Consider the following 71,716-nt stretch of genomic DNA (forward strand, 5'->3'; position numbering starts at 1 on the left):
ACTTCCAAGTCATGTGAAGTCCTAGTTCCCCTTCACTCGGCACTGCTGAGGCCTCATCTGGAGTACTGTGTCCAGTTCTGGCCACCACAGTTGAAGAAAGATGCAGGCAAGCTGGGAAGGGTTCAGAGGAGGGCAGCAAGGATAAATGAGAGACTGGAAGCTAAGTCCTAGGAGGGGAGATTGAAAGAACTGGGCATGTTTAGCCTTAAGTAGAGAAGTCTGAGGGGAGCTGTGATAGCAATCTACCAGTACTCGAAAGGCTGTCTGTGAGGAGGTAGAGGGGCTCACCCATTTTCCTGGGACATTCAACGGAGCAGGGCTGAAGACGACAGGGCATGGCTGGGAGTCTGTTTGGGCAGAACAACGCATGGGACTGTGACTGCCGGGATAGGCAGGCGAGTGCGCAGCTGTGCAGCATTGTTGGCTGGTGAAGGAACAGCTGGGTTGGGTCGAGTGGTGTGTGAGAGGAAGATATAAAGAGGAAACAGGAAGCGAAGGGGGAGGAGGGGAGAGGGACATGGGACGAAGGAAGAGATGTGCCCGGAGATTGTGACGGGCTGGCTTGGCCACCACTTGCAGGCAAGCAGATGCAAGGAGTGAGGGGAAACCCTGTGGCGAAGGTACACAGCTCCCCGTTGCTGCAGGGGTGACACCACTCCTTGCCATAGAGACAGGAGAGAAGAGGGGTGCAGCAGGCGAGGGCTTGAGTGCTTCAGGCAGCACAGCCATGGAAGTTGTAAACGTCAATAGAGGCCCGGTGAGCGGACTGGCTTTCTTGTGTCTTTTCTCATGGAAGGAAGGGAACAAGGCGTCTTTAGCGTGCCCCTCTCTCCTAATACAGTCACACTGTCACAAAAAGGAAGGACAGGATCTCTTCTTGAGCATCCCAGAATGCAGGACATGGAATAACAGACTTAAGTTAAAAGAAACCAGATTTAGACTAGCCACTGGGAAGAATTTCCTCACTGTCTGAGCAGCATGGCAGTGGAACCAATGGCCTTAGGGAAGTCGGGAGCTGTCCCACTCAAGATGCAACTGGGCAGCCATCTAAAGGAGATGGTTTAACTTGGTGTCCTGTACTGAATAGGGCGCTGGACCCAATAGTCCTCTTGGCCCCTTCCAACTCTGCTATTCTATGATTCTATGACTCTGCCGTGATTCCCTCCTCCTCTTTTCCCTTAATGGATAGTCCACACCAGGACAAAAGACAAGAAAGCCATGAAAGAGTAAGGAGTGGCAGGAGATGGCTCCACGATGCCAAGTATGGGGCAAAGAGAAGACGAGATTCCAGTCTCGTTTGGACACCCCCTGCTAGACTTAGCAGCAAGTCTGTGAGGATGGTGGCATTTCTTCCTGGGTGAAAAATACATGCTTGCAGCCATGCAAAACTCTGCTTGGGCAAAGAGGCTTCCTGCCCCTCTGCCCTACTCTCCCCCCCCACCCCCAGGCTCTTCTGAGGGTGGGCAGATCTTTGGGAGCGACATGCCCTCCCTCGCAGGCTTTTCCAAGGGGTTGAAAAGGTGAAGAAGGGCGCAAGTGCAGTCCCATCATCTCTCTTACGAGAGTCTGTCCCAGTGTTGCAGAGTGCTCCACTGTCATGTTCTTTTCTTAATACAGCTGCTGCAGGCTAGGTGACTAATTCATTAATCACTCCATGCTGAATCTATTCAATTCCCCCCCGCCCCCGCATCTGTGGGTTTTTTGAGCCTTTCAACTTTTAATGGCAAGTTTTGATCCAGCTGTGCCATGCAGGTAGCATTACCTGTATGCAGCCCTGTCCCTACTGCCAACACACCTAGCAGGTCTCTCTGCAGGTGTCCAAGGCCTCTCCCTGCCACACCCCCACCAATGCTGGGAATGCTCCAATTCCCCACAGAGCACGTGCTTCTTATTCCCCAGAGCTTTTCTGTGAGTTTTGAAGTGAGAGGACTGCCTTGCCTATAAACCAGTAGAACCTGCTTGACTCCAAAGAAAAAAAGCTCTTGCCACACAGCTACCTGCCTGTAATTTTCCATTTGTTTCATAGGCTGAATTTTGGTAATTTCCTTTGGTAGGAGAACGATGCTCTGAGAGGTTCAGGTGTCCTGAGCAATGCAGCGCCTTCCACAGGTCCTAAAATGAGCACACATTGTTCCACAATGCCAAATGCAGGTTTTATAGAGGTATGCAAAATCAAAATGTACTGTGCTAGGAGCTGTCCTTTCCTCTTTAGGAGAGCTTTAAAAAGCAATATATTGCAGCTATATGTAGATCTAATTGCTCCTGGGGCGCTAAATATATTCATTGATTTTTTTACAGTTCCATTTTAGTTGTATGGTGAAATTTTCAACCTTGTTATACTGAGCGATTTCAATATAAATTGCATGCTCTTTTTTCCCCTCCAATGAAGGATTGCAGTTACAGGATTACAGTGGATAAGACAACTTGGGGTTGAAATTCTCCAGAAAGAAGACTTTGGTGTTTCATCATGAAAAGCTAGTGTTTGAATTGGGATAGTGATTCCTTCTGTTGAATCTCAGGTTTGTGGGATTTATTTTTTACTTTAAAATCTTAATGCTGACTTGTGAATGAGAAATCTGAATCAGAGAACTTAAGTGCAGTGAACTATGTGTTTAGATATGAGCTACTTAGCATGCAATCCTATGCACACTTATTTTTAAGTAGGTGCAATGAATTTAATGTAGCTCACTATATAGGATTGCATTGTTAATGTGACTTTTTACTCTGCCATTGAATGTAGTTGTGGTCTTTATCTTAAAAGCTGGTACAGATAAATCTTGTATTATTATCTTGGCTAACGATACAGTATTTTAGGCTGCAGTCTTATGTTCACTGCCTAGACAGTAAATTGCATTTATCTCAGCAGGACATATTTAAGAGTAGATATGCAGAGGTTTGTACTGTTAAAGGACTGTCAATTTTTGTTGTTTAGAAGCTAGGAACACAGGACTAGAAATAATATTTCAGACTTTTAGAAACAAACATTTCAGAGAGTTGTTTATCATTGATATTATATAGTTACAATAGTTTTAGATATAGATACATATGCTGCATTATTGTTTATTATTTGTTGAATTGCTAGATTAACTTAATTTGTATCTGTGATTGTCTAAATTTCAAGAGAGCTTTTTAAAACTTTGAAGTATGTATGCATAGTTGCAATCCAGATGTGAAGGTAGGAGAGGTTTAAACTTTTCAACCCAGATGTTCTCCTTCCAAAAGTCCCTTGGGAGGGGTGTGTATAAAGCTTATGTATATGTTTGTTTATTTATTACAGCTATATCTTGCTTTTTTTCCTTCCAAGGAATTCAAGGTAGCTTACACAATTATTCTCCTCCTCTCATTCTTATCCCCACAACAACAACCCTGTGAGGTAGGTTGGTCTGAGAGTCTGACTGGCCCAAAGTTAGCCAGTGAGCTCCATGGCGGAGTGCCTGTGCTCAGTCCCATACTCTGAACCACTCCACCAGTGGAGGGGAAATCTCCACTGATGTATTTTCTATTGTATGTTCTTCAAGTCATTCTAAGATTTTACTGTACCCTTTTCAACAAAATCAACAAAGAAGAAATGTCTCTTTGATATTTACAAGCATGGAATAATTTTTAAAAGTTATATTTAAGTTAAGCATAACATTGAAATGGGTGAGCATTACTGAGCCTTGTTTTCTCTCTCTTTTTCATAGCAAAACATGGCTGTTTCAGGACTTTTCTATCCTGTTATACTATCATTCTTCTATATGTTCAGATCAGGTGGGTGCTAAGATAACATGTGGCATACTTCCAAATATTTAAAGAAGTGAAAGTCTAAGCAATAGCAATGGGGAGGAGCTTTTTAAATTAGCTGCTCAAATGCTTTAATTATGAACTCTCACTTTTCAATGTTTCTGATACTTCTGATATGGAATTATGCTCCGTACGTGCTGGGTATGGGTAAACATACTTAAAAAAAAGACTTCCCAAGAAATAATGTGGAATGCATATTGGGAGACTGAGAATTAGGTTACCTTATGTGCATTTCATTTGTGTCATAGTTGAACAGGCAATATGTTATCAATTTAAATGCCGATCCCTGAGATATTATGTGCTTATCAACTCTCCATATGCAACAGTTGGCATGATATTTTATTACTTTAAGGTTTAAGATCAAAGCAGGCAAAATTTGAGAGGCGTGGCTGAGAAATACTATTTTTAATGGCTTGTAAGCACCAGGTTTGCACTTTTATTGTTAACTTTTGTCTTGATATGCACTACCATCTCTCTCACCTTTCATCTGTTCTTTTGCTGTGTTTCCAACTTGTGCAGCATGTGTGGGAAGAGAGTAATTGTTGTCTCAGAGGTCATGTGCACCAAGTTGCATTTTTTCCCTAGTGCCTATGAAGTGGTAATCCAGCTTGTTGTTTTAAAAGTCAAGGTCAAAGGGAACACCTGCTTCTTGGAATGCCTTCCCAGTCACTAGGCACAAATTTCTGGGAAAGTTGATATTATTTGATCAATGACTGATTTTCCTGGTATATCCCTAATAGGGCTCAGTCTGTGCTAGCTGTTCTTATTATGTGTTGAGACTAATTATGGGACAAAGCAGGATGTGGAGGTATTGGTCTATATAAATAAAACCATATAAATAAATCTGATAGTATCTTAATAAAAACATGCATTAACCATAATTTATTGTAATTCTTTGATTTTCTGGCCTTGATGGTTGCTGAGAAAATTTGGGTACTATGAGGGTGCTTAAAAGCTAGAACTCTGAGGGAAGGGAGCACACACACCAAAAAGGGAATAGTGGAATTTTGTTATTCATGCAATGTTTAAGCTCTCATTGAAATTTGGGTGTGGAGAGTAATTAGTGTTTGATTTGTCTTAGCTAGTCTACTTGACTTCAGGAATTTTACAGAAGGTAATTTTCATATCATAGTTCTTTCTCTGAGAACTGTAGATGTCTGCAATATCCAAAAAGCCTTTCTAGAAGGTTTTGGGAGGAAAACTTCCTGGCTAGTGTGTGGTGAAGTACATGGATCAATTGATGGAAGAATCTGTTGGGAAATTTTCCTTCCATGAAATATTTAAAGTTAATGTGTCACAGGATCAAAGCCACTGAACCTCAGGCCAAATCTGCCCTTCTTGGTATCCCAGTTTGGCCTATCAGGGTTGCCCAAAGCATTCCTTCTCTGCCCCATACCCTGTTCTCCAAGCACTAACTATTGGGTCATTTCTTCCCAAGTCTAATTGCCAACAAAAGTTTGTATAGTCAAAACTATGGTTTTCCTAGTTGCAATGTATGGCTGAGAGAGAGGGACCATAAGGAAGGCTGAATGCCAAAGAACTGATGGTTTGGAATTGTGGTGCTGGAGGAGACTCCTGAGAGACTGCAAAGAGATCAAATCAATCAATCCTAAAGGAAATCAACCCTGACTGCTCTTTAGAAAGTCAGGTACTGAAGCTGAAGCTCAAATATTTTGGCCACCTAATGAGAAGGAAGGACTCATTGGAAAAGACCCTGATGCTGGGAATGATTGAAAGCAAAAGGAGAAGGGGACAGCAGAGGATGAGGTGGCTGGATGGGGTCTCTGGGGTGGTGGGTGTGGGCTTGGGTGTATTCCGGGGGGATGGTGGAAGACAAGAAAACCTGGAGGAATGTTGTCCATGGGGTCATGAAGAGTCGGGCATGACTTTGTGACCGAACAACAGCAAAGCTTAGATACTGGCAGAAAAAGCTTACAAATTGTTGACATTTTTGCTGTATTGACTCCTCCCCAATTTGCCTGTGGTCATGGCTACCAGTAAAATGTGAAATTCACATATTGGTGTGTATATGACATGCCACTGAGGTGCAAGGCGATTCCCAACATGTCTGCATGCGGTAAGACCCATGGATGGATATGTGAAGTAGCTGACTTTGTTTTCTCCGACAGCCACATTTCTTCTATAAACATATAACTACTTTTCTTTTGTCACATCTATGTCATTTTTTCCTTCCTACAGAGAAATGTATTGTTCAGGAAAACAATGTGTACCTGAAAGAGGTTGAAGATGGGCAGCCGGTTGGGCTTGATTGCCCTTTCTATAGACTATCTTATCAGGAACGTATAAACTATAGGTTCACCTGGTATATAAAGGGAAACAAAACACCTATATTGGAAGAACCATCTTCAAGAATTCATCAACGTGATAATTTGCTTTGGTTTTTTCCTGTCGTATATCAAGATTCTGGAGCCTATGAATGTTTTGCACGGTCAGGACTTGCATTTTTCTAAATTTGTACTGCCTTTGGGTGGGGGAGGGAGCTTTGTTTTGAAAATGTGAATGACACAATTCCCCCCACCCCCCAGTTTTACTGCTTCAGCATTTTGATCCAAGTGCACTTTCTCAGAAGTAAAGTACTTTAAAAATTATTACTAGGAGCAATTTTTGGTCTTATATTGTATTGTTGTACACTGCTTAGGGAGCCTTGTTGGATTATTCAGCAGTCTATACATTTAAAAATAAGGAATAAATAAGAATACCAGTCAGACATAAGTACTGTTAATTTAGTTGGATCTTACTTCTAGGTAATGATTTGTAGACTCTCATGGGCCATACATTTATTTGGCCATGTATTTATCTGAAGCATATTTGTCACTGCTTCTTCATTCCAGTTGATCTCTTATTGTAGCTCCTCATCCTATTGCTAATAACTTCTTAAGAATTAGAGGAAAAACCAACTGAGAAAAGGACAGCTTTGTTTTCTTAAAAAGTTCTCAAAAATCCATTGAGGTGGTGGAAGCTTATATTAAAGATATACTTAATGTGGGGGGAAAATTGGAAGAAATTAACAGTGGAACTTTTTATGTTTAGTGACAGGAATTCCACAAGCTGTTACAAAAGCATTGTCCAAATATCAGTTTTCAATAAAAGTGCTGGCCTTTGTTTTAATGAGAAATTCTACGATGAGCAAGAGATCCCGTTTTCATCAACTTCAAAGATTGTGTGTTATCATATGGATAATTTCAGAGAAGGGATGGCTAATTTTTCCATTCATTGGTATAAGGTACCTATTTTACAAGGACTCTTTCTTTTGTGGCTAATGCTATATATTTTGTTACTAGGTTAGGGACTATTGGGTTTCCAGTGTTGTGTATCTCTTATAATACGAAAACATGTTTATTTGCAAGGGGGTAGCAACCTCTGGCACACAAATGTATGTGATTTTTGGAAAGCATTGGAATGCCAGGTGCACCCTTCCATAATTGTAAGGAACCCTTGCTGGAATGGATCATGTTTTCCTGGTTTAAGGATTTCTTTTCCAGACTGAACAGAACTCTGAAGTTTAAAGGTTTTCCTCTCTTCAATACTTAATAAAGTAAGAAGCAAACTTATACCAAGTAGGACAGTTACTGCATCTAGGTCTGATGGTTCTCACACAGCTGTCTTTTTCATCATCTGCTACCCAGTCCTCTTAATGGGAGGTACCAGGGCTTAAATTTGGGGCCTTGCATAAGCCACTGAGCTGTGATCTCTTCCACAACTCTTTAAGGCCCAGTTTTGATGCAATGGGGAACTGCTTTCTTGCTTTGAGCATGAGGCATGGCTATGGTCCAATAACTGTAGTTATTGAAGATCTGCAACTGTGGCTTACTGCCGCTTAGGGATTTGTGAATCAGCAAAACCTGAGCTTGCTGAAATTCTCTGAAAACAGTCCCAGAATTCTTTCTGCCTTCTGTCCATACTGAATTGCAACCTTTGCTTTTATCTTTTATCCTTCTGTATTTTTCCAAATGTGCAATTGAGTTGCATGCTTCTTTAGAATGTGAAGCTCATTTCCCACTGCTAAAAATGCTTTGTGCACATGCTTCTGATGGACACATTTTTAATGTACCTTTTTGCAAATGTTAATTATCTGCTAACCACTTTTTTTGTCTGGGAGTTGCATTTCAAGTATATCGCTCAGAGTAACTTGCATGAGGGATGGAATGCAAATATGATATCCAAGTTTTTCAGAGCTGGGTACAAAATAAAGTATGCAAGGCAGTCTTGTGTAGACCATATACATGCATGTACCTGCACAAGGGGCTGTGGGTGGTACAGTGGTTTAAATTGCTGAGCTGCTGGGGTGGTTGATTGAAAGGTCGACAGTTCGAATCCGCAGACGGGGTGAGCTCCTGTGCTTTGTTCCAGCTCCTGCCAACCTTGCAGTTCGAAAGCATGCAAATGAAAGTAGATAAAAAGGTGCCACTTTGGTGGGCAGGTAACAGCGTTCCGTGCACTTTGGTGTTTAGTCATGCTGGCCACATGACCACGGAGACTGTCTGCAGACAAGCTCTGGCCCCCTCGGCTAGGAAACAGAGATGAGCACCGCCCCCTAGAGTCAGGCATGACTGGACTTTTATGTCATGGGGAAACCTTAACCTTTTACCTGCACAGACTAATAAATCATGTAGATGCCTCTTTGCTTGAAATAGATAATAGGTGAGTTGTCTAAAGTTGACCTACCCTGTGTATGAGCAGATTTTCTGCTCAGTTTTGGGAAAAGGTGGGAAAGATGCTGGATGCTGAAAGAATCAGGCGCAGCCAAAAAAATTAGAAACTCTCTCTACAAACGGGATGATCTACTGACCCATGGCTTCTCTTTTCTTGGTGGCTTGCCTTTCGGTGGCTGTCCAGAGCATAAAGTAAGACACAATCCTGCTTGCCACTGCTGCTGCACAGATACCTTCCGGGACATTGAGTGGGTAAGGATTCCCATTTTGGATCCACATCCACACAAATTGGACTAGAATAAATTTTAAAAATTGCTAAGACATTTCTTTATCGTTGAGACGGTGAGCCAGTGGCAGTCCTTCCAGTGTGCCATTAGGGCACACGGGGAGTTTTAATACTGAGAAAAGCCCTTCCTGGGTGTGGGGATTGGGAACAAGGGGAAAGGCAGGGGGGAGAGGAAAACTTGAGCTGATGACACCTTCCCCATCTTGCTGTTTTGGAATCAGTGGGGCAGCTGCTATTGGGGTGTCCAGATGAGATTGGCAAGAGCATCCAGTGGGGGCGGGGAGGGTTGCCACTGTTACCAAGTGGCTTGCTCACTGCACCCCTGCATCCACAATTGGCTTGCCAGGATTCAGACGATGTACCCTTTGTGGGTGCATCAGTTCCAACCACAAGCCATCAGTTCCAACCACAAGCCATGTGTTGTCAGAGTGGATTCTTGTCTTTAACAAGCTGCCGTGCAGGAAGTGGCCCAAAGGCATCATGATGGCTTGGCACGCATGATCGATGCTACATTGTATGAACTGAGTTCCAGCAGTAATACTTTTCAGAAAATCTCCAGCCAGATTGTTTCATAAATAAAAGCTCTGGGCATATATTTTCAATGCTATATAGGATTATCTCTTTATGCTATGTGTAGCATCATAGTCACTTTGGACACTGTGCAAAACTGATAGATCGTGTAGACTGTTCTTGTTGAAGGGTTACTGGGAACTGTCTAGGGTAAGCAGATGTCTACAGCTAGCATGTTACAGCTTTATGGAGTGTAATCTGTAAGTTTTGTGCTTAATTTTAAAAATGCTCTAATGGGTTGCATGAAGGGATGCATGCCAGTACAAGGAGAACGATTCCTCTTCGTGAAAGAAGTGCTTATAATACGTAACGTGAGAGAAGAGGATAAAGGAAAATACCAGTGTAAAGGACAATACACTTATCTGGGGAATAAATACAACTTTTCAAAGAGCATTTTGGTGACTGTTAAAGGTAAGTGTTTTTGTTTTCTAATTCAGTGACAAAGCTTGTTTTGTACCTATTTTCTCTGGGCAATGCTTCCCACTTCATTTGTTAGTGCAGAGCACAAATTATTGTAGGTGGCGCATTTTGTGGGGGATAGATAGTGCATTTTATGTGCATACATTCCACTGTGTCACACTCTCACCAGTGACAGTGACATACTTTTATGCAGACAATGAAATTATTTCAGTTGGGCAATGGCATTTCTTTAACCCCTTTTTACCATGTATTAAATTAATGGAAACACTGTTGTACAATTATCAACATCTTTAAAAAAAGTTAAACTGTTTAATCAAAATTCTTGGGTTAAATTGAACATGACTTCTTAAATGGCACTGAATGAGTGTGTGAGAGAGAGCCGGGGGGGGGGGGAGGATTGTTTTGTTTTAAAATCTACTAAAAAATGGCATATTTTGAAACTGTGGTGATATAGGTTTGTATCTATTGACATCTCACCAATGTACGGATAGAGGTGCTCTGGACAGAAGTAGAAGTGCAATACTCCCAGAAAAGTATACATGCCTGTCTTACACACACACACACACACACACACACACACACACACACAGAGAGAGAGAGAGAGAGAGAGAGAGAGAGAGAGAGAGAGAGAGAGAGAGAGAGAGAGAATAATGGCAGCTTTAAAAATGGACTAGAAAGGCTTGGTTATGGAACAGCAATAACTGAGTGGTTGGTAGAAATTCTCATGATGCCACTGAGATCTGGGAAGTTACAGGAGAGAAACTAGTGAGAGTTCAGGGACAGGAGACTTGACCGCACTGTGGTCAGCAAGTGCAAAGACATAGCAAACAGCATGGGAATTTCTCCTGAAAACAGTAGTTATGGGAAGCCGGAGGGCAAATACAGCAATGATGGAAATGGGCAGGAATGAATGGGTTGCGGCATGGGTGCAGTGATCGATCAGTCACTGGAATAGACATCATAAGCAAATTAGGCACTTGGGGTGAGGTATATTAAGAATGAGAAGCAAAATGTTATTCCTGGCAGGAAGTCAGTATGGCCAGCAGCTGAAATTGTGCAAGCTTGAAGAAACTTTGTAAGTGATTTATCTTCAGTTTCCTTTTCTGCATATGTGATTTAAACTCCTCTTTTGAACTGAAAAAACACAGTCACTTGGAAATGAATGTGAGGCAAATCAAGTACCAGTTTTTTTTCTCTGGAGTCTTTTGGATCTGAGCCTGAGTGCCTCCAACCATACCTTAAAAATACATTCCTGTGTTGCTGCATTCATAAAGAAACACATTACATGAAAAATACATAACAGTAGTGGTAAGCTATCTATATTTGCAGAAAGTGTACTATTGTTCTGTTTGAGTTTTAAAAAAGCCAGGTTTTCTGCAGCCAAATCAAGATGGATAGGGAAGAACTCTGGAGCATAGTGGTTTAGTGATGACATAATGTAGATGCTTTGCTCAAAAGTGAGTGAGCAAAGCATGGAGATGCCTCAGTGAACAGAAGGTCTGCAAGCACCATGTTTTCCCAAGACAGACTACCTGAGGTAGCAACACTGACGTGCAGCTGGATATCTGAGTGGGATGGTGTAAATTGGTCCAGCAGGGGGTTGGACCCAATGGCCTTCATGGCCCTTTCCAACTCTACTATTCCATCATTCTGTGATCTGGTATGTATGTATTTTTTTCCTGTGGTAAGGGATTCACCATTTGAATGCCCTGCCCTGTAGGGTTAAGGCACTCCTGATGCTCCTGGCAGAATAAGACTAAATGTTTTCTTCAAGTCCTTAAAACGCAATTCTGGCTATTGTTCTTTTATAAGGCACCAGCACAGGGTAGTCAAGATTACCTCCTGAGGAAAGTGAAGGCCAGCTTGCTAAGGCAACTGGTGTGATTGATAAAGTCGTCCACAATCAGATTCAGTTAATGTCTCCTGAGGGCATGGACAGTGTCCCTGCAGTCAGGCAGCCAAGCATGGGCCCTCCTGATCTGTCCCTCATGGCGTGTCTCTCTGGGTCCAGTTTTGGTTAATGCCACACGGAAGGATTGGTGGCTGTTGCTTGAAGGAGGTGCTAATGCGGTCCCTGAAAAGCCACCCTGGGATGTATGACTCCTGCAGCCCAGCTGAGAACATGCCACTTTTGCAGTAAGGAGATTGATAGGGTCATGGGTGAAATTGCAGGCATTCTTGGGTGAGACTGAATAACTAGACACATTAACTGGTGCCAAGCCTGATTTGGAACTGAATTATCCTTGGTCTTCCAGCTGGATGACCTTCATTAAGAGAGGGAAAAGCCAGGCTTGCTCCTCTTAGTCTTTTGATACCACTGAGCCATTGTGCCTTTCAGATTGGTTTTGTGGACTTGATGCTGGGGCCACTGTACTTAAGTGGTTCTATTTCTACCTACAGGACCATTCTGAAAGAGTGGTGTTAGGGAATGCAGCTTGAACCCCTGGCATGCTGTGGAGCGCTGCCTTAGCCCCAGTGCTGAGATCTGTGTGGGCCAAAACACTGAGCTGGAGTCCGGGCAAGACACAAGGAACATGGGCGGGGCAGTAGGTCACAGGCCTGAGTAACTGGGTCACTTGCTTGTTTTGGGTGGATTGTGCTTCCCTTGAAATAACAAGTGCATACTTTGGGAATATTTCTGGATTTATCTTTGTCACTTGAGGTTCAGGGGACTTCTAAGCCTTACTGTCTTAGCTTCATGTACCAACTCCAGCCATTCCTGGACTGTGATAGTTTAGTTACAGTGGTGCAGGTATGAATAACCTCAGGATTGGATTATTGCAATGTGCTGGCTTGGGCCAGAAGCCACATCTGGTGCAGAATAGGGTGGTGTGGCCCCTTCTTTTCACAGCAAGCTGCACCCTTGCTAAAATAAACATACTGGCTACCAGAAAGCTGCCAGGCTTTCCCTGAAGTGTGTCCCAGCCAGCTGTGGTTTGTAGCACATAATACAGTGCATAGTTTTTATGGTAATTTATTTGTATTGCATTGTTTTGATGGTTATATTTACTGTTGGTTTTATACCATTTAATTTTATGCCTGCAATAGCAATACATTTGTGAAAAGGGGATATAAATCTGGATATTACTTCTGCTATGGAGAACTATCAGTTTAGCAGAAGGAGGTAGCTGATTGTGGATGTCATAAACAAACCCCATGCATTCTTACTGAATTTTATTTCTAGGGACAGATGGTAGTGGATTTTTTTGGGTCAAATAACATGGCCTACCGAGAGTACTTAGCAAAAATAAGGCTACTATACCAAAATAACTTGGCCAGCCTTGAACACCTGGTAAAGTTGGCAGAGCACTGCTTGCTTAGCTAATAAAATGCCAGGGGTCACCTCTGCTGATGTGTCAGGGAAAACACAAGTGGCGGTGGAGAGCTTCTTCTGCAAGTGGACCAAATGTCCATTCTTTGACTTCTTTTTTACTTCCTCCCTTAGTAGACCAGACGTCTACCTGCTTATCCCACAGAATCCAGCTGGGGTTAAGGTAGATCTCTTCAGCCTTTCTTACATTTGCCCAGGCAGGACTATCTGACCTGAGGTCCAGGAGGATCTTCATCTGTAGGAATTACTGGGCCATAGTTCTTGTCCCATTGTCAGGACCAGAATGGTGAAATGGGAACTCACAGCTGATAATATCTGGTGTGCATACTAGCAGTATTTCCCCAGCAGGAAGATTATGGCTAATATGAATATTGAATTACATATATGAACAAAATATTCCTATTGTTTGTATAACTTTCATAGTCAAAGCAAGTGGCCATATTATACCTAATCTAACTCAAAAGGGAAAAGCTGGTCTTAGCTGTTGGATCTATCTTACTGTATCATTTTAGGAATTATGTGAACTGAAATGAAAATTATTTTTACGCCTTTGCAATTGTGAATGCTACTTATTTTGAGACTACTTTGTAAACAGATGCTGGAAACAGATTTTCACAAAGCTAATGGCTTTGTGTCAGTATAGTATTGGAGGTAACGCTGGTTGCATAACTGTCTTTTTGCGCTCTTATGAGAAATTGTTCAAAGGTAGTGGAAGGGGAAGGCTAACAGTGCAATTTTGCATATGTCTATTCAGAAGTCCCAGTGAGTTCAGTGGCACTAGGAATGGATGAATTTGTCAATTTTACATTCTTCTGTGTTTGATTTTTTTAAAAATCTTACATTCTTTCCATCTGGAACTTGAATAAATTTATTAATTTTCATACTTTTTAAAAGTAAAAATGTACCAAAGCAAAATTCTCATCCATCTGTCCTAGTCAAATTCACTAGGTACAGCTTTTCCTGGGATGGAGAATATCACAATGCCTGTCTCATAGCTGCTAAAGGCAAGAGTCCATCAAAAGAAAGAGGTTGCAGACCTAATTAAGCATGAATATCAGCCTTATTCAGGTGCTTCAAATAAGTGTGAACCAGTGAGAACCAGCAAGGAAAAAGACTGCTCCAACCTCACCCAACTCTTCTCCCTCATCTTGTTCATCACCTCCTACTCATGGAAGGTGGCAGCCTGAAGCAGCCGGGCTCCTGCATTTGTGGAGCCTCCCCATGTGACCCAGGAAGCTGAATCGCCCAGAGAGCCTCTTGATCCAGTTGCTGCCCTTCATAAGTAAAGGGCAATGCATGCCATGAGTGGGAGAAGTGGAGCTGGAGTGCTCTTGTCCTGTTCAGGGTCAGAAAGCTGGAATAGGATAGGGCTATGGTTACACAGGGATAGAGAGTCAGACTTGAAAAGCAAAGCACTCTAAGACTTGGATCTGGATGGATAAATCTGCTAGCATTGCTTACTCTCACATTCAAAATCAATGCAACTAGCTGTGGAAATTAGACTTACATAAATGTGTTGAATCCAGGCTAACTGATAGTAATGAAAACCAGGAAGTCCCCAGTTCAGATCTTGTCCCTATCTTGAACTTGGAGGTTGGTCTTAGACACCTCACCATCTGAGAAGACAACAGTACTTTGGCCACTGTTAATCCCTAACAGTAATGCTATCATTTATATTGCTAACCACTGATCTAAAGTACTGTGGCAGTTTGTTGACCCAATTGCTTTTCTTTGTATACACATATACAGTATGTATGATCTTCTTTAAACACATTCCCACTTTCTTTTACTGTTAGGGAAAAAAGAGAGAAAGCGAACTGAGATTCTATACCCCAGAAACAATACAATTGAAGCAGAACTTGGTAAGTCTTTGGTTACTTTATCATTTTTGATAGCTCTTTTGTGCGGCCTTTGGCAATTCTCTATCTTAATTTGCAAGTAGTATGTTAGTTCTAGTAAGGGGATTGTACATGTTTTGCTCATCACTCACCTATCCGCACTGAGAACAGAAGACATTCCTTTTCTGTTCCTCTTTTCTAAGGGTTGACAATAGAAGGCAGCCAGCATGGATATTAAAGTGGAAGAAGCCCCCTTTTAAGTTTGGAATTGCTGCTGATCCTTTCGGTTGCACACTTTTCACTTTTGCAACCAAACTTTATAAGAAACTGAAACTTAATGGAACAAAACATTAACTGCCTATCTAAAGCAGGATACCCCACAAGGGGCTAGTGCTGACAAGCATCCAACCCTAGAACTGAGGAGGTGTACACATTACAAGGCCTCTGATGATCACGATAATCTAGAATGTTGTCTTCCATCTGCAGTTCTCCTGTGTTGGCCCAGTATTTTTCCTCTCTTTTTTGGTTGCAATAAAAGTGAAAATGATGGAAAGTATATTTTCATAGATCCCTGCCTTGTCGTGGCGAAGGGGCTTGTGTAGCTCAATGAAGCTATGAGCTCTGCCATGCAGGGTCACCCAAGACGGACAGGTCATAGCAGAGAGCTCTGACAAAATGTGATCCACTGGAGAAGGAAATGGCAACCCACTCCAGTATCTTTGCCATGAAAACTCCATGGACAGACCAAAAGGCAAAAAGATATGATGCCGGAAGATGAGCCGCTCAGGTCGGAAGGTGTCCAATGTGCTACTGGGGAAGAGCAGAGGGCTAGTACTAGTAGTGCCAGAAAGAATGAGGTGACTGGGTCAAAGCCAAAAGGACACTCAGTTGCAGATGTATCTGGTGGTGAAAGGAGAGTCCGATGCTGTAAAGATCTATACTCCATAGGAACCTGGAATGTAAGATCCATGAATCAAGGAGATCAACCCTGACTGCTCTTTAGAAGGCCATATCCTGAAGATGAAACTCAAATGCTTTGGCCACCTAATGAGAAGGAAGGACTCCCTGGAGAAAAGCCTAATGCTGGGAACAGTAGATGGCAAAAGAAGAAGGGGACGGCAGAGGATGAGGTGGCTGGATGGAGTCACTGAAGCCGTTGGTGTGAGCTTGCGTGGACTCCGGGGGATGGTGGAGGACAGGAAGGCCTGGAGGAATGTTGTCCATGGGGTCACGATGGGTCAGACATGACTTCTCAACTAACAGCAACAACAACATATTTTCATGGGTAACACTAACAGTAGGTTATCTGGAAGCAACCCTTGGATGCCATCCATTCATAAATATCCCATGCTTCCCACTGCTTTTTTTCCATTTTTTTTCATACTGTGGAGAATCTCTTAAGACAACCTGGAATAGCTGTGGACTGTCTTCTATTTGCTCATTCTAAGAGCCTTTCATCCAGAAGTAAGCCTAGTCAAAGGCAATGAGCACATCCTTAATTTTCACAGATGAAACTAGTAGAAAGGGGGTTAGTAAAAGGCTAACTTTTTGCATAAGATCTTTTTTAACTTTGATTTTTACACATTATTAAACTACTGGGATTCAGAAATCCTCATTGTTTTATTGTAAATCTACATAGATCTGCTAGTTCTGTCCACTCTGACATCTAAGTACATCAGAAGCAAGTCTAGCACTGCAATTCAAAATATACTGACTAGGGAATAAACCTCATTTAACACGCTGGGACTCATTCCTGAGTAAGTACTCATAGGATCCAACTGCCTGTTACATAATGGAGAAAATGCATGCTCAAGTTAGTTTACAAGTCTTTTGTTAAAATATGTTTTCATTATATTGTACAATTATAGTTTAATAAATACTTCTGATGGCTATTTTCTGGTACCAATTTTTTAGGATCCAACGTATTTACATGGTGCAATGTATCAAGTTATAAAGACACATTCATTTCTATATCCTGGAGAGTCAATAAAACTCTAGTTGATGTTTTGTTTAAAGGTAGAATTGAAGAAGGAATCCAGTAAGTATACATATTTTAGCATGTAAGTTAACCAAGCAGGATTTGATTTCCTCCCCCCCCCCCCCCCCAATCCAATGAATACTAAAACCATGGTTGTTAAGACAAATCTAGAGAAGGAGAATTCAGCTCAGTTTTGGTAGTTTCTACAGGAAAATGAAGGTACCAGCTACCTTGGTGTATTGTTTTCTACAGAACAGTATTTCATTTTCTTGCTTTTTCATATATTCTATATCTCCTATAGGCTTTCAGTTTATTGTGGGTAAATCTAAGGTTCTATCAGGGGAAATCAGTAACAGCCAATCAGCTTCCTGAAACCTTGCCTACCATTTACTGATCTTCTCATACAGTGTAGAGGTCTTTGGGAATATTGTATGGGTGATTTGCAAATAATTCCATATATGATAGTAAGACATTTTGTTTTCTTTCTACTCACCAATTAATATTCAAAACCCTGAAATAGATAAAATTGTCTGCACAAGAGATATCTTAAGGAAAGTTGTGCTTTCAGAGTATATGGCAAAGCATGCCTTAAGGAGAGAAACTCAATCTTATGTGTAAACTTTCATCTACTCACTCCAGATTTCAGATTGTGCAATAACATAACTTGAGCTCTAATGGATTGTACAGACAGTTGAGTTTGAGGATGGTTCATTACACACTTTCAGTGTATAAAAGTTGGAGAGGCTAAGGCATCACTGCTTGAGAAAATTCAGTCTTTCTATATCATGCCCACTCAGTGGGATAGTCCTGCTCCACTACAAATTTCACATGGGAACTACTTCTTTGAAGGTGGTCATAAAGGACATCTGAAGACTGAAGACCAGATGATATAGCCAAGTATATCCAGTACCTTGTTTAAGTGTAGGATGAGATGTTTGTACCCAATATTCCTTTGCCCTAAACAATATCCATGATTTTGTGCATATTTTCATTGAGTACTTTGCTACTTTTTGATACAGACAAGAGTTTTCTGTTGATGGAGCACAGATTTTTATAGTGTCTTTGAATATTACAAAGTTGAAAAATGAAGATTATGGCCGCTTGTTTGTTTGCCAGGCTGGTGAAGTTGCTGCATACATCAGAATACGACGCCCAAGTATGTCTTCTAATTTTTAGTAGTGCAAATGTATAGCTGTGGAAAAGATAAATAAATATGGAAAGACAGATATGCAAAGGAATTAAGACACTGCAGGATGCTTAAAGTCTGAAATATTATTGTATACACTAATGTGGAATGGGCATAGAGATCCATATCCTCTATATATTTCCCTTGGAAGTAAACCCAATTGATTACTGTGAGTCCTTTCTAATATATGGATAATTTGCAACAACAAGAGTTGCCATACTTTTTTTTTTTTTTTTTTACTACCTATATATGGTAGTAAATGTTTAGAATATGTTTGGTTTTCATTAGAATATGTTTGGTTTTCATTCACAATACTTCATTAAAAAATGAGCAAGCATGTTAACAAAAAGATGCTCTCCTGAACTAATGGCAGTGTATGCTGCCTTGAGAAATCATAGCAAAATCTTTCTGTGTCTGCTTTCCTGAAAGGAAGAAAATGTACCCTTAAAACTTGGGTACATTTCAAATGCATTTCCAGAGCAGAAGAAGAATCTCCCATGCTGTATGTAAAGGAAATTCTTGCACTGGGGATAATGTTGCAAAAAGCACAAGGAACATTGCTACCTTGCATCTACATGCCAAGTAAAGTCAAATTTTAAAATGGGTGGAAAGCAAATTAAAAATAACTCTTAGAACTTCTATGGAAGTATTTCCTTGTGGGTCCATGGCAGAGTTTCTTTTTAGTTTGCGTGCAGAATCTGGTGCCATCCATTCTGCTGTATCCATGCCTTTTATTTCTCTTTTCTTTTGCTGGGCAGGTCAAGCAGATTTCCCCAGGGAGACACAACACATTCACAACACATTTGTTTCTCTGATGTGTCTTGAAGACTTCATTTCCAATGTCCTTTTTTATTTTCGGATGCAGGAAAAAATCTCGCAGGACTTGCTGCATTGGTGTTGCTAATACTTGTTCCTATATTCATCTGCATCTTATTCAAGATCGAACTTGTGCTTTGGTATCGAAAGTCATGCCATCCTTTCCTTCACAAAAAAGGTAATATTGCATGGTTTACTTTAAGAATCTGTGAAAAGCAAACACTGCTGTATTTATATCCAGTGCCAGAAAATATGATAAAGCATGCCTCAACAAATACATATCTAGTGAAAGATCTGTGGAAGCATAAATTTTTGCAGATAATGGCATCATTTTTACAGGAAAGTAGCAAACTGTTGAGATTTGGGGCCAATTATAATGTTACAGGAAATGTTACTTCTTTCTACAAATATTTACTACAGAAGCCTTTACAACTTGCAACATTTCTGCACCAACTACTTCAAAAATATTGATCCAAAACAGTGTGATTTGGTTGTTAAACTGTTTTCTTACATGTGTATATTTCCCATAAGTTTACAGTTTTCACAGAAAAGCAAATGATATCTTATGCTGTGTTATCATATGAAATGGGGAATCTAACATTGGTTAGTTTGATCCTGTTTAACCTTGAACCTGTACCAGTTGCGTTCTAGATACCTTGGTATTAAATATTTTATTAAAATAAAATAATTTAATAATTATTAAGTAAATTAAATATATTCAGGGCTTTATTGAAGAAGATTACCAAGATTAATAAAATGTGGCATGGTGTTGTAAGCACATTAGAAGCATTTTCTGTGATTACATTATGAACAGTGAAAGAGTATGTAACATAAAGATTCACTTTAATGTTGTTGACAAAGGTGAAACTTACAAATGCAGAAAGAAAGATAACAGGTTTTGCTTCTGAGATTGCTTTTTGGGTAATACGACTCTTGCTGAACTCCCTCTGGTATTTTCCTTGTTTAAATTGATACTAAAACTCACTTTATTCATTCTACTTTAAAAATCTTTACAATCTTTCTCTTGATTGTAATATGATCATTTCTCTCTTCCACTTCTAGGAGTTGACAGTGTTGAACCTGGGTATAATCAGACATAAACCTTTCCCCTGAGCTCAAACATTGCAGGAACTGTGTGGGGGCATTGTATCCTGCAGCTCCTGTAACATAAGAACATTTGGCCAATTAGGGTCACCCCATAAAACATTGTTGCATATGTGATGCACATGTTATTCTAACTGCTGGCAATAGGTAGCTGAAATAAAACAACTTTGTGAATTTGTTCAACTTTGTGAATTTGTTCAACTTTGTGAATTTGTTCAACTTGGTGAATTACCAAGTTTGTGGTGTTCAGTTTCAGATGGGAAGATCTATGATGCGTACGTATTGTATCCAAAGACTGACACCCAAGACTGCTTTGCCCTGAAAGTGCTTCCTGAGGTTTTGGAGAAACAGTGTGGGTATAATCTGTTTATACTTGGCAGGGATGATATTCCAGGAAAAGGTAAAATGCAACTTTTCCCCCAATTATTATTTTTAAAATATTGTTTGGTCTTAGTTTTATTGATAAGATTGGTGTGAAGCTATTTGTAAACCAACCAACCTTTCTCCATCCCTTACTGACTCCCTCCCTCCCTCCCTTCCTTCCTTCCTTCGTTCCTTGACAAAAGTATTTATTGGTCACCTTTTGCCCCCAAGGCAGCACACATATTAAAACATATGAAACAATATGGTAGTGAGAAACTGTGATGATTAACAAATTAAAACAGGAGAAAAAACATCACATTGTCAGTGTTATTACAGTGGTGGGAACTAATTGTCCATACAATTGCGTAATAAGACAGTTTGAATAGGCAGAAGAAAATTTAGGAATTAAAGCAGGTTAATTGGTAAACCACCTAAAGCTATTGAACACTCTATAAGCAATTGAACACTTTATTTATTCCATAAATAAAAATGTAAAAAGCAGAGAGCAGAATTAAAATCAAAACCTTTCAATGCCAGATAGAACTATACCCCTGTGTCCCTGTCCAAAGCAAATCAACCCCTCAGCAGGTTGTGCAAACCTTTCCATGAAGCTCAACTTCCAGAACTTAAACAAGGAAGATTTGAATGACATAAAATATACTGCATTTGGGTCTCTATGCTTTGTCATCCAATTTTTGCCTTAAACTATCCATAGGTTTAAATATTTTGGATAGTCAATGGCTGTGGTTGGTCTAATGGTAATAATAAGCATGCCAGCAAGCAATGCTTACTATGTATCTGACATATAGACCTATGAAAGGTTTGGGGAGGGGCATGCAGGTGAAGAGAGTATACCCTGATCTCCCTCTCTTCTCATTCAGTTGTTGCAGATACTTCTACTCCAACCTGGTGAGTGAGCCCAGATTGGAAGCTAAGTATATGGGCTGTGGTGTCCACAACTGGACACAGTACTCCAGATGAGGCCTCAGCAGTGCCGAGTGAAGGGGAACTAGGACTTTGCATGACTTGGAAGTGATACTTCTAGTAATGCAGCCTAAAATAGCATTTGTCCTTTTTGCAGCCGTATCACTTCATTGATTCATATTCAGTTTGTGCTCTACAAGGATTCCAAGAGCTTCTCGCTTGCAATATTGAGCAGCCAAGTATTCCCCATTTTGTAACTATGCATTCGGCTTCTTTTTCTTAGGTGCAGAACATGGCATGTGCCCCTATGGAATTTCATTCTGCTATTTTCAGCCCAGCTCTCCAACCTATCAAGATTTACTTGAATCTTGTTTCTGTCTTCCTGGCTATTAGCTACCCCACCCGGTTTTGGGTCATCTGAAAATCTGATAGTAGTTCCCTGCACTTCCTCATCCAAGTCATTAATGAAGACGTTAAAGAGCACTGGGCTCAGGACAGTGGTGCCCCACTTGTTACCTCTCCCCAGCTTGAGAAGGTGCCATTGATGAGCGCTCTTTGAGTCCGATTCTGTAGCCACCTGTGGCCCCACCTGATAGTTGTTCCATCCAGCCCACTTTGACTAGTTTGCTAATCAGGGAATCATGAGGCACTTTGTCAAAAGCTTTGCTGAAGTTAAGACAGCAAGTCAAGGCATACCCACAGTCCATTAGAGAAATTAGCCAATCAGATTCTTGGCAGTTTCTTGAGAAATCTGTTTGAGCTTCCAGAAATCACTGCATTGTTTTCAAGGTGTTTTCAGAATGATTTCTTTTTCTCCAGAATTTTCCCATGGATTGATGTCTGTAGTTCCCAATTCTCCTCCTCCTCTCCTTTCTTGAAGACAGGGACAAAATTAGCCCTTCTGCAGGCATCTGGCCCTTTCCCTGTCCTACATGATTTCTCAAAGAGAATAGGCAGTGGTTCTCAGAGTTCTTCTGCCAGTTCCTTTGTGACTCTAGGGTGGAGTTCATTGTACTGGAGATATGAACTCATTCAATGCAATTAGAGGGGGGAATGGGGCCATTTCCCCCATGCCACAGTTGTGAAAAAAATGCAGCCCGACTGCCACTAGGACTATTGCATGGATGAAAGGATTTATAAAATGCATGACCTCTGGACATAAGTTGGGATGGGAAAGCCAGGGATCTTTGACCTCAGTAAGATTTTCCAGGCTCTACTTTACTTGGCTGATGTCATGTGTGCACGTCCTGTCAAAGCTCAGATGTGTTTGCTTGAAACACTCAGTGTTGGTTCTCATGAGGATTCAGATTCTGAGGCTGAAGGGGGAGCTGGTTTGTCAAATGGTCCCGCCTCAAGATGAGCCTCAAGATCTTGGGACCAGTCAGGGGTTGCGACAAAAAAGGTTAGCACAAGGTCGCTGAAGCATCCACAGCAACTCTCCCCTGGAAAAGCTGAAGAGTTTCTGCCTCCAGAATGGGATGTGGAAATGGAGATGGTCTCAGAGTAACCTGAGTCTGGGCAAAGTGTGGAAGTACCACCCACAGGATGCTGGCAGGATGGAAGGATACTGAAATGGCCAGTTCCTTCAACAGAGGGCCCTGATGGGCTTTGACCTGGTGGTTAGGTGCCAAAGTGGGCATGAGGCCCAGTTGGGGATGCAGAGGGAGAAGAGTCAATGCACTCACTTCAGCAGAGCCTCTCCTTCAGAGCAGGCAGACCGAAGGGTTCATAAGCGAAGCGTTGGGTAATGAACCGTAGACAGGGCTCAGTCTTGATACATGAGGCTCATGCATCACCTATCATTGATGGTGCATGCTCAGAGACTTTGTGTACTAGCAATGAAGATAGTTAAATAACAAAATGCTGATGCAGCTCCTGCTGCTATCAGAGTGAGGCAACTGGATTGCAACAGCTTACCTTGCGCCCATCCTCCTCTGTGGCCTGTTTTCCTTTTCATTTGAATGGGAGAAGTGTGCAGTTCCATACACATTAAAAGCGCACACTTTCCCCCATTGAAGTTCCCTATGTTGAGCAGAAATTCACATTTTCAAAACAAACCATGCATTAAAAATGGTAACACAGTCTTAGAGGTTTTTAAAAATAAAAAGTTTAGGACAGAAAAAACTTTTAGAGAAATTTTAGGAAACTCTTAGGAAAAAAAATTAGGGAACAGAAAAAAAAAGCTCATACTTCTGGTTTCCTTTTTGTCTGCAAAAAGGGGACTTTAGGGTGCAATCTTTCATTGAATGCATTCTCTACTCTGGATGCATTCTTCATTGAATGCATTCTCTACTTCATTGAATGCATTCTCTACTTAGAAAAAAAGGTCTAATTCTCTAGTACTCCTATTTAGGAAAGGAGAATCAGATTACAGTCTGTTTCAATCTGTACCAGGTTAAAGACATGTTTCAGTTTCTTTTAGCACGAATATCGTATATCTAGATGCTTGGTTTTTCCCAACCCCTTAAGAAAAAATCTTGCATTGTTAAGAATGTGTGCATGTCTTGAAAATTAAACCATTTACATATGGAAGCTAACATTTCATGCTGCTTTTATACCTCATGATTTTCAGCTCTAGTCAGTGTTGTCGATGAAACCATAAAGCAAAGCAGACGGCTGATAATTATCTTAGCCCCAGGACTGCCAAGCTCAGAAGAACAGCACATAGCTGTGTACCATGCCCTCATACCCGATGGGATGAAAGTGATCCTGATCGAGATCGATAAGATCAAAGACTACAGCAACATGCCAGAATCCATCAGGTATATCAAACAGAAGCAGGGAGCCATCACATGGAAAGGGGACCTCAAAAAGAGAAGTGCTTACTCTGCAAATAGCAGGTTCTGGAAAAGGGTCAGGTACCAAATGCCACCAGAACAACATGTTTTCCCAGATGTACCTTTGGTGCCAACACCTCTTGATGCTCACCAGACATTAGGAACGTGACCCTTATGTCATTTTAGCAAGTTGGGATAGAGCTGCCTGAAGAACACTTTGGACATCCTATATGGACTCTTACCATACTGGAGATGATTTTTAGCTAATCATCATTTTCAGGTTCAGAAACCACATGGCATTTCAAAGGGGCAAGCAGACAAATCCACTTGAAAGGGCATGTATCATAAAGGTCTGCTGAGCAATACTTTTTACCATTTATCCTCTCTGGGAAAAAAGACTACAACAGAGGTTCTGTGCTTAGCAAATCTCAGAGCTGCATGGGTTGCCCTTTGACAAAACTGAAACTCTGAGCTTCTTCATGTGTACTGACTCTTCCTTCCCTGCCAGAAGCACTGTCATTGGTATCTGAGCTTCATGTTGCCTCACACGGGGGATTGCATCTGCAGCCTAGCTTTACATGGACAACATCACCCAGCTAGGGCTATCTACATGGCACTGCTTAGCTGGACTGTGAGAAGCATTTCTCTGGTCTTCTGAAGTTGAAAAGTTGTTCTCTATTGTTTAAACTCTTGAAGAATGACTTTGATGGGTCTAGAATCATCTGCTGATGCTCCTTCTCTCTCTCCAAAGTGGTTGATGGGTATGCGTAGAGGTCGCTTTATATTGTGCATATGTACAATCTTTGCAAAGACCAAATAACCTCAAAAAGGCCATAGAAGTTCCATCTGATCAGATGATGAAACTTTGTACTATGCAGAACAGTGCCAGGATCAATACTGCATTGTGAATGGCCTCTCTACCTATTTTTCAGGTACCCGGCATTTAAATGCAATGGTCTGTGTTTTTTGTATTCCTCTCACACTGATCTCTATTTTCCTTTATACCCACATCTATATATACACACCCCAACTTAAAATAACATTTCACAACTCTGATGAAAGTGATTCCAGTGCTTACTAGCATGTCAGATAAATTTGTAGTGTCTATGATGGCACACAAGCATTGATCCCTTTTGTAATATGTGCTTTCTGTGACTGTTATTAACATTAAATAATAGTTAGAAACTGTATTTTTCTGATGAAAATGTAGTATTTGAAGGAGTGAGGTGGTTTTAACATTAAACTTTGAATGCTTTTATTTAGTAATATATTTTATAATAATTTTTATTGGTCCAGAAGACACAGCAGGATTCTAAAATGTGAAATGGCTTACATTACCAATGAGATTGACCGGTCATGGAATACTTGTGATGAACCAGCAAGGAGACTTTTCTTGGCTTGTTTGGGAAACCTGTTTGGGAAACTCAGGTCCTTTTGATCCCTTGGTAAACAAGGATGAGCAAACATTACTTAGGTGACCCTGCCACATTCATTTCAGCATTCAGGCTGGTTCTGTCTGGCACTCAACAGCCTATATTCTGTTGCTCTGCTGAGAGAAACTTGTCCCTGGGTTTGTAAGTGTGCAAAAGGTGCAGCTGTCAGGAAGAAAAAGCCCTTCCATGATAAATAGTGCATAATTGCTAAGTGATGAAGTTGGATCTTGGTTTGCTATCCTCTGGGCTTGTGTGTTCCTCCCCACCTCCCCCCAGGCTTTAGGATGTGTCTTCTTTTGTGTAAGGCAGAATATCAGTGCAAAGCAATGTGGTCAGTTATGTCAGCCATATATTTCAATCAGTTTCATCTGATTGAGATCTCAATCAGTTCAATTTATTTATTTATTTGATTTTATTTGAGATATTTCTAGGCCATCCATCACTCTGTGTCTCTGGATGGCTCACAACAATTCCATCTCAATCAGTTTCATTGCTATTGTACTCGGGAGATAGTGCCACCATGTTTGCCATAACAACAACAATATAGTTGATCACAGAATTTATATACTATTATGAGAAGCAATGATCTGAGTTACTAGCAAATAACAGAGACTACAAACTAAAATGTTCGGTCCAGTAGTCTCACTGCCCCTTCTGCTCTCCGTCTCTAGATATGATGCAGTCAGCAGCATAAATGGAGAGACATCGTTCCCACAGTTATGAAAATAGTTAGTTGAGGAAGTTGACGTGTGAGGGGAGGGCGGAACAGAAGTGGGGGAAGTCAATAGTGAAAAGGTTTACTTCTTCCCTCATAGTGCCAGAAGTGGGATTCTGGGCCCCCCCTCTCATTACTATGAGAAGTTGAATGGTTCAGGGGAGACAAAAGAGCAAATAAAGCTAAATTGCAAAATACTATGAAAGCCACCAATGCAGATGGCTTTAAGAACAGCTACTATGAGTCCCTGGCTTCAGCCACTAGATGCTGCTTTCATTGCTGAAAGGCAGCACCAGGAGAGGACTAGTGTGCTCATGGCCCATGTTTGAGGGCTTCCTTTAGCCTTGCCCATGGGTGACCGGCTTGTCCTATGCACTACACTACAAAGGCTCTGGGCTGGTCCAGCCTGGCACTTTGTATTTTCTTATTTTGTTGGAAAATGCCATTACCACAGCTTAAATGGCAATATCTGGATGTGGAGGATAGGGAACTTCCTCCATGCTTAAAAACATGATTGTTGCAATTGGACGTGGCACAAGAAATACGCTTTGTGAGTCTCTCAGACATCTATTTATATCTTTCGTGAACAAAGACAAACTCATTGACCCTTCTCAGGTACATTTTTATCAGCATTTTTAGCATTTTTCTTTGGAGGTTGAGTATTTTATCCTATGCTATTGTTATGAGGAAAGGATTCATAACCATCTCTTAAAGCAAAGAGAAAAAAGAGGACATCATCCCTTGCCCCAGTAAGTGCAAGCTCTTTCAACATAGCAATGCCCTGCTGTCAATCTACCCTTTTATAATATGCTGAAATTTCTTCTAGTTTTTTAAAACTAAAAATGTGTCGTGTGTTTCCCTGCATTTGGAATTCCAGCAAGAGATGGTTGCATTTGACAGGAGTGTGGGAGTATCGGTGATTTGGGTTGGGAAGTGAGTCTGATTTTTCCTTGCTGCTCCTCAAACCCTTCAGAATTGTGCTTTCAGAACATGTTTTTCCAGTTTAAAAGGGGCCATTGAGTGTGTGTCTACTTTGCTCTTAGAGATTGAGGTGAAAGGGAAATGATCATGTGTTACAAGATTCCTTAAATGGAGTCTCTGGTGCTGGAGATAAAGGGGAATATGGACAATATCTGCTGACAAGTTTACTGTTACTGTTTCCTTGTTCATTTTTCTAGTCTGGCCAGGGTGGAATAGCAACTTGGGGGCAGTTTCACTGGTAAATGGCATTGTGTGGTGCTCAGTAGGTCTGGATACAGTTGTTAAGAGGGAAAGGGTCACATTAGAAATTTAGAAATGTTCCCCAAATGTTGTATTTCTTCAAGAGCCACAGCTAACTAAGAGTCATAAGTTTGTATTGAAAAATCCTTATTTTGGACAACAATGCATTGCTCCCGGTTCTTCAAACGCCCTGGGTGTTGCAATTCCTTTTGCCTCTCTTCTCCCTAATAAGGCAGAAAGCAGTATGGTGGATCTTAATGGTAGACATCAATATATTGTTGTAAGCCGCCCCGAGGTTTCGGCAAGGGGCGGCATAGAAATGTAATAATAATAATAATAATAATAATAATAATAATAATAATAATAATATTAAGGGCACCATAGGAGGGTCATATTATACATCTGAGTCACCAAAAGCATTGCATATCAACCCCCTGCTATTAGTGGCCTAGGAGGACTGATAGCACTAAATGCCATGATGTATTTCAATTGAGCCAACTCCTTCCACTTGCATGAAGACTTCCATATAGCTTGTGGGGGAAATAGAACATCCTGGAGAAAATTTTTATAACATTTGCCCAGTGCTGATAGAATGATAGAGCTACATTACAAATCCTGTTTTTTGAAATTTACTTCACATATTTGAAATAAATGGTGCAAATATTTAATGCCCCAAATTTCACCACTTATACTTTTGTTGATCCATCCCCTGTTTTTCCACCCAGATAAACCAGCTCAGTTTGCTAATTGAGAACAATGTGGTTTACATAAGCTGCTAGATTTCTTTGCAAAGAGCTTGTGTTTAACATGAGACCGAATTACAGGCAGAATTTCTAATATCTCTAAAACATGGCTTATCTAAAATATGTTCCAAAAATAGATTTTTAAAAGGTGCCATTGGTTGTACAGCAAGCTTCAAGGCAGCTTGCCTTCTTAGTTATGCCCTGGGCTCCAAAGGAATTGTCTCAAAAATCTGTAAGTGCCTCCTCAATGTTGCTCATAATAACCTAAGAGGTCTAAAGATAGGCTGGGAGCAAGATCTAGGGTATCAAATAAATGATAAAAATTGGCAAATAAGCTGGTCTGTCCATCTGCTGAAATCGATCTCATTACATACTAGGGAAAGTTCAATTAAGGTGATTTATAGATGGCATTTCACACTTGCAAGAATTACTAAAAATAACTCCCCCATTATGTTGGAGGAAGCGCTAGGTACATTCTCTCACCATTGGTGGACATACCCATCAGCCCAACACTTCTAGAGAACACTTGACAATGAAATTAATAAAATCACAAACTGATCAATTGCTCTAGATCCAGATTATGTTCCACTTAACTTCACCAATGCGCTCAACATTGAATACTTGCAGAAAGAGTTGATTTCTTTTTTGTTGTTGGCTTCTAGACAAGTTTTTGCCCAAAGTTGGAAAGGTGATAGAGTCCCTAACTTGAGTGACTGGTATGGGAAAATGTGGAATTTGACTCTATTGGAGAAACTGACCCAGCAGGTTAGGTATCTAAAGGAGCATCTAGACATTGACATATATGAATGGACTTGAGCACTTTGCTCAACTCTCTTGACGAAAAAGGAGATGAACTCTGCTTTGCCCTAGCAACACATGGCAAGATATGGACAAACTTACTTTGCTCTAGAAACTTTGGATGGTAAGATTCTCCAAGAGCCCTTTCTCTTTGAAATTTGATGTATGATGGGTTTTATCAGCTGTCTTAACAGGTCCAGTATGTATTGTAATCATATCAGATGTTTAAGTTGTTTTAAATTTTGTATATTGGATTTTATAGTGTAGTTTATTCTATCTGCATTTTTTTGTGCCCATGGTTTTTTTTAAGGGAATGACATTGCAGAAGTGGGTGGAGACAGTTAAAGCCCCCTTCCCATTGAGATTTGCTTGTGCATCTGTTATCACATGTAGCCTAACTCTAAGCAAAGAGTGCGCTGCATTAAGCAATTACGTGCCAACAGAATTCTTCATCTTCTGTCTCCTCCCCAGCTATGTTTTTATGTAGTCCTTCATTAAACAGTTCATGCTTGCACATACTTGTCCTTTCACAGAGTTCTGTTTTTATATAACTCACCAAGTATGACTGAGCCTATTCAGGTGTGGATTAAAACCTCCGGCACATGGATACAAAGCTCCAAGAGTTGCTTATAGCACTCCTGCATTAAAATGTTTACATTGTGCCAATTGTCCAGCATGCTTGTAATTGCTACGGATGCCCCTGGCATTTAATAACATGTTAAAGTTTGGTTTCAGCTGTTAAACTGACTTCCTAACTGGGAAATGTTCACACTTAAAGAAGAATAACATGTAACATTTGGAATATCCTTTCTTGAACACGCATTTCCTGGTCCAAGCAATTATACTGAACCCCCTAAAAAGGCTTTCCTCCTGTCCCATATTCTAGGCTGGTCCACACATAAATTACAGGGGAGGCTCCCTTTTGCACTAGGAACATTCTTAAGCATGCTGAAACTTGAATATTGCTCAGGTTATGGAGACTGATGAGCTTCCTTACCAGGGTTCAGTGCTCCTTGAAGTGCTTTCTTGTCAAAAGCTGTTCCTGAAATTCAGAGAATGCTTCAGAGGGCATGGTAGGACTTGAAGAAGCTGTTCACCTTAGTGATGCCAGACTGTATTTAGGAGGAGTTAGGGATAGTTGGAAAGTTTAATGGCAGCAGGCAGGTGGAAGGCGTTCACACACAAGGCCCGAACAGTTCTGTCTGCATGCTACCTGTGCCAGAATTGAGGTGGCTTGGCCTGGGGGCATGAGGCTACTTCATGCACAGGAATGTTTATACAACATGCTTCTCTTTGGTATCTATATGGTGCGACTAGATCTTATAAGATCACTTGGTTTTCTGGAGTGGAAGCAGCTTTAGGCGATTAAGAACATGCTAAAGAGCGAGATACTAACTCAGACATGCTGCAAGGAGAGGAGAGATTGAAGAGGGAGAGACCAGCAGGTGAGGTTGCAAAGGAAACTCTGGTCTAGTGTGGAGACCTGGTGTCCTTGGACACCCAGGCTACGGGTGCAGTTCTGATAACACAACTTGTACTGGGGCTAGCACTCAAGAATAAAACGAACCCTGGTGTCCCTGGTTCCCAACTGTTCTTGGTCTCTTGGCATTACTGGCCAAAGACATGCAGGAGTCTTTTGTGTTTGCCTTTGATGCACTTACATAGATACACTTGCAGTTTGAAGATAAGATTTCCTGCATCTGATTAAGTCAGTTGAGTCCACAAAAAGTTCTGCCATAATACATTTGATGTCTTTAAGGTGGCACTGTTATTTCTGCTTAATTCAGAAATCATGAAGTGTTTTCCATTTATAATCCTCCACCAACCTTATCTTTGCCAAGAATGTTTGCCTTTTTCAACTTGTAGAACTTCACACAGCACATGGTTAAGCAATGGACATCGCTGCCACTGGAAGTCGTGATGGCCACCAATCTGGATGGCTGAAAAAGGACTGGAAAAATTCATGAGGGAGAAAGCTATTCATGGCTGCTAGCCTGGTTGACTATGGGCTCCCTCCTTCACCAGAGGCGGGATGCCTGCATGCGCCAGTTGCTGAGGAGCTTGGACAGGCGGAGGTTTTGCACTCATCCTGCTTGTGGGATCCTGTAGGGAGCTGGTTTGCCAACGTGTGAATGGACTGCTGGACTGGATGGGGCTTTGGCATGAGCCAGCATGGCATTTCCTATGTTCTTAACTTTCTCTTTCTCAGAAATATTTCCTGGTGTAAGAATATAAACAATACTGCACTTTTCATAGGAAAAAAGTATTTTGCAGAAACAGCCTCTTGCACATGCATAACTACTTAAATTTTATTTATTTATTTGATTTTAGCCCACCCTACTAGCCACATGCAAATAATAAAACCATATTAAAAAGATACAAAAAATTAAAAATGCAATATGGAACACTTAATCGAATGGTAATAAAAGTGCATCCAAGTTGCATATTAACTTAAGAGAACCTGCATTTACATAAAAGGCACAATCACACTCCATATTAAAATATGCCACCATTAAAACCAAACTAACAAAATACCAGCAAGATAAAAAGGGCTTTGCCTGGCACCAAAAAGAGCATAAAGAGGCCACTAGGCAAACCTCTCTTGGGAGCTCATCCCAAAGCCAGGGTGCCACTCCCAAAAAGACCCTTTTTCTTGTAGCCACCCTAAATGCCATGTCCTTGTGGCCAAACATTATGTTTCAAGCACACATTTCAGAGGTCAGTGGAAACTGAAGGTATTTTGTAATATTTGCTTTTGTTTACAAATCTAGAGGTTAAATATGAATAGGGGTTCCACCATTTTCCATTGCTCAGCTCTATCATCCTCTTACTTTCCTACGGAAGCCTTTGCTACTCAGGACCCAAACAATTACCTGGAGAGAGTATCGGACATATTTTCATTTGGTTCATTTCAGCTTTCTGAAACTCCAAGCAGGACAGAGGGAGATGGGACTTCTCTTGTTACTCCCACTGTAGGATGAGAGAATGTTCGCCATGGTGGAATTTTTCATCAGAGCAGGGAAAATGCAATATTATTTGAGAAATTAAAAGAAAGCACTATTCTCACCTGTGTAATTCTGCTGTATCATCATGACACCTAGAAGTCAAGTAGCAGAAAAGCAGGCAGAAAATGCTCTTTGCATTGTGCTCAGATTCTCAGTTCTGCAGAACTGAAAGTACATATAGTGGATTATCAATTTTGAGTAGGAAAGTCCTTTCTCTGTGGAAATGTGTCAATATCCACCCTGCGTTAGGAAGCAAATAAGCACTCTGTGATATTTAGTTAATTCTAACACTGGCATGGCCCTACTGCTGTATGTATTCTATGGATCTGCAGTGCAGTTTTGGTCTGCAGGAAAGTTATGCATATGCTAGTTTGGACATATTTGTAGTTGCCATTAACACATTTCAAGCTAATACTCTGGGTTCCAGATCCATCCTTGCTCTAAGCTAGTACAGCTTTTTCATACTTGTATTGGCTATGAAGAATCTATAGGTTGTATAAGAAAAAAGTGATCAAAAACGTTTCTTGAGCCTGCCGGAAACAGGCATGTTAAAAAGTTTGCACAATTTGTGTCTTGTTCCTGTTTATGCTTCAAGTGACATTTTTGCTTCCTCTATTTTATCTGCTTACCAGGAATATATTTGTGTGACACTAGAGTTTAAATGAAAAGGAACAGACCTCTATTTTGAGACTTAGAGACCAGGACCATATGGCTCCATGCTACTGAAACCCATCTTGGTTTCCTTCCTCACCATCCCACTTTTGGAGGGAGCATCAGTTGGTCCAGAATAGGACCATCACTGGAGTCCCAGGGGGAAGTCCAGAGAAAAAGCAAGTGATGGAAAAGAGTTGCTTCTCTGCTATGTTTTGCCCATCTCATCCCAGGTTGGTCTCTTAGGTTTTGCCAAGCCACAGACAGTGGTCAATCACAACCCTTTTGAAAAGGCCATTGTATGTATGTATGTATGTATGTATGTATGTATGTATGTATGTATGTATGTATTTCAAGCTTTTATAGCTGTATGTCTCTCTGGATGGTTTAGAACAAATAAAAGCCACTCAATACACTTTCTACAGTTGAAACCCAGACATTTCTCTGGTTGAAACCCAGAAATTTCAATGTGCTCCAAAGTTTAGCTACAGAAAAGATCACATGAACCAAGGGAATATCCTACACCCTCTCTTCCCTTCCCTTCCCTTCAATATTTTTATTTCTACACTGCTCACATTTGTCCTAAGAGTAGCATTTGTTTTAATGACCACTTTTTTTGCTTAAGAGGTTTCTCATTGGATTCACAGAAATCCAAAACCTCTTGAATCCATTGCTGCTTTCTCTACATCCTTAGCTGAGGCATCTCTGTCGCATTCCTTGTAGAGTTGAAAGATGCAAAATGCACACCTGCCCCTTTTCAGTTTAATGCAGCCATGGTTGGGCAGAGGGTGACTTCAATTTTGTTTGACACAAAGTCATTGAGAAGGTATGCTGCGTCTCCCACTCCCAAATGGCCTTTTCCACAGCAAAGGTCATTTAATTGCTTTGCTGGGAAAGGTTTTGATTGGGAAAATGGCAGTGCTGAAAGAGTGAGCAACCCCCTTTCCTCCAGGAAAAAATCTCAGTCTAGTTGCCCATGCTCCTTGTGACAGCTTATATGTTCTTTTTAAAAAGGCATTGGAGGATCAGCTTTTGATGGTCCCACAGGATCTGCATTTCTCCCTTAATGAAGACAAAGAAGAAACAGTACTCTCACCACTGTAGTTCTTCTCTGCCTCAGTTTAAGAGTGTGTGGTGTACCAAGTTGTGGTGAAGTTCTAGTGTGGCTGAGAGAGCTAACTGAAGAATGAAATTAGCACTGAGCAAGTCAGTGCTCAGGCCCTGCACCCCTGAAGAGAAAAAATCCTCCTCTTCCTCTTCCATTGCATTTATATCCCACTTTCCGCCCCTCACCTTGGGTGAGATACCCAAGGTGGCTCACATCGCTTCATTGTATCCTCACAACAACAACCCTGTGGGGTAGGTCAGGATGAGAGTGAGCTTCATAGCAGAGTGGGGGCTGAATCCCAGCTGCAGTCCTGTAGCAACCGGCTGACAGTGCACTTATGGCTCCCTCCTTGGGAACACAGGTGCCAGGCCTGGAATTCAAGGGGCCCTGGCTTTTTTCTAAAGCCCTCTAGTGCCACCTTTCACAGAAATTCTCCACCAGTTGGTTTTTTTTGGGGGGGGGTGAGAATCCCTATTGGCAGTTGCAGTGGCACAGCTCCTTCTGAACATCATTTTGCATCCTTAATAATGTCCTGGATCTAGAGAAGTTCCAGGGCATTTCTTTTTTTCTTTTTTCTTTGCCTATATATCTGTGTGTGTGTTGTGTGTGTTGGGGGCTGGATGTCAAGACGGATAGTCATAACACTCAGACGGTAATCAATATTCAGAGAGAATTCTGCTAATTAACTTTTCCTAATAGAGTGAGAAAAATAAGTCCAGGAAAAAGAAAAAAGAAACAAAAATATATTCTAAGAAATTGAGTTCTGCTTTTCGAAACCCTTGTACATACTTTGACGAACATGATGAAATCAATTCTGAAAAGAATGCTGCAGTCTGAGAATATGGTTTCTGGCTCGCTCAGCATAGTGCTTATCTGCGTCTGTTTATGAAAAAAGTTCAAAACAAAGCTAAGTTAATGAATCACATAGAGTGGAAAATGAGAAATGGAGAGAAACAAAATAGGCATATTCATCCAGTACTAAGCAGAAAGACCACACAGAAGCCTTCTAATATCTAATGCGGAGTTTTAAACCACTTGCATGATGCCAAGTATTCTGTTGAATGATATACTGGAATTGCCAAACCCTGATATCAACCAGCACCACACAAACACTATTAAATTGTGTGCCCAATTCCATCACGACGGATGTAAAGGTTCATTGTCCGCAGAATGGTACCCAGAGATGGACAACTCTAACAGATGTCCAGTAGCTGGACAACTCCCAAGTTTTCCACCACGAAAATGGCATTGCACTAGTGATATTGCTAAGCTTGTGTTATTGGTTCTAGATATTCCAGCAGGATATAATTATGTTAGATTTTTAAAAATTATTTAGCAACCTGAAGAGAGAGCGAGCCTCTCTCCATGTACACCTACCACCCACTTAGAGCTTCCTCTGAAGTCCTCCTTCTAATTATCCCCACCCATGAGATCAAGGGGTAAAGGGCGAGGAGGATGGCATTTTCGGCAGTGGTACCCAGACTCTGGAATTCACTCTCCAAGGACATATGACTGGCATTGACTTTGCTGTCTTTTAGACACCAGACAAAAACTTCTTTGTTCAAATGGGATTTTGGGTACTTTGAATTATTTTTCTGCTATTGATTATTTAACATTAATTGTTGATTTATTTGGTGGTATTTGACTATGTTGCATATGGTTTTATACAATTTTTATCATGTGATATGTTTTAAGGTTCTCTCAAGGAGATCACTGGATCCCGGAAGCCAGGGCCACTGTTTTCTTCTTGCTGCCTCTTAAGAGACTTAATTTTGCTGGTTTGTGGCTGGCAGTTGCCACTGTGCCAGAGTCCTGAATTTAATGAGTTAAGAACAGGAGTGGGGTTTATTCTGGGGGGGGGGGGGAGTTCCAAACAGTTCCTGGGAATGACCTATCTGGAGTGGCCTGCCAGGCATGCACATGGGATTTTGTGACACTTTCCCTTGTGGTCAAACTCTGTTCCTCAGCAACATGTGGTCAGCTTGCCTTTGTGGCTCCAAAAGCTCCCTCCCATCCTCCCTGTATTCACACATTTAGAACACTTTTATTCCACTTCACATAGTCATTACTTTCCCAAAGAATCTTGGGGACTGTAGTTTGTTGAGGGTACTGAGTGTCATTAATGGACAGCCATTCCTCACACAGAGAGGTACAGTTTCCAGAGTTTCTGAGGAAGCGGGATTGACTGATAAACCATTCTGGGAATTGCTGCTCTGTGAGGCTAATCATTTTTTAGCAATGCTTAGCCATTCTCCCCCCAAATAATTCTGGGGCTAAGTGGAATAAAAATATTGTAACTGGGGTATATTCACTGCAATCAATGGGAAAAAATAGCCACAACATCAGATAACCTTAAATTCCTCTTACTTCAGTTAGTTACTTTATGTATGGATCCAATGAGAGCACAATAATAAATTATTGGATGTTTTGAGAAACTGGAACCCCTAAACTATGGACTCTTGCCCCATGGAGGATCTCCCACACATATGCAAACACAACTTAGTGGTTGCAGAGGCTGCAGAAAAATTGCAAGAATCTAAACAGTGATTGTCAATCCAGACTGCTGCTCTTGGGAGAATATAACTACATGCATTTCTGTAAGTGTGGGTAATTTGTGCCCAAGCTTTCTTTTTTCCTCTTCCCTCCCTGTGCCTTTCCCCTTGTATGACATGTTTTTTGAAAGGGCCTGCCTTATTAATTCCACATAAGCCACTCTTATGACAGATCTTTTTGGCTGGAGAGTGGGGTATGAATGTAATTAAAATCAGTCATTCATAATAAATAAGTTAAAGTGATGGCAGGGCTGGTGGTAGAAAGAGCTTCTTTCTCTAACTCATTAGGCAGGATGTTGAATGACTTGCCTGTAAAACAGAGCTAAGAGCTTTACCATAATAAAAGATGCCTGGATAGCTGCCATGGCAAATGGCCGCTTGATAAAAAGTAGTCTGTATTTCACCTGATGTCATATTGCAATGGCTGTAAATTGTCCAGATATTTAGAAAACCACATCTAGTTTATCAGCTCATTATTATAAAAGGCCAGTGTTTAAAATGGTTTCCTAGGATGCATTCAGTGCTTTTCCTGGAGAAATCAGATAATCATGAAAAGGAGCAAGGGCCAAAGTAGACATTAAATTCTTTCCTGTGTTTAAGGAACATCTTTTTAGCAATGCTAATAAAAGCAGGAAACTGGTAATCACAACAGAGAGGCATGGGGAGTTGTTCCTTTTTTGCCAGTGCATCTATCATCTGAAGCTGTTGTTTGGAATGGGAGGAAATAGCCCTTTAGTTCGGTAATGGCACACATTACGTTGCTTGCTTCTGGGTGCAGCATTTCCCCTTCCAGGATAAATTAGTCACAGTTTGAACTGAATGAGAGTGCTGCTACCGCCCCCTTTCTGGTCCTCTAAGCTGGAAAAAAGGACCCTAGGAGTTAAAAAAAGGAGTTATTTGCCTGGGATGGAGGAGAAGGTGCCCACTTGTGTCCATCTGCGTGCACCTTGTGTCTTCACCACCTCTTCCTCCTTCCCCATGGGCATCTAGGGTCAGGTTAGCACTCTGGTAGTGCTGCATGGCCAGGCGAGGAGGGAAGAGCAGCCCTCTCTTGGATCCATGCCTCCACTTTAATTAAGAATGAGCGTGAAGGTACCGTAAAGACTGACACATTTACTTGTTGCTTGTAGCCCACTTCATTGGAACTTACTTCTGGTGTGTGTGTGTGTGTGTGTCCTTCGTTTTTCCATGGCAGCTGACAGAGTCATTCTCCTCCTCCTCCTCCCCTTTTATCCCTGCAAAATCCCTGTGAGGTGGGTTAGGCTGAGACTAGCCCAAAGTCATCCAGTGAGCTTCAGGGCCAAGCTGGACTAGACCCTAGATCTCCTGATCCAACACTCTGATCCCTATACCACACTGGCTGTCATGGAAAGCTGGAAGAAACAGCTTGGTGCAGTGATCTCTGTGCTGGCTGGAGCTTAGGTCCCAGCCCAGATTCAGCTGTGAAGCTCACATGGTGACTCTGGATCAGGCACTTACTCTTGGTCCAATCGACCTCACAGGTTGTTGTGAAGATAAAATGGAAAAGAAGAAAACCACCATGTAAACTGCCTTAGGCTTATTGGAGGAAAGGTAAGATATTAATCTAATAAATAGATGTGTGTAGGATTGCAATGGTTAAGAATCATCCAAATACAATCATAATATACAGACTCTCAGCCCAACCTACCTCACAGGGTTGTTGTTGTGGGGATAAGATGGAGGAGGAGAATGATGTAAGCTGCCTTGAGCCCTTTGTAGGAAAAAGGCAGGATATAAATTGAAAAATAAATAAAATAAATAAATATACAAAGCTGCATCTCAGTCACAGAGGTACTCATAGTATTTCCCTCATAGCATTTCCCTTCCCCCTCGCAGCTCTTAGTGCATTCCCATTTAATTGATCCCCAGGGGACTCCTCTCCATCGCAAAGCAGTACTTAGGCGTGGGAAGGCAGGTGCTCAGTTTCTGATGCCGGCTCCTTTCTCTTGATGCTCCCACTCTGCCGCCACCATCTGCTTTTACCTCCACCAGTATTCTGTATCTGTGTGTATTTTGCAATCTTGGTCTGAAACCCAGCAGGAGTAAAAGCAACTTGGTGGGAATGTCTGGTGGAAAGAAAACTGTACAGCTAGGGAAAGCTTTCCAAGAATAAAAAGCATTAGCTTTTTAGGATACCGATCTTATGTATGACAAGATGGTGAAAAAGGAATTCAAGGGCATTAATTAATACATGTGTCCTGTGGCTTTTGCTTTCATATTAACTTGGAGATGAATGGAGAAAGGATGTCTGGGATCCTCGTATGGTTGGAATGAATTTATAAAATGGATGGAACCAACCCTTGCGTTTCTGCTCTGGAAAAGTCATTTTTTTCCCCTGGAATTGATTGGAACCTACAAGGCTCACACTTCTGTTTAATTTCCTCCTTGGAATCTGTAAGACCTTTATAGCCACTAGTGTGTCCTACATAACTTCTGCAAAATAGGTGGCATGTTCACATCCCTATAATTTTGTAGGCTCTTCAGTATTAATAAATAACTAAATATATCCAAGCTTTGCTCCCTCCTTCTTGTTTGCCATAGTTCCCTGGCTGTGCTGGAAATACCCTTAATCTTTATAAATCTTAATAAGTTCAGGATATGACATCATGGGATAGGTTTGTGAGGAAGAAATCTCTAAAAACCTGCTACAGAATCCATTAAATATTAAAATCTAGACCCTATTTATTCATAGGCAAAGCGACAGTGTTTACAAATAGACAACAAGGATTACAATGCTAAACAGAGCCAGGAACAAAAGAAACTTACCATTTTATTTATTTATTTATTTATTAAAACATTTTTATGCCGCCCCATTTGCCGAAGCCTTGGGGCGGCTCACAACATTAAATTAAAATACAAACATTAAGTTATAACATTAAGTTAAAACGTTTGTAAGATGCAAACATTAAGTTAAAATATAAAAAATAACAATATAAAATAAGTCGCCCTGGCCAGATAAAATCCAATAATATTAACAGTTAAAATGACACTTAAATAAAAGGTTTTTCCTGGCCCCGAAAAACAAATAACGACGGCGCCAGGCGGACCTCTCTGGGGAGCGCATTCCATAACTTAGGCGCCACCGCAGAGAAAGCCCTTCTCCGAGTACCCACCCTCCTGATTTCTTTCACAGAGGGTTCCCGGAGAAGGGCCTCTCCCGCAGATCTCAAGGGGCGGGCAGGCATATATGGATGTAAACGCTCCTTCAGGTAACCAGGCCCCAAGCTGTTTAAGGCTTTATAGGTCATCACCAACACCTTGAATTGGGCCCGGACTTCAATGGGAAGCCAGTGAAGCTGACGGAGAACTGGAGTCATGTGAACATAACGCCCAGTCCCCGTCAGCAGCCTGGCAGCTCTATTTTGAACCAGTTGAAGTATCCGGACCGTCTTCAAGGGTAGCCCCACGTAGAGCGCGTTGCAGAAGTCAAGGCGGGAAGTCACCAGCGCTTGTGTCACTGTCGCCAGACAGTCGTACTCCAGGTAGGGGCGCAGCTGATGAATCAGCCGAAGCTGAAGGAAAGCGCTCCTTGCCACTGCTGTCACCTGAGCTTCCAGTGAAAGCTCCAGGTCAAGGAGCACTCCCAGGCTGTGGACCTTGTCCCTAAGAGGGAGTGTAACCCCATTCAGGACTAGGTTCAATTCACCCTCTCCGAAGCCCGATCCACCAACCAACAGGACCTCCGTCTTGTCTGGATTGAGCTTCAGTTTATTGGCCCTCATCCAGCCCATTACCTCGGCCAGGCACCAGTTCAGTACAGCCGCTGCTTCACCTGGATTGGTGGAAAACGAGAGGTAGAGCTGGGTATCATCAGCGTACTGATGATTCCGTAGCCCACACCTCCTGATGACCTCTCCCAGCGGTTTCATGTAGATGTTGAACAGCAAAGGGGACAAAATGGACCCCTGCGGTACTCCATGGCATAGCTCGTACTCGTCCAAGCACCTTGTCCACATCATCGGGCCGCAATAACTGAAATTCATCCAATAATTCTGGACCAGACGGCAGCATTGGTGTCTCCCCAAAAACCTCTGATTCACTAGTGGTGTCCAGCTCGTGACGAATCTGAGCGATTTTCTCCCTGAAATGCCTGGCAAAGTCGTCACAGCGGGCCTTTGAGGGTGGAATAAGGTCTTCCTTAGGACCTGGATGAACCAGGCCTTGCACCACTTGAAAAAGCTCCACCAGACGACATTGTGAGGAGGCAATGGAAGCGGAAAAAAACCTCTTTTTTGCCGCCCTCACCGCCACAGCATAGGCCCGATAGTGGGCTCTCAAGTGTGTTCAGATTCATCCCGTGATTTCCTCCACCTACACTCTAGCCATCACCCAGCCTGCTTCATCGCCCTTAATTCAGGTGTATACCAGGGGGAAGAGTGGGCTCTGCCTGGTGGGAGAGGACGCTTAGGAGCGATCGTGTCTACAGCCCTGGTCATCTCCCCGTTCCACAGTTCGACCAGAGCCTCGACAGGAGCACCCATCTTGTCAGCCGGAAACTCCCCCAGGGCCTTCAGGAATCCATCCGGATCCATCCGGCTCCGGGGGCGGACCCACACAATCGGACCCACTATAATAACGACATACACGGACACTGGAATCATTTAAAGCAGGGGTGGAGAACAGTTCGCAGGTGCAGGCCAGTGTTTTTCAACACTTTTTCAAGGAGTGTTACCAGGCCTCTGACACAGCTGGTCCTCAGATGGGGTGCAAGGTGGTGCTTCCCTGCACAGGGCACAATGAAGGAGTGTGCCTGAGGCAGCAGCTGGAGGAGTGTGCCAACTGTTTTGGCGACAGGGGGGACTTCACCTCCATCATGTCCTCCTCAAATGGGAAGGCACAATGCAGGCAAAGTTGCCCTGACTGAAGTGGAAGGCTGGATGAGTGCTCTGGTGGCCACCTTGGTTGAGGTCCTTTTGCATCCAAGGCAATGCATCGTCTCCTCTGGGGGAAGGCACAGTGCAGAAAAGTCCACCAGGCAGCACAACACATATTGTCCCCATCTGGTTGGTACACAAATGGATTCAGCAAGCCTGGAAGGAGAGGATGGCCCTATGAGACCTGCCCCCTAGAGCAGTGGGGTTGAACCTATGACACGTGTGCCACAGCGGAAACGCAGAGCCCTCTCTCTCGGCATGTGAGCTGATTCGGCCCCGCGTGACACCAGCAGCCGAGCATTGCATAACAGTGCATGGAGAGGCCATAAGCAGGCTCAGAAAGGAGAAGAGGTGCTAGTTGATGATGCCACGAGGCACTCAGCGCTCTGCCAAGGGGGGATATATATATATATGTGTGTGTGTGTGTGTGCGCGCGCGCGCGCGCGTGCATAGACTGGCTGTGAGATGTTCATTCAAAACTAAAACCAGTTTTCAGGTATTATTGAGTAGGCACTTTGCAATGAATTAGTGGGTTTTGGGTTGAAGTTAGGGCACTCTCAAAAAAGTAAACCATCTGTGCAGAAAAAGGTTCTCAAGGAAGGCCTTTTCAAGATCTCCCTATTTTCAATGGAAGTTTCCCATATATTAGGGTTCGAAGTGTGCACCAGGGTAGGGTTAGGGTTAAGGAAACGTGGTATCCTGGCATGATTTTGATGGTTGCACCGTTTTTAGAATGGGCCAAACTGTGGAGATGTGCAGAAAGATGTACTCAAGGATGGCCTTTTCAAAATCGCCCTACTTTCAAGGGAAACTTCACCTATATTATGGTTAGGAGAGTGCACAAGGGTAGGGTTAAGGTTAGGAAAACGTGGTGTCCTAGCATGATTTGGATGGTTGCAAAGTGTTTAAAATGGGAACATATGTTGAGCTGTACAGAAAAAGCAAGTCAGAAAAAGATTTTTCAAGGTTGCACGATTTTCAATGGAACTTTCCCCTATATTAGGGTTAAGAGTGTGTGCCAGGGTAAGGTTTGGCTAATGGAAACGTGGTGTCCTGGCATGATTTTGATTGTTGGAAAGTGTTTCAAATGGGCCAAAATGTTGAGCTGTGCAGAAAAGGCAACCTAACGAAAGACTTTTCAAAATTGCCCAATTTGAAGTGGAAGCGCCCCTATCTTAGGGTTACAAATGTGCACCAGGTTAGGGTTAGGGTTCAGGAAATGTGGTGTCCTGGCATGACTTTGATGGTTACAATGTGTTTAGAATGGGCTAAAATGTTGAGCAGTGCAGAAAAATGTACTCAGGAAGGACTTTTCAAAATCGCCCTATTTTCAATATAGCTTTCCCCTATATTAGTGTTAGGAGTGTGAACCAGGGTAGGGTTAGAGTGAGGAAAACATGCTGTCCTGGCATGATTTCGATGCTTGGAATGTGTTTACAATGGGAAGATAAGTTGAGCTGTGCAGAAAACGCAAACCAAGGAAAGGCTTTCCAAAATTGCACAATTTTCAGTGGAAGTGTCCCCTATCTTGGGGTTCGAAATGTGCACCAGGGTAGGGTTAGGATTCAGGAAACGTGGTCTCCTGGCTTGATTTTGGTGGTTGGAATATGTTTGGAATGGGCCGAAATGTTGAGCTGTGCAGAAAGATGTACTCAAGAAGGAATTTTAAAATTCTCCCTATTTTCAATACAGGTTTCCCCTATATTAGGGTTAGGAGTGTGCACCAGGGAAGGGTTAGGGTTAGGAAAACATGCTGTCCTGGCATGATTTTGATGGTGGAAATGTTTTTAGAATGGGCCAAAATGTTGAGCTGTGCAGAAAACGCAACCCAACGAAAGTCTTTTCAAAATTGCACAATTTTCAGCGGAAGCGTCCTGGCATGCTTTTGATTGTTGGAGTGTGTTTAGCATGGGCAGAAAAGATGATGTGCGCAGAAAGATCCACTCAAGGAAGGGTTTTTCAAAATTGCCATCTTTTGAATGGAAGCTTACCCAGAAATTAGGGTTAGGTATATGCACCAGGTGAGGGTTAGGGTTAAGAAAACATGCTGTCCTGGCATGATTTTGATGGTGGAAATGTTTTTAGAATGGGCCAAAATGTTGAGCTGTGCAGAAAACGCAACCCAACGAAAGTCTTTTCAAAATTGCACAATTTTCAGCGGAAGATTCCCCGATATTAGGGTTAGAAATGTGCACCAGGGTAGGGTTGGGGTTCAGGAAATGTGGTATCTTGGCATGATTTTAATGGTTACAACATGTTTAGAATTGGCTAAATTGTTGAGCTGTGCAGAAAGACGTACTCAAGGAAGGACATTTCAAAATCGCCCTATTTTCAATATAGGTCTCCCCTGTATTAGTGTTAGGAGTGTGCACCAGGGTAGGGTTAGGGTTAGGAAAACATGCTGTCCTGGCATGATTTCGATGCTTGGAATGTGTTTACAATGGGAAGATAAGTTGAGCTGTGCAGAAAACGCAAACCAAGGAAAGACTTTCCAAAATTGCACAACGATCAGCAGAAGATTCCCCTATATTAGCGTTAGAAATCAGCAGCAGGGTAGGGTTAAGGTTCAGGAAACGTGGTGTCCTGGCTGGATTTTGATGGTTGCAATGTGTTTAGAATGGGCCAAAATATTGAGTTGTGCAGAAAAGGCAACCCAACGAAAATCTTTTCAAAATTGCACAATTTTCAGTGGAAGCATCCCCTATATTAGGTTGAAATTTTTTATTTAAATAAAAACATACTACAACAGTACAAAAAGGCCCAAAAATTGCAACATTACAAAAATAGAAAATACCCCATCCGTTATTTACATCCTTACAAAATGCCAAATGTACACACATTTACAAGATCCCAGGCTTTACACATCAAATGTACAAAAGAACTTTGTATAGACTTCTCCTGATAGGTTCATGCCATGTGTCTGGGCAACATGTATGAGTGATTCACGGACATTACGTTATCGGGGCATGAGCCCCACTCAACCACGGCCATAATTTCCTCCACCGACTGGGCGGCATCCTCCCTTTTTCCTCGCGGCTCAACCAAAAAATCTNTTTGCGAGTCTTCAGTGAGAAGGGAGAAAATATTTATTGATGTTATTTATAGCTTGCTTTTTTTTCCTGCTAGGAATCCAAGGCAGCTCACAAGGTTCTCCCCCTCTGCATTTTTTGTCATATAACAACTCTAGGTTTTATTTCCCTCTGTAGTGATTTGGAAACTTTTCCAGAGCCGAAAGAGCAGCCGGAGAACAGTGCTTTTGGTTGGTCTCTGTGAGTCGGGTAAAACTCTTCTGTTTGTTAGGGTATGTGAATTCTTCTAAAAGTGTATTATCATTGTCATTCCATATTGTTAGAAGGGAGAGCTCCTTATTTCAATCTGTTCTTGTTTTTAAAAGAACTTTGAGATGTAAGGTTTGAAATAAAACCTCTTACTTACATATTAAGTATTTTGGCCCTTCATTTATACATGTGAAAATGGGAACATGCAGTATAAATTCTGCAGTTTAGTTAGTTTTATATTTACTTCAGTAACAGGTAACATATATTAAATGTTCCTCTTGCAAAAATATTTGTCAAAAGTGTTCCTCATCCTAGAGAGATGATTGGTGATGTTGCTTTGTGAAAGAGTTTTGTTAAATTAAGAGGCTAATTTAAATTCAAGAGAGAATTATTTAAAATAAAACGTATTTTTCTAATGTTTTCCTAGGGTTGAGACTAGTGAAAGTCATTTTTTATAGTCTGGGGTATTTCACTTTTCCGCTTTCTTCTAATTTTTATAGCTGTTAACAGGAAATTTCCAAAGTACACAGACTTCCATAACAGATAATTCTGCATTGTACAGAGTAAAAAATGACAAGGTAAGAATGGAGGTGTCATGTCTATAATATGTTCCATAATATGCTTGTGATGTTTTGGGTTATTTTTTGTCCAAATAATTCATATTGTGTTAAGAAGAAGCTCTAGTCTCACCCTGTGTAAGCTGTATTTATAGGACCTAAGCTTAATTTTGCTTAGTATTTTCCCTGAAAAGATGAAAATGAACTTCCACCCACAATTGCTTTTTGGATCCACCTCCTTGCTCTCTCTGTAGCCCTTGGTGACGTGCTTGGCCTTTGCTTTAGATGCCAGACTTTTCTAAACCTCCCAGTCCACCCCAGTACTTCCTAGGTCCTGGCATACAGGTTACAAATGCTCTTTGACAACCATGTTAAATAGCTGTCACATTCCTGGGGATATCTAGGTGCATTACTGAAGAGAAAACAAAAGGGTTCAACAGCATTTGACGAGTATCTTCTCCGGTAGATGAAACTCTGCAGGTATGAAAGTGAGAGGATCTTGCTGAAATTATTTTAAAACTAAAATATCAGCTGTCTCACTTGTCATATTATTAGTATTTGAGGGAGGTGCCTGTTTGCGAATATGACCTGTACTGAGCTATGGAATTTGAATATTTTCATTATTTAGAACAACTTCTGATAGCATACATAACTTAAAAGAAGACTTTTCTGGATTCAGAATTAAAGGATAGTTAAGTCAGTGCTCCCAGTTTGCTCAGATTCTTCCCTTCTTTCAAGATAATTTTCATTGTTCAATCTGCTTTCCTTTGCTTTTTGGCCCTGTTCAGATGGTCATCTAATTTATAGTTTATAGGAGCAAGACTTAGGAAGAAAACTTAGACAGCAGGTATAATCCTGGTTTGTTTTCATTAACTAGAGTTAGAATAAAGTCTGATTTGCCAAATTCATACATAATGGATTTTGCATGTGGTAAACCAAAACCGGAAGTTGAAGTTTTCATTCTCCTTCTGCACATAAGAAAGATAGGGGATGGAGAGTATGTAATTATGACACTTGTTTCAGCCTGATCCCACGCATATATGCCTTGCTTTAGATTATCTGAATGGGATCTTACAGTTTAATTACTACAACCCTTTTAAAGTTATATCCAGCATGCTTATACTTGATGGATAACCATGTATAGTAATTTTTATATAAATATGTTAACACAAAATGCATGAAATAAACAGTATGATAAACAGTATGATAGTTTCTTAATATTTCTCATTCATATTATGGTAAAAATAGGCCACTAATACGATCAGTTCATACTTTCCTTTGATCACAACAGGAACAGCAGCATACATGACCGGTTTCATAGAAATGGTACCTCTGACTGGGGCTGTTATATACAACCACTATGATTTTTCCTATTGGTGCTTTGTCAGACCCTTAAATTGCTGAATATACAAGTGTTCCACCCCTCTAGAAGCCCCAGTTTGCATAAATAGTGGTCCAGTCATGAACCCATCATTGGTTTCACCTTTGTTTTGGACCACTGGCAAAGTCTGTTCCACAAATCCTATAGGTGAAAAGGCTAAGTATTTTCTGCAGAGCTGTGGAAGATAACCCTTGTTTCCTTAGTTTTCTTTAGAATACAGAAGGCTGTCTGACCTTCATTTGAAAAGAACTATTTTTGTCTTGTTAGATGTTTATCAAAATATTTACTGTTGTTTTTTTCCCCCTTTTCTACAGAACACACACATAACTTTGACTGACCTTCCAGGGCATGAGAGCTTGCGACTTCAGTTTTTGGATAGGTTCAAGGCTGCTGCTAGGTAAATATGGGAGGATGAGCTATTTGTTTCCTTTCAGACTGTAACAAAAGAGAGCACTAGTGAATTTGGACCATCATATAGGACTCCTGTAAATAAATTTAGGCATCTAAATGAAGAGATTTGTGGTGATCATTTATTAGGCTTCCTTATGCTTCATTTATATAATAAATGAAGGCAGTCAGACAGGGAATATCTGGTAGAAGCTTTTCTGGAGGGACATCACATTACATGAAGATTTAATTTTAAATCAATGGGGAGCAACCTGTGGTAATAGGGCTCCTTGTGGTCCTGAGATTACTTCTCAGGTGCCTTCTGTAAATGATCAGTTCTGGTGTTTGGAAAGTGAGATCTGCCCTCCTCTGGCAGCATACTTGGTGGAGAGGAAGGAGGGAAGGCAACAGGAAAAGAAAGGCAGTTACCTTGCCAAGTTTTGGCTGTATGCTTGTCCACTGGTTGCTTTGGTCCATTCACCATTGGCTTTTGGCCTATAACAGATTACTTATGAGGCAATGTGACATATGACCTCCTTGTCTGAATTCCCTGTAACCACTATTCATGTTTCTTTCCCTTGTCTTTACAAAACATCTAAAAGTGGGGTTTGGGATGCGAAACCAGGCAAGTCATTATATCTGCATTGCTTCTCCACAGGCTGAATCCAGTGAGTGTGGAGGAATTGGTGCCAGTTTTTCAAGCCCATGGCAGCTAGAGATAACATATGGATAACTATTTTTGTTCCCAGACAAAGTGCAGCTAAAATTGCAATCATAAATTCATGGACTAGGGAATAAGAGCAATTGAACATAAAAGTTCTTCTGGTTAAACCTTGATAGGATCATGCTGTAATTAACTTCCTTTGGCAACAGTTTGGAAATATTTCCAGGGACAGTATCATGCTTAGAGTGAAACTGCAGTGCTGCTTGCCTGAGGTTAATTGTTCAGTGGAGGTCAATTGTTTGTGCTGTTACGTGGTGCTGCCAGCTGAAGAACTTTGCCAGTAAAGTTCATATGTTTCCTTTTTTTCTTTTGCTGCAGGGCAATTGTGTTTGTTGTGGATAGTGTAACATTCCAGCGGGAGATGAAAGATGTGGCAGAATTCCTGTACCAGATCCTGATTGACAACGTGGTGTTGAAAAATGCCCCTCCCCTCCTAATAGCATGCAACAAGCAAGGTATTGCATATTCACCGGAAACCATGTGGTGACCCTTAGCATGTTGGTTAGTTTTTTTTAGAGATCATTATTCTCTCATAATCTTTTTTTCATAAGATGTGGAATATTTGCATATGCTGCACTGAACGTTGCATCCAAAGGAACCCTTGATAGGGTAGGGCAGTGCAAAGCAGGAGGCTACAGAGAGCCAGAGCCTGTAACCCTCCACAGAGGCTTCTCTTTCTAGTGTTTCTAAGTTCCTGTTGTAATAACAGAGTGCTTTTATCTGTATTTCTTTGGATGATTGCAGCTCTGACTGGAGGTGACCATTGGTAGTCCACTGTTCAATATGCATAAATGTTTGTACAGCTGGATGAGGCTCCTGAATTGTCTCTTTGTAGTTGAAGCACATTCGGATGTGTGGGGGAGTGGTTGGTGTACATTTTATCTGTCTGTAGTTATGGTAGGCTATATAAATTGAGAGGAATCTGTACATGGAAGTGTGATGGGACCCTGTCCCAATTTCCGGAGCAGCATTGAAGGCCTTGCACCGAAGAGTTGTAATCTACAGCAAAGAAAACTAAGAATTGTTTCAGCACATGGATAATGACTGACTCTAGTTTCCAATGCTGAAGCTTTTTGCAGTGATGCCTAAACTAATAGATTGCCCAAATAGATTGCACAGTCTTCTGTTTAACACCTATAATGTGAAAATATTTTACTTCATTCATCCCTTAGATTTTACAATGGCAAAATCTTCCAAACTCATTCAGCAGCAGCTGGAAAGAGAACTGTAAGTTGAAAGAATAAGTTTATCAAATTTCATATTCTTGGATTTCTCCTGGTGATCCTGCCCATGTCTTCCAGCTCTTTCGTATTATTTCCATATGCTTCACAGTTGATTGGAATGAGGTGACAAAAAGGGAAGGAACACTGATCGAATCATTTGCCATGAGGCAGACTACTGGTAGTTCTGCCTGGTGAGAAGTGTTGCAGTTTAGTCAGATCAATGCTTCATCTGGCCTAGTATTGGTGACATGGACTAGCAGTGGCCCTCTAGTGTTTCAAGCAGGATTTCTTCCAGCCTGAACTGGAGGTGCTGGGGCTCATACCTGGAGCAGGTATTCTACCAGTGAGCTACAGACCCTAATTTTGAAGCATGAGGCAAGGAAGAGAGGATTGCTGAATGACAACGCAAGAATTGGTTTAAGTAGATCAGTTCCTGGATGTTAACTAATTCAGATTATCCTCACAGATTAATCAGATGCTTCAGAAACAGATTTTATAGTAATTTTTTTTTTAGTTTTGCAGCTGATTCATTACTACTGATTTCCTTCAGATGGCCAGCAGGGGTAGTAATTTAATATGTGTTGGGCATGGAGAAATCTGTATTAGCTCAGTTACACTTTGGCCACATGGTGCAGTTTGGTAATTTTTAATTGCAATTCTGAACTGTGCATTTTCATCTTGAATATAAGAGACTTTTAGCTCTGACCAGTGAGGATAGCAGCTTAAATGAGTGGAGAGGCTGTATACAGTTGAGAAACAAGAGCTTCCTAGGCTCACATGTCCATCTCCCCACAATTACACTGCATCTTCCTGCAATCCTTACCAATTCATTGTCTCACAGAATCAACTTTTACAAAAATCATTTTCATGCTATAATCTGTTGCATAATTCAGCTTGAAGGCATATGACATGTCTAGATTTTTTTAAAAATCTATATGTCAGTTTCATTCTGAGTAACTGCCCCTCTCACTTTCTAAATGAGAAAAACTAAAAACAGCACTTCGTTAAATGCTTCATGCTCTCTTACTATTTTAATTTACCTAGAATATTTATAAGATGCTGTTTATCTAAATTCAGGGCTCTGAATGATACATATAGAATATAATAAAATGTAGAATTCTAAACAATTGTATGTGACATTGCAAAATAGTTCCTTGTCTTTCTTGGATTTTTGTACTTACATGCTTAGATAACTTTTATGAATAAAAGTTGGAGGATAAAGCTGATTCTTAAAGCCAGTTCCTGCATCATTATAGTCTTATACTTAGCAGTACATCTACTGAAAGTATTACACAGGTGAAGCTGAGAGGACGCATTGGCATTTTTCCCATGCCTTTCCTTTTGTAAAATGCAGCTGGCTTCACTGATGAGTCAAGACTTTTGGATTGTATCAGTATCTTTTAGTAGCTTATATTTTATGTAACTATGGTTGCTATTTCTTCATTTCTATCAAGTTTTGACAGATTTCTGTGATCTAGTAAAGTAGGAAATCTCCTGAAGTAAGAATATCAAAACTTTTAGTTTAACCTGCATATATCTAAATGTGATATGAATTGCATACAATGTCAGTTTCTGATTTTGCACAGACTAGTTTTATTGTATCCTTTCTTTTCTAACAGCAATACCTTAAGAGTGACTGCCTCAGCTGCCCCAAGCACACTGGATAGTTCAAACTCTGGATCTGTCTCTCAGCTTGGAAAGAAGGGCAAGGAGTTTGACTTTTCCCAACTGCCCATGAAAGTTGAATTTATTGAATGCAGTGCAAAAGGAAGCAAAGGAGAGGAGGGCAGTGCAGATATTGAGGACTTAGAAAAATGGATAGGAAAAATTGCGTGATCTTTTTGAGGAGGAGGCAGTAGAGGCAGCCACTGGGAAAACAATATGAATTGGAATGGTACAAAAAATTTAGATTTCCAGGAACAGCCAAGAATGTGGGGGATGGCAAAGGATGCAGTAAGGTGCAGGAACAACAACAAGTTCATTCTTTATTCTGCTTCGGGTTGCATTCATTCTGGTATTCTCATTCTTGGTGAATACCTGCTTACTTGTTCATCTCATCTCATTTTCTTCTCCCTTCCATTGTCTGGGAAGTACTCAAGAATGAAGAATCAACTCTTGGGAAAGCTATGCACTACTAACCAGTGAGATGCCTCAGCAGGGGTTGACATTGTGTGTAATGGCTAGCATTGCTGTCTCCCTGTAAGTTGTGCTTCTTCTGTAAACTGTACCTGAATAATAGGCTGCAGTGAGATGCCTGGGAGAAGTTTTGAGGTTCTGTTTCCATGTACATTTTTCCAGTCAGGGAACGTGGCAATGATACAATGCACCACATATTGCTAGATTTATATTATGGCATTGGAAATATATTTCTTGTAGATGCTTCCCTATTCTGTGGCTTGATGCAAGAATCCCATTTTGTGCTTTATTTCTTTGGGATGTGTAAAAGTAATATTCCTGCATAAAGCTCGGGCAAAGAGAATGTTGACTAGGTGGTGATAACATCCTTTTCCATTCTGGATGAGCCACACTATGGTGGACTTGGGTTTCCCCGCAGTGCCTTAATTTAAGTTCTGTCAGTACCCCAAGTGTCATAAGAACTGACTTATTAGAAAGTACAACTGTCAGAATTGAACTTGACTATCAAATCAGATGCAACTACTCTAGTGCATACCTTAAACAATGTGCTTTGCTACACAGCCTAAGCTTTACAACAAAAAGGTGCTGCTTTGAATTTCTTCATCATGTCACAGACTCAACTTAGAACAACTTCATAAAATATGAAAGATGCTTGTCACATGTAAGTTGCATTTCCCAGTGGTGAACACTACTGCCTGGGTGAGAGATTTGTGTCTGCAGAAATATGATAGGTGCATGCCTGCAATAGCCTTATTTGGTTTCTGCTTTTGGACGCTTCCTTACTGACATGTCCACAGGTGCATGTCTATTCTTTCATTGAATTTGTAAAAGTATCTGTATATTGTGTGAAACAGCCATAAGGTTTTGCGTATATCCAGCCAGTCCATATTTGTGTTCACGTCTAGTGGCTTAGCCAGCTTTCTGTGATTTGCTCCAAATTGTGGACTGACTGAAAATTGGAATTATCCTTTTGCGAATATGTGTTGGGGCATTTTGGACATAAAGCAACATGATCCAACTGCTGAAATCTGTTTCTGCTCTGGAATGGTGTTGAGACGAAGTATTCTGCTCTGACGTGCAGTTTATGAGCTTCTTGCCAGGTCTGCACAACACTAGTGAAAGCTTGACCGTAATCATGGCTCAAGATGCAAGATGTTTTCCTGTATATATTGCATTCATGAGCTGTAAATATGTATGAGTTCATGTCCTTTTAAGTTATTATTTGCAGGTATCTATAAATAAAGATGTTTAACTAACTTTTGACTGGCATTTCTCAAATTTATCTTAAACACCCTTTATTGTCAATATTTCTACAAATGTAAGAGAGCCATTCATTTACACTTCTGGCTCAGAGTCATTTTCAAACAGCAGGATTTGTGCTTGTGAAAGGATCTTATTCCTCCTGCTAAAGAACATTGTACAGCTAGAAGAGGTGCTAACATTTCGAGTAACACATTTTTAGATACTTAACTGCCTACAGGAAAGAAGTAGCACTGCTGTTGTAGAGCCTTATTTTGCTATAGGGTTGGGATATTAATAGCTTATGCAATCTCAGTTACTAACATACAGTGCAGGGTTGGGCAACCTGCTTGGGCCACGGGTACATCCTGCAATTTGAGGAATGGACACACCACGAAGTTGGTGCTGTAGGAGGCATGACTTAAGACAAGTAGCCTGCACAAAACAGTATAAGCCAGAGGTGGGGTCTCAGCCCAACACACTAAGCAACTCTGTTGAAACCAGTTTTCAGACTCCTTTTTCACAACAATCCCAGCTGCCAGTAGCAATATGTGGGAATTTTTTAAAATTGGGAGAAGCACCTGGGGGGTGCCAAAAAAATACTCTCCTTTGTGTCCAGAAAAGTATCGGTGCTCATGGGCTCTTTGTTACCTACCTATACACAGTAAACTGGATCCTCAAAGGAATTTGCTGTTGGAGTAATTAGAGTTATGGCATTGGTTAACCAATATGAGATTCAATTGATTCAACCCTGTTGTCCAGTTTATGTAATCCATTTCAGTCAGCTCTATTTCCTTTTTAATATATTCATCCTTGGTTGCATCAGAATATCTTGGCTTCATCTCTCTTTTAACCCAGTTTGGATATCTAGTTACCTGGATATCTATTTGCATTATATGCATTCTGTTATTTCTGTTTTTTTGGAAGAGGTTTATGGTATAAAGTGGAGGGAGTAATAGGAAGCAATATTTATATGTGAACCCTCCAATTTTGAAATTCAAAGTAAAAAAAAATGTGCCCAGAACAGTCTCAGAAATGTGAGCATGGCTTTCAGAAATACATAGACAAGGAAATATTGTTTGCTTCCCTACTGGAGGCTTGTTTAGCTGGAGAAGTCATTTTTGATTACTAAGCATGCAGCAATGCTATGCATGTTTAAGCAAAAAAAAAATCTACAATTTGCAAGTCTTCCTTGACTAACATTACAGGATTGTGCCTTAAATTAGTGGTGTTGGGCCTTTGCACAGAGATAGAATAGTTTCTATTTTCAAAGAACTGAGCAGCTGCATGGCACGAAAGAGTGAAAACGGTCAGCACCGTGCCTAGTTCAAATGGATCTTGGGATGCTGATATTAAAGTTTTATTCTTTTGTTTTAATTTCTATGCCAACTTCTTTTAAAAAGTATGACCATTCCAGAGTAATTCCCATTTGTTTTGATGGAAGCTGCTATAAAGTTTCTGAGGAGGATATTACCCATAAAACCCAGTTGACTCTCTGAATGTAGAATAGAGCAGTAGTAGATTTGGAAGGAGCCTATCAAGTCCAGGACTCTGCTTTATTTCCACATGTGGTCACTCATCCAGCTGCAGGTCTGCGCCTTTCCAGCTTAGTAAAGTGACTAGACCTACTAGCTCGATGTACAGATATATCTGATTGCCTACAGTATCTCAAGGTAAGGTATTTTGCCATATGTTGCCATATTTTTAAAGAAGCACTTACCTTATTGGATTGATGCATTTTATCCAACATAGCTTTCATCTGAGCATCTGATTTATGCTTCTACTCCTTTATTTGAAATTTTACTGCATTTTATTGTTGTCTTTAATTGCTGGACAACCAGTGTGGTCTGCAAGCACAAGATGGACAAGAGTTCCATTTTTTTATATATACATGTGTGCACATGCATACACAAAATAATAGGGAATATCAAGAGCTACCAGCCATGATGACTCTTGTATTATCTCCAGAATCAGGAGTAGGAAGCCCCCTCAATGGTAGAAATAGAAGTAATGGCTGCACTCGTGTCCTACTTACGGCACTTCCCATAGTTGCCTCACTGGCCATTGTGAGAACAGAATGCTGAACTAGGAAACACAGTACAAATGATAACTAGTATATAAAAATTTATATGTAAGTCAACAACTGAGCGCAATATAAAATATGGTGGAAGCATAAAGAAAAGCATGAAACATCCATGCAATTGCTACTGTGGAAGCAGCTTTTCTGATCTGTTGTTGGCCATAGTTTCTTTCATAAGGGCATGGACAATAAATAATTGGTTTGAGAGCTAATGCCTTAATGGACTTGATGCCACTGGTAATAATTCTGAGGAAAATGAATAGTTTAGAACAGTGAAGAAATAGAAAATCACTGGATCTTTAATCCTAGCTCAAAAACATCGCTAATGGTGCTTGGAAGGGGAATGAACTAATAATTACTGTAATTTATGGCTAAGTTCAATTATAGCACAGATTCCATTGGAAATTACTCCCATGGTACTGTGCCACATCCCCATTTTTTGTCTCTGCTGTTTACAGCTGGTGCTTGTTCTCCTTGATTGCCAATTAGTTTGGTGAAGAGACCCTTCCCTGTGTGATCTTTGCAGATTGCTCAGGAGTGCACTATGTTAGCTATTTCTTGATGACTCTTCATCCCAGACTTCTATTACTTCGGCTTTAGTTCCGCCTTCTGGTTTAATCTCTTCAATTAATGCAAGTGGTGTGGAAGGGGAGGAGAGGAGGGAAGTTCCATTACACAGTGAGTATTTCTTGGTGTATTCTCCACTTTTGTAAATTACTGCATCGATGTTTTTATATGTGTCAAATCATTTATGACTTACAGTGAATCTACTGAAATGCACAACTCACAGTGTGAGAAGTTGTAGTCAGGGTAAATGATGTGTGGGCCTAAGGTGGTGGTAAGGGGAGGAGAAAAAAATACAAAGCAACTTTTTTCACCCTCCAGTGCTCCTTGGGAAAATACCATTAAAAACAAAAGGTCCATTTATCCACTGTCATTTTTTTCTGGCTCTGCTTTGCTCCACACTTTGGCTGGTTAGCACACCTTTAATCTGGATGTGGTGCAAGAAGACTTTTATAAATTGCCCTGGGATGCATTCACCTGTCATTGCAGGTGAGGATACAGCTCTTGTACTCTGTGTTTGCTGGGCCTTTTCATAACATACCTTCATAGTCCCTCCCATGGTTTCCAACCTTTTTGATGGTGCTTTTAGAGTGATGATTCATCGTGCTATTAGGTTTGGTATTAAATTTTAAATTGTGACAAATGAGAACAAATCCTCCTGGATTGCTACAAATCAGCTATACTGCACCTAGTGCCCGGTTAACAGCATATATAGAAAGGCAGAGAAATACAAACCCAGGTAGTAGAAAAGGATGGGGAAACAAACAATTGATGTAGGAGACACAGTTTTCCTCCTGCAGCAAAAACGAGTCGCAGTAAAGCAGTGGGTTAAACTCCGAGACTTCTCCCATTTTGTTTCAAGAGCAAAAATGTGTGAATGATGGACCACGAGGGCACAATAAATTCACCCTGTAGAGAACCCCCAAGCTGACACAATTGGAACGGTTTAGGGTAATGTTCCATGAGGGCTCCCAATGCGTAATAGGTGATTAGGCTAATGGGGCTTCTTTACCACCAGACTCCCAAGATACTCTTTGGGCAAACTGCACGGATGCTAACAGAATTAGCAATTGCAGGCATGATTTTTTAAAAAGTGAGCAGCTGTAGTGTTGGGTGTAGTGTTGATTGTGACTGTGGGATGCTGGGAAGAGAAAGATGGCTTTTCACGTGGTGTGGAGGCTTGGTGTGGAGGATCTGCTTTTTGTTGACAGAAAGACTCCACTCACAAAAGATGCTTCCACCTGATTTTTGGGCATCTCTCTCTCTGCATTCACAGCACTACTTGCATGCTAAGGAATGCTCCTGTTGTCTCTTTAATTCTTATCTGGTTACTTTCCTGAGAGCACACAAGAAAGATCAGTTTATCTGTGCCTCTGCTTTTAGCCATGCATAGAATGTGCAGATCACTGGTAAAGTACTTTTAATCTTGACTACTGAAAACTGCTGAGGGATCCAGGGGTATCAACTGGTCACATTCTCCCTGTCTCTCTCCTAGCAAAGGTCCACACTGCTGTTTCCATGATGATTATGTTGATAGGATTTCCAAGAATTCTGATTGATATGATTCAGCCAGAGTTTGTAATAGAGCCCCTTACTGCTTGTCTTGCCTCTGTATTAGGGCCACTTTATTTCTTTTAAAGTTGTCATTTCTGGAGTAAAATGCTTTGTTTGACTGGAAATGTCCCATTCCAATCCACTTTACTTATGTCAGGTACTCCAATGTTTAATCACTGCATTTCTTGCTTTATGGTTTACAGTTCTCCTTGAATCATATTTCTCACCTTCTGTGTTCCAGTTACATGTGTTACAGAACATCGGGTGTTCTTTTCACCTCTGTTCATGTCAGCCACCAGGCTTCCTTTCAGCTTTAATCTAGTTGTGCCATTAGCAACATCATTATCCACATTTGTCCTTTGCTCTTCCCTAGTAGCTCATTGAGTGCTTTCTGACATGCGAGACTTGACTTTTGGCAATATCTTGTTTTTTCAGATTGCTTCATCATAGGGTTTTCAAGGGAATAAATATTCAGAAGTGGTTTACAGCTGCTTTCTTCGGTACAGTGCTAGTCAGAGTTGAATGTCACTGCTTTGGTCTGCGAAAGATCTTCTGCCAGTGTCACCTTTAGTTACCACGGTTACCCAATAGCTGCCCCTCAAGAGTTTCTCTCTCCCTATCACCATTTGAGATATCCATTCTCTTCTCCTGGTGTGACTGTTACTGCTGAAGAGGATGGCTGCATCTTAATCTCAGCTCAGCTTTCTGAGTCTCAGCTTTGACTGTTCAGCCTTGGTCCACCCGGCTAGGAGACCAGCTTCGTGCGAGTCTGGCCTCCTGGGGGCAGTGCTCTTGGATTCTCTGATGCTCTCAAGCTCCCTCACCAGATTAAGGTGTGCATCCAAGAGGGGGCCTGGTTAGATGGGGTAAAGAAGCTCCCTATTTTAAGCATCTTTTCCAGTGGCTACAGGCTAGAGCCAGAATGAGCAGTCCTTCATGTAGAACCATTGCTTTCAATGGTCTGCCTCAAGTATGGCCCAGTCATACTTTCCTTTTAAATTTCTGGCTATCCTGCTGGCTTATCATAATTCCTTCTCATTGGCACATTAACAAAACTCCCTCACTTTTCCTCGCATTTGTAGTCAGGAAAACGAGACTGTCCTGTCCTGAAATGGAGTTTCACTCAATTCATTCACACCCTGCATTCCCCTACTTTCTGGAGATCTGTTAATTGCTCCAGCCAGTGACCAAGCATATCTGTCCATTTGCTGAAGCCACACCTCCAAAACACTTGGGGAATCAGCTTTCATTGGAGAGAGGCAAGAACTCCAATCTCTGCCCTGAAGTGCAGATAGCTTCACCAACAACCCCCTCCCTTTAATATACCTGGAAATAGCCTGGAAATCACTTCTGCTTTCTCTCACATCTGTGTTTTGAGTATGATGCAATGCTAAGCTTCTTTAGTGGTCCAGATGGTCAACTACAAGTCCAAAATGTTTTCTTTCATTTGCATGCATTGTTGAGTCTGCCATATGCTCCCTCTTCTTCCTTTTCTGAATCCTGTTTTAAAAGAACTCTCTTCAGATTGTGCATAGGGATCTTGATTATCGCATAAACTCTGGAGCCCTGCTCTATGTATGTCTTACTTAATCAATCTGCTTTATGACAGCAATAGTGCAACAAGAGGAGATTTCAAATAAGCATCTCTCTCTACCGGAAGTTATGTTCATTTGTCCACACATCTCTTAGTTTAATGTGTCTTCCCTAAGAGAAAGTGGTGGCAGTTTTATCCATTACGTTGGCTATTGGTGGAATAGGAATTGGTCCTGCAGTCAGAGGTGGTCTCAATTCACATAGTAGGCTAATGGAATTCCCATTTTACAGGCAAGGAACTAACTGATGGTGTTTGTGTATGCACATGAATAGGCTGGCCCTTTGCGGGTAAATGTAGCAAAATGCACATCAGATTTTCAAACAGATCTTGTTGATCAGTACCTCTTCTACACCTGTGTACATCAGTGCAAGAAAGCCTGTGTCAGGAGAGTCTTTCAAGAGTAACTTGTCTCCCACATCCATTACCAAACACATTACATAGCCATTATCCATTCTGCTTGTGCCTATTGTTCCAAAAATATTACACTTAAAATGTGAATTGCCTGCATTAAGAATTGTAACTGACATGGTCACAGCTGTATTTTCTCAGGTAGGATTATAAGAGTATGTTTTATGTGCTGGTGGTTTGTGTGACACCTGTTTTCCCCTGTGGAGGAAGACAGGACACATTACAATGGAGTGAAGCTCAGGAAACCAAGGTTCAAGTTGGATGCCAGGAAGTACTTCCTGACAGTTAGGGCCCCTAGGGTATGGAATGGGCTTCCGTGTGGGAGGTGGTTGAAGCCCCATTGGCAAGGGTGTTCAAGGATAGGCTGGGCATGCACATGGTGGGCATGTCATGAGCAGAGCTGGCTGGAGCTGGGGGTCAGACTAGATGGCCTGGGAGGCTGCTTCTGACTTGCTGTTTCTATGTTTCTATATATGCTGGGCACTCTGGATATCTTGTCTGAGTGTAACATTCTCTGTTAACAGAAGAAGGGAGAAAGGAAAGGAGAGAAGCAAGACTTATACAAAAAAAATTGGATATATTTAGGTCAATAAATACATGACAGTATTCATTATCCTTTTTTCTTTCTCTGGAAACTTAGGAGACTGACTCAGATAGAACTGCTACTTCTGGCAAGCGGAGTTGGATTGTTGCAGAGAAGCTGTTTGAAAATGCATCATTTTACCCCTGTGAAATACTGCCTCCCAAAAAAATGTGGGCAAAAGACCATGTGTCAGAATAAAACCATTTATTGTTCAGTGTACTAGCATGCTAGGATTGTAAATGCAGCCTTATGGAAAGTTAATATGGCCATCTGTATCGCCTGCCAAATTACTAGTGATTACTAGAAAGTCTTGCAGCCACAGTTATGCTCAAGTTCAGGGGAAGGAAAAATGAAGCACAGTAGAGGCAATGAAAAGGGATTTCTTGAGACAATTCAGTGTTGGTCTGAATCATTTACCTAGCTGAATGAAAATTCTCCAAAGCAACCAGAAACTGAGCAACAAAAAAAATGGTAACAAAAGAAGAAAATACCGAAATTGGCAAGGCATGGCTCCCAGCCAGCTCCTACCGAGCTGCCTCTCCCTTCCTCACCCCCCCACCCCAGTGGCACTGGTGCACCCCCTGTGAATGCGATGCCAATGGAGGAAGAGGTGGTGGACCACAGCCAGTCCTCATGCTGGTCCGTGGAGTGTGGGATGCACTGTCCTCCACGGACCTGCAGGAAATCTCCCACAGACTGCCATTGGACTGCAGACCAGTGGTTGAAAACAGTCAAGAGTGGTTGCAACCCAGAAAAGCCCTTGAAATGCGAACTGAGCCAGGGCACATCTGCAGTCTTATTGTGCTCAGTATGAATTACTGTGCCAAATGAGAATTGATGCTGTATCCTTGCCACCATGCAAGGAGGGAAGCATGGAGGTTTGGCCTGTGCTACTGTGCTGGGTTTTGTGCATGGAATAGTAGCCTTGCCTATACTTGAGAAATTTTAAATCATTCTATGAAGCCTGTCCAATTGCATCAGAGTGGCAAAGGCCTGGATTATGTGAGTTGACCATGTGTAGTTAGAATAATAATAGAAATGTGCCTTGCCTTTGTATCCATGTTAGAGGAAGTAGTAGATTGACATGAATTTGGAGGAGCCAGTATCATTTTCCAAAAAAGCGAGATCTCTATATTAAAAATACCAATAGTAGAACATAATTGAAATCCAGGGTACTGAATCTTTAAGTTTCCCATAAGCATGGAACCTTTTAACCAGTTGTGGCAGTGTGTGCATGTATCCAGTGGAGGGAAACTTAACATTGCTGCCTGGATTTCTTTAGCAATCTGGAGGAGACACAGACCTTCATGAATTAAAAAGTGAAATACAGTGCTGCAGAGGAGAGTTACAAGGCATTTGGGCTGATGGTCTAACTTGTTCAGAAAGAGGTTGTGCTGTTTGTCTACAGAGCTACTTTTATCTGAGCAATTTGGGTCACAGGCTTATTTCTTCAACTATTAAGCAAACTCTGGTCCTGATGTTTGATGGAGGCAGGCTTTCAATATTTTTGCTCCTTCTGTGTCAGAATCCTCAGCAAGCCATCACATCTGTCTTTCTCATTCATTTTTCATTTTCTGGTCATCTGTATTTGTGAAGAAAACCAAATTAGATCTCCAAAATCAGATCTCCAGCAGGGCTATGCAATGTGGTGTAAATGGAGGCATTTTTAGTTTGAAACTTTCTAACAATCCCTTATTTTGTGTTGGTAAGTTTCACACAGCTTCTGCAGTGCAGTCATTGCTTTTCTTTTTCATAATGTGGAATAGCTGCCTCAAGTGTAAAGATAATGTGTGTATACCTTCCTCCACAATTTCACATGTGGTTTAACCATGTATGTCTATCCAAAGTACAATGCAGGGATTAGACTTCTAAAATGGGTTAAAGATCTTGGATTATGCTTTCCATAGGTGAATTATTCCACAACTTGGACTCAGCTTGTTTTTATGGACACTTTTCTGCCAATGCACTCATATGCTTGATCCTCAGAAAATCAACTGCATTCCACTTAATTTAATCAAACATTTTAATGTTTCTGCATCAGCTGCTATGGACTTCCTTTTGACCTTCCTCTAAACTGTATGACATGTTTTTCCTTTCCCTTGGTTACCAAATGTAAGTTGATCAGCTCACTTATAAGCCTGACTTACTTAGCATCGATTTTCTCCAACACATTTTCAAGTTCATCTGGTTTTACCCTTTGCAAAGTGTTCTATTATGTCTCATGAAATACCCTGAAGGAAGGAAATCAGATGGACAGTAATCTTTCAAATCAAACCTGCCTCTGGGAATTTCCATATTGTAACCAGGCTTCTTCAAACAGTCTATGTTCATCTGATGAACATTCATAGGATATAACTGAAACATATGAAGTCTTAACTATTAAGAGTTTCAAGTATGCTTTTGCAACATAGTATTTGAAAGAAAGCAGAAAATAAATGGGGCAATGCTATGTTGAGGATGTGAGAAGCAAATGAGGTTCCTGGGCTGCTTTCATGATGAATGAAGGAAAACAAGGCTGGAAGGTCATGGAAGCTCTTCAAAGCATGATGTGAAAGACAGAAGAGGAAAAGAGAAGAAAAACAGCAGGAAAGTTGGCAGGTCAAAGGAGCATTGATCTGGACAGAAAGAAAAACTCTAGACTCCTGATCAGTGTTTCTTGCTGCGGGCTACAATTAGACAAACTAAACGGTGTGGTACTAATGCTTCTCTGGGGCTACTAATGAGCAAAGGAGGCCTCCAGACTATATGTTGGTATATGTGAGTTTGGCTGAACAGAAATGGCACATAGTTAGTACTAGTCTGTAACAATGGAAGAAAACACTTGCCATATTCAGTTATCATAGTGGTAGTTACTGTGGCATTCCCTGTGACTTTGAACTGGAAAGCATGGCAACCTTTATGATGGCGCATTGGTGCTTTATGATGCGGTAAGGTAACATGAACTGCCACAACAGCATCTCTCTCCATAATACTTCCAAAATGTGACTACATGCACCATCACACACAGATTGACAACATCTGAAGATGAATCGCCATACATTTTTTCTAGTTTCACATGTATTTGAGTTTAATTTATTGAAGACATGACAAATCACACTTCCCCCCAACAATAACAAAAGAACTTCTAGACCCAAACACTGCAGCAACTGTAACTTTCCACAACTGTTGTTGGCTGCATTCTCAAGTCCTAACAGTGGGAAAAACCAAGCATCTATAGTGTGCATGGGTGTGTAGGCATACACCTCCACACAACTGTGTGTGTCAATGTATGTTTTATGTCAATATAAAACATGCATACACATGTATACAAAAATTAAATACATTATCGCTTCTTTGTTGCCAAGGCAATAATCTTTTCTAAAGAGACACTTCTTTCGCTCTTCATTCATTCATTCATGCAGAAGTTACCATCACTCTTAATAATGATCAACCACCATGAATAGTACAGTTGGCTAAAAGTGAGGTGATCCCAATGGACAACTGTTTGAAGTCACAGTAACTGAGAATTCTGTTGGAACCTTGGCCACCATTTTGAGTTGCTTCCTTGAAAAAAAATCCTCTAACAATAAGCATAGAGAGAAGAGCCTTTGAGCAAAACTTGTGGCCAACCCCACCCCCCTGCTTTTTTTTTTTGGTGGAACTGTTTGAATGTTTTCTTCTGCCCGATTTTTGGACAAAGTGGTGGCTTGACTTGATTGTGGCAAGTATTTTGCAAGGCATCAGGGCTACTGCAAAGTCCCCGGGCCGACCACGCACGTCAAGTGGCAGGAGTACCACAGGTTTCGCAACTACACTATTGGATGCCCGTGTGGGCCTTATGCTAGCTTGCGTGATTTTAATAAGTTGACATTCTTCGACTATGGGACACAAGTGAAGGTCTTAAAAGCAAGTATCCACCACGGTAGTGTTAAACAGAAATATCTCCCATGGTAAAGTAAAATATAGTATAAAGCATAATAGCAAGCGGTGAATGCACTATAGCCCCCTCAAATTTGTCTGGGGACTAAGGCGGTGTGCTGTCACTATCAAGGGGGGGAAAAAAACTTCTCTAGTGGTTTAGCTCTCTTCCTCATATATATGGCTGTTGTCACAGATCTTGTACTGCATACTGGCAGTTGCAGCATGCTTTGCTAGCCTACTATTGGAGCATGAATGATATAGTTAGTGTTCAGTGAACCAATCAGGGACTAGTTTGCTACAAGATATGTCTACAGTTTATGCCAAACAATGAAACTAGGCAGCCTGTATAATCTTGGGGTTTCCTCTGTAAGTTTACAAATATACAATTTAAAAAAAAGTTCCCAAAAAAGGATAGACGTTCCCATGGCTGAAAGTTGTATACACACACAATTAAAGTGTCTTGTTTAAAATTCTGAATTGTTTTGGCATCTTAATAAAGTACAATATATTACAACTAAACCAAAAAGAAGAAGATAGAACCAGCTGTTGACTCATGTAGTCTCATCCTTGCCCCCCGCCCCCTCCCTTCCCTAGAGAGACACAGAGAGAAAAGAAATCCTCCCCATCCAATAACTCAATTTGTATTATTAGGAAGCTAACCAATAGGAAGCAACACAACAAGCGTGTGGTGTCAAATGGAGCTGACGAATCCTGCGCTTTGTATTAACAAGAACACCCTCCTTCACTGGCTGGTGGTTCCTGTGGTTTGTCCAGTTTAATGTCAATCACTGAATACAAGAATTAAGGGAGATAACAATCAAAGGAAGAGCATCTTGCTTATACGGTGGGTTTATCGCATTCTGGGGAGTAACATGTCCATAAAATGTATCAATAGTACAGGAGTAGGCCATCTGGTGCCCTCCAAATATTTTGGACTGTGAATCCAATACTCCGTGCCCATTGTCCATGGGACTCGGAGTCCAAAGCAGGCAGTCTACTGATACTATTGGTCAGGAAATCTTGCAGGCACGTCACTGCTGAAGTTCAAGGCATCAGTAGCATAGCAAGAGGCCATGCCCTGCATTCACAGCTATACAAGTATATCCTAAAGGTAATTTGGTCAAATTATTTATCAAATGCTAGCAGTGTTATAAAACATGCTTGTAAAGAAGCCCAGGGGCTTTGCTAGCACATTTGAGCGTGCACAGAGATGCTGAAAACCTTAGTGTTGTTCTGTCATCACCTAACATCCTTAAGAAAGCCACTTACTGTCACCCAGTTCCCAATTCTTCAGAGTGGCTCCTACATGATACAGTTGGGAAGTGACTTTATGGTCAGGGGTTATGCCTGGATTTATTGAATCAGTGGTAGAGATTAGCTGCACTCCCATTGTAACAAGCAAGATCTAACTGGAACCTCATGATGCATCTGTTTCTTCCCCACCTGTTTCAGCTTTGTGCTAGCATCTCACTCATGGCAAGTAGACAGACAATGTGTTTCCGCTAAATGCAAATAATTTCCAAAGGAGGGGCTGTGTGGAAGCACTTAATGAAATTAGCAGTAACTTAGAAGGTGTCGAAGCATCTAACACAACCAAGCCATCTGGAGGGCTCTGTACAGAGACCATTATGCCATCATAGAGGCACAGAAAGGCCTACAGTCTTGCCTCCCAGAGCAGAGCATGTAGCTTAAGGACTCAAGGGACATTTCTTTCTCAACCAGTGGCAGGCTGGTCTCTCCTACTGGGCACAGCTAGTGCAAAGCCCAAGCTGTGCTCTCTGTGTGTGACGCTGACATGTGCAAATTATATCACACTCAGCCCAGCCCCCCCGAGAGAGCTGCCTTTTCCCAGCTTAAAAGGCAGCAGTTAGACCAGGAGTGCTGCTGTCAGACACAGCCAGGCACCCACTCTCTCCCGCCACAGTGATTCCCAGGCGCCGTGTCCTCACTGTCCCCACTCGGCCGGGCAGGCACATGCTGCCACCACCGCATGTCACCTCTGGGACAATTGGGACGCAATAAAAGCAGGCTCAAGAGTCGTGTCATTGCCAGCTCCACCCCCACCCCCCCCCTTCTTGCCATAGAGGAGAGAATTAGTTTGGCAATCGGCTTGCGGAAAGACCTGTGAGGGGTGGCAGGCCTGTCCTTGTACAAGCCTTGTGTCCTTCCCCAGGTTTCCCTCAAGTTCTGCCACTTTCTGAGGTGCTAGGCCCTTGGAGTGCATTGGAAAACTAAGTGGTAACTGGGGAGTTCCAGTACCTCAAAAACTCTGAGAAGCTTGCTGGGAAGGGGGAAAAATCAAAGGAGTGTTTTTTATAGCTTTTTTGGGGGTGGTCTTTATACACCTGCACTGTAAACCCTTGGAAAAATGAAGTTAGCCCAGGTTTATACAGTCAAGAGTATATGGCAAATGTCAACTTAATAGCCCACTACTATGTAACTATGTTTTTTCCGCATTCCTTTTTCAAAAGGTGGCCTGTTTGGAAAGCACCCTTGCAACAGGGCTGCCCTCATTTTGGTCCTCCTACAGGGTTCCCTGGGATACTTGAGAAGTGGGAGAGGAGGAGATGGCATATAGTCTGTTGTGTCTGTCTGTCGAGTGCAGAGGAATTTTAGCCACAGTGGTGGGTTGGTTCATGTGTTGTGTGAACCCAATCAGAAGCTTGAACCATATGTACAAACTTGTTTATTTGTTGTACAAAAACAGGCCTGGGAGGTAGGTTATTTATAAAAGGGAAGTTACTTGACCTCAGAAGTTATAGAAAATATCCAAGTCTGTGAGTTTCTGAATGTAGCAAAAATGGAAGGAACATGAAATTAGCCTTGATTAGGTTTGCCTTCACAATGAGTGCTGTTGAGAAGTTTGATCTGTTGCCATCACAGCTGCTAGGAGTATGAATCGAAGAAACTAGAACCCAGGACAGGGGCATTGCGCAGTGTATTACACCTAAAAGAAGGTATTTTGGGGCTCTCCTGGAATGAAGTGTGTGTCATCACTTGCCCTCTGCTTTCCAGAGTGCACACTGGGCACTCTGATGAAGGCCATTTCTAAATCTCTCTGTTCCCTGTGAAGAAAGGGACAGCTTTGTGGACCTCCTGCATAACCTAAGCAAAGGGAGGCCAAGTGACTTGGCTGTCAGAGTGTGGCAAATATTTCTAGTGAGGCCATTCTTCTCCATTTCCTGCCTGCCTCACAGACAGAGAAAAGTCATTACTGCTGTGTTTAATTAAAAAAACCATGAATTCCTCTGTAATAAATAACATTTAATTGGACTATATTCATTAGTACTGCTCTATGCTGTTGCTTTCCCTTTGTGTGCTCATTCCATAATGGGAGAAAAGGGGTTCTGGGTTCAATTTAACAAGAGCATTTGTGCTTCTCAAGAACTCAGAATGGGAAGGGAATGGCTGGCGGGGGCTCACACTTGCCCTCAGACATTCTTGCAGAGCAAGGAATCACTGAGGCACAAAATGCATTAACAAAGCATAATCCATTCCTTTCCCAGCAGGAAAGTGCAAATGATACGATCTGAAGCACTTTCTATGCATCAGTGATTTTAGCTTTTCTGGAGACATGCAACTCCCCAAAGATTTGATGCCAGGACAGAATCGCCCTATAGGCTCTCTGTGACCCCTTAAAAAACAGGCACTTTCTCAAGTCCATGCAAAAAGGAGCTGAACAGGAACTCTTGAGGTTAATCAAAGGCTCATTATGGATTGCGTGCTAATAATTGGAAGAAGATCACAGTCTAGTGACAATGGAGCAATTTCTTCTTGATGATGGTGCATTCACATGAAACAGCAGTGATACGTAGCATCTAAAGTTCTGTACTGAGACTATCTGGATGTTACACCCTGCACAGATGTATTCCCAGGCATGTGCTCATGTATTTCCTCATCATGTGCATCATATTTCTCTTTGGCTGGACCTAAAGCGAAAGACTGTGAACCGAAACCCCACTCTGCGGGCCCTGGAAAATCCTGCTCACTGTCATCTTGCAGTCACATCCTTGTCCTCGTGTGAAGCCCAGCCATGGGAGCCCACAGTAAAATGTCCCCTAGTATTAGAAGGTGGACCTGTCAGCCACTCAAAATTTACTTCAGTCCCTGTTCTCCCTGCAGTGTCTAGAGAACGGAAGCCGAAAGTGTAATTTGGATACAAAGTTGTCAGTAACAAAACCTTGCTTTGGAATGGCTTTGGTTCTATTTGTTACAGATAGAAGCCTCTCTTGCATCAGGAGCCAACAGAACTGGCCTGAAGCAGCCTAATCCTGAAGTTTTGGGCTTCATCTGAATCCAGTGCACATCCCTAGTGGTTTGGAGGGGTTTCAGGAGGGTGGCACATACCCAGGGCTGGGGCAAAGGGAGGACTTGCCTTTCATTCCAGCTTTGCTTTTGATCCAAGTTGGAAAAGAAGTTTGGGAGATATAATGCTTGTGTTATATTAAGACTAGCATTACAAACTTGGCTAGGTTGGGCTTGTCACTTTCTAAGACATTTTTATATGAGAGCCTGAAACACCTCCAAGCTTCTTACCCAAGCTGAAGAATAAAAAGCAAGAATTTGTAATATGAAAGATTCTGACCTGTGTCAGTCTTCATGATCATACAATAAACCCAGCTGCAGAAAAAGCTGCTTTAAGGATCATTTTAGGAAAACAGTCTTATTTATCCCCATCACCTCTATGGGCAAGGATTGCTTAAGAAGTAGCTCTTATTTATTAATTAACAAAGGATACTTCCTTCTTTGCTCTTCTCTTGGACACTCTCCATCCCTGGCAGAGCTGAGGCGACACGTCGGAAAAGCTAGAGCAAAGTGTGGGGTGTAGGACAACAAAGGCAGACAGAAGGATGGATCAAGGTGCAAGAGAACAAATCATTGTTCTATAATAACGACTTTATAGTTTACATCCAAAATGCAACTGAAAGCATCAAAAGTGCAGAGAATGTGACATTAATTAGGCAAGTGCTTCCACTTGATACTTCAGACAATGAGAACAAGAAGGAGAGCTATTCATAAGAGCATCAACAGAAAAAATGTTACCTTGCACCTGCAGAAACAACAATGGCTGTGGTGAATAAATATAATTTCCAGGCAGGTAAAATAGCACAGCTTGAGAGATAACTAACAGCAACTCAGACTCCTGGAGAAAACTAACAGATGTGAACTCTGCATAAAAACATGCAGGTGATGTCAAAGCTGGGAATGCTGAATTGGATCCAGATTTAGTCATACTTAAGCAGAACCCCTGAAATCAGTGAAATCAGTTTCAGTGGCTGACTCGATGCAAGACGAAGTCCGGATCCAGCCTGCTCTCTCTCCTTACTGTACTAATGGGCTCTGCTGTCACTTAGGGCTTCTGGGCACATAACATTTCCCTGTGAAACCTAATTTGTTTGGTATTCATGAGTCGCGTGTGGGAAAAAATGCACATCTCGTGTCATCTACATGGGGGGGAAAGTAGTGCCAGTTGGCCTGCAGGGAGAGCTGTAGCCCACACATTTGATCGGCTGTCTGCCTAGGTTCCTGAAGCGTGGTGCACTGTGTGTTGTCTGTGACACCTCTGCAGATGCCCACCAGCCTCCCTGATCTCCTTATTTTTATTCCTTAATTACACCATTTTTTCCAGTTGGGAGCTTAGCATGTGGCAAAGCAAAGTGCTGCTCTCCTGCACCATCTTTACTAGAGTTCAAATAGTGGTTTTGTGTTTCGGAGTTTAGAACCCCACCTGCCTTGTAAGGTGGGACTTCTCTACTCAAGGCGTTTAACCTTCTACTTTCTGAAGCTTCTGCATCCAGATTCTTTTCAGGATTAATACTGGCTCCTTTACATGTGTTTTTTTTCTTCCCCATCCCAGGAGGGTTTCTTGCTCTGCCTTTCTACATTTTCCATTAAGCAGCCAATCTGAGGGTCTCACTGCTTCCATTATCAGATAATATGACATATTCCTCATTCTCACCAAAATAGAAAATAAAATAAAATACAGTAAAATCAAGTAAAGTAAAATAAAATAAAATAAAATGCTTCAGAAATGGAAAAGGCCTTGGAGGGTGATGATGTTGTGAAAAGCATCCAAACATGACTGTGAGGACTCAGGAGTGTACAATATATGATTCATGTCGGGAAGCCCTTTGCTTCTTGAGCAAGCTATTTTTCTAATAGTGGCACCTATCTGCCTTCTGGGAAATGAACGTTTTGTGACTCAAAATGGTAGTCAACTTATGGATGGGCAAACCCCCTATGTGGGAATGCCCATGACACTCTCAAAGTTTCAGATGTGAAGACTAAGCCAAAAAGGTTGGGGAAACCTGATCTTGGGCAGTAACAGTCACCCAGGAACAAATATACCTTACCTGTTTTACATTGTATCCTGTTTTTGCACTTGTCTCAATAAACATGACATTCAGTTCCTTAGCTCTCTGTTCCCCTTCTTCAATTGTTATCTGCCTGGGATCAGATGTACAAAAGAAGGTGAAATCATAACAATGGTCTCAGTGCAACTGGGAAAGATTGGGGAAATGGGTTTTGTTGGACCATATGGGAACAGGAGGGAAGCTAAGGTGCAGGAAGAAAAACTGTAATAATGCCATCAAGCTGAGCCTTGTTTCATAGCGATGTACAAGGGATTCAGCAATAGTCCATCAAATGGGAGTTGTTGCTCTAGGAAATCTGTTCCTAAAGCAACAAGAGACATCAGAGTTCCTCTACTGTATGTTGCTCTTTGCTTTTTTTTTTTTTTTAAACTGTCTTGTACATGCATTTTAGCGGTCCTCTTCTCCAGCATTAATGATCAGTTCCCCACTCCCTGCCATTGCCCTGGTCATCGTGTACATTTACCTCTTATCTGCAAGGTCTGTTTTGTTGCCCACTAACATGATGATGACATCACTTCCTCTTTCTGTCCTGACATCATCAATCCATTTAGAAGTCTGCTGGAAAGAGTTGAGATCTGTGAGGGCAAAGAAAAACAAGGAAGGTGGGTAGGAAACAAAGGCTGATTTTCCAGTGGCCTCTTAGATGATGGATTCTTTTGAAAGTTTTAAAGGAACAAGAACATTGTATTTGTCAGTGTTCTCTCTCTCTCTCTCTCTCTCTCTCTCTCTCTCTCTCTCTCTCTATATATATATATATATATATATATATATGGAGAATATATATATTTTCAGCCTCTCTACTTGCTAGGGCCCCAATAACTATCAGCTTCTCCCCTGAATGGCTGATATATGCATTTTTAAATATGCACTTTAACTGCAATAGCCACACATTTTAATGTCAGGCCTAATTTTCCATCAGATATTACTATGGAAGAAAACATTTTTGGTTTTAATGTATTATTCTAATTGGGTCTATAAGCAGAGATTGCTACTTCCTCATAACTTCATCTCCTAAGAACAGTATTTGTTCAAGTATGCCTTCTGGTCATGGATGGTTTCCTGAATATTCAGCTACAGAAGCTTCAGTGAATATTTTGCTCAGATCAATGCACAGCATGACCAGCAGTGTGGGCCTGGGCTTCATTCAGCGTGCTACCTTTGCCTGGACCAGCTTACATATTGACAGCAGATTCTAGACAGGACTGAGCGCAACCATAGCAAGCCTCAGCTATCCATCCATTAAGAAGAAGCAGTTTTAATTATCCACTCTGGGCCACCAGAGGGAGGCAGATCCTCCCTTTCTGTTGCTTTTCATTTCCTCTTACATTAATTGAGCAAGAGACACAGCCATGTTAGAGCAAACCCTGAGAGGTGGCTACAGAAAAGGTCAGAGGTGTGTCAGAGCTGGACTACAAGGCTGGCAAGAATTGAAATATTTTATTCAGAAGCAGCTTCAGGATGGAAACTACAAGATGCCTCAGCAGTGAGAATGTGGCAACTGGATGAGGGCTGAATGGAGTGAGCTTGTGGTGCAAAGGGAACAGAGGAACTCCAAAAATCAGGCAAATGCCCTTCCATGAACAGAGCCCTTCTGTCCTGGATTCAACCCAGTGGATCCAATTTACACTGGATCAACTGTGCTAATAGAAGTGGACTTTCTCATCTCCTTCTTCTCACAACAGCCCCTCCAGCCTCCTGAAAATTACACTTAAGGAGACTGTAAGCTATGGTGTGTGAGAAAGGAGGTTCACTCAAAATGGAGTGGCGGGATCATCATAAGCAGAAGTTCCCTTCCTCTTGAAGATGGCAGATCTTGGATCTGACCCAATGGGTTCTTATTGTGCTTTCTTTCTAAGATGATTATACAGCAGATTCATAGAACAGCAAGGGGCCAGTAAGGCACTTGGGTTCAACCCCCTGCTCAATGCAGGACTTCTTCCAAAAGATCCCAAGTGGAACAGACAACATTCTACTGCAGAGCACATGCACCCACACTACAAGTTGTACAACTGGCTCCACTCTGTAAATGCCTGGGAAGTTGCCATGTATCAGCCAAGGCCCAAATGTGACCCATACATTAGACAAGAACCTCAGTAGAACTTCCCAAAACAGAGTATCCTTCAGTCAATGTAACCAAACCCAGATTCCACAGGTATCCAATTACACCTCCAGACAAGAAAATTTGGAAACCAAATGACATTTCCTTTTCTGACACAAAATATTATTTATCTGAATGCTGTATCCCTAGTATGGGAAACAGGATTTTTTAGTAAAAATACATTAATATTGAGTTCGCTCAGGATATGCCAGCCAGCATATTATAGCTCTTAGGAGTGTCAGATGAGGACTAGGATGGCTTGGGTTCAAATTCCTACTTGGTCATGGTGCTCCATTGGCTGACATGCACCAGTCAGTATCCCTCAGTCCATACTACCTTACAAGGCACTATGAGGATACAATGCAGGGAATCCATGTATATTGAGGGCACACAAGCTTTTTGAGCTGTGACAATGTGGGAAACTGCCTTGGGTGCTACCACAAAATGGCTCCAATAAGAAGATGTA

The 71,716-nt window shown here is 41.5% G+C and overlaps 3 protein-coding genes across 3 annotated transcripts in view; 2 read left to right on the forward strand and 1 right to left on the reverse strand.

The window, feature by feature from the left end:
* Window positions 1-2,091: 2,091 nt before the first annotated feature.
* On the forward strand, window positions 2,092-26,569 carry LOC123025408 (interleukin-1 receptor-like 2). The gene is made up of 12 exons (XM_044434087.1): window positions 2,092-2,162; window positions 2,390-2,519; window positions 3,684-3,750; window positions 5,983-6,232; window positions 6,835-7,027; window positions 9,561-9,723; window positions 14,860-14,925; window positions 16,816-16,939; window positions 17,899-18,035; window positions 18,931-19,059; window positions 20,236-20,385; window positions 23,845-26,569. Exons 3-12 carry the CDS (start codon window positions 3,690-3,692, stop codon window positions 24,216-24,218), a joined length of 1,647 nt encoding a protein of 548 aa, XP_044290022.1. The 5' UTR covers window positions 2,092-2,162; window positions 2,390-2,519; window positions 3,684-3,689; the 3' UTR covers window positions 24,219-26,569.
* A 16,613-nt stretch (window positions 26,570-43,182) lies between these two features.
* Window positions 43,183-52,112, forward strand: SRPRB (SRP receptor subunit beta). Its single transcript, XM_044431139.1, has 7 exons — window positions 43,183-43,191; window positions 44,358-44,471; window positions 44,949-45,026; window positions 46,701-46,783; window positions 47,816-47,952; window positions 48,670-48,724; window positions 50,340-52,112. The coding sequence occupies exons 1-7, from the start codon at window positions 43,183-43,185 to the stop codon at window positions 50,554-50,556; spliced, it is 693 nt and encodes a 230-aa protein (XP_044287074.1). The 3' UTR covers window positions 50,557-52,112.
* Window positions 52,113-63,399: 11,287 nt separating this feature from the next.
* RAB6B (RAB6B, member RAS oncogene family) overlaps window positions 63,400-71,716 on the reverse strand; it is a 63,489-nt gene continuing 55,172 nt past the window's right edge. The window contains exons 5-8 of the mRNA XM_044434101.1: window positions 69,616-69,727; window positions 69,132-69,225; window positions 67,517-67,583; window positions 63,400-63,566 (exon numbers count right to left, since the gene is read on the reverse strand). Of these exons, the coding sequence (XP_044290036.1) occupies window positions 63,502-63,566; window positions 67,517-67,583; window positions 69,132-69,225; window positions 69,616-69,727 (338 nt within the window). The 3' untranslated portion in view covers window positions 63,400-63,501. The remainder of the gene's footprint in view (window positions 63,567-67,516; window positions 67,584-69,131; window positions 69,226-69,615; window positions 69,728-71,716) is intronic.

The sequence above is a fragment of the Varanus komodoensis genome, unplaced genomic scaffold (genome assembly GCF_004798865.1).
Source record: "Varanus komodoensis strain SLA01 unplaced genomic scaffold, ASM479886v1 scaffold1, whole genome shotgun sequence".
NCBI lineage: Eukaryota > Metazoa > Chordata > Lepidosauria > Squamata > Varanidae > Varanus > Varanus komodoensis.

Excerpts from the sequence above, each read along its gene's own strand:
- LOC123025408 (XM_044434087.1), top strand. The coding sequence starts at position 3,690 with ATGGCTGTTTCAGGACTTTTCTATCCTGTTATACTATCATTCTTCTAT. Across the intron at positions 3,751-5,982 it reads CTTCTATATGTTCAGATCAG|AGAAATGTATTGTTCAGGAA; the intron begins GTGGGTGCTAAG and ends TCCTTCCTACAG. Across the intron at positions 18,036-18,930 it reads CATCAGAATACGACGCCCAA|GAAAAAATCTCGCAGGACTT; the intron begins GTATGTCTTCTA and ends TTTCGGATGCAG.
- SRPRB (XM_044431139.1), top strand. Across the intron at positions 44,472-44,948 it reads AAACTCTTCTGTTTGTTAGG|CTGTTAACAGGAAATTTCCA; the intron begins GTATGTGAATTC and ends TAATTTTTATAG. Across the intron at positions 46,784-47,815 it reads AGGTTCAAGGCTGCTGCTAG|GGCAATTGTGTTTGTTGTGG; the intron begins GTAAATATGGGA and ends CTTTTGCTGCAG.